At 48.6% G+C, this 52,500-nt stretch overlaps 3 protein-coding genes across 5 annotated transcripts in view; 1 reads left to right on the top strand and 2 right to left on the bottom strand.

The window, feature by feature from the left end:
• b4galnt3b (beta-1,4-N-acetyl-galactosaminyl transferase 3b) overlaps window positions 1-11,817 on the bottom strand; it is a 36,845-nt gene extending 25,028 nt beyond the window's left edge. The window contains exon 1 of the mRNA XM_061229541.1: window positions 11,570-11,817. Coding sequence (XP_061085525.1) covers window positions 11,570-11,708 — 139 coding nt within the window. The 5' untranslated portion in view covers window positions 11,709-11,817. The remainder of the gene's footprint in view (window positions 1-11,569) is intronic.
• Window positions 11,818-15,543: 3,726 nt separating this feature from the next.
• fkbp4 (FKBP prolyl isomerase 4) lies at window positions 15,544-28,708 on the bottom strand. 2 transcript variants are annotated; one of them, XM_061229178.1, is made up of 10 exons: window positions 28,213-28,708; window positions 25,522-25,666; window positions 24,993-25,135; window positions 24,536-24,656; window positions 24,051-24,207; window positions 23,099-23,189; window positions 22,545-22,628; window positions 20,483-20,668; window positions 19,565-19,822; window positions 15,544-17,263 (listed from the first exon to the last, which is right to left on the bottom strand). In XM_061229178.1, exons 1-10 carry the CDS (start codon window positions 28,297-28,299, stop codon window positions 17,168-17,170), a joined length of 1,368 nt encoding a protein of 455 aa, XP_061085162.1. In that variant the 5' UTR covers window positions 28,300-28,708; the 3' UTR covers window positions 15,544-17,167. The 2 variants fall into 2 exon arrangements, with proteins under 2 accessions (XP_061085162.1, XP_061085163.1); XM_061229179.1 differs by having other exon boundaries at window positions 19,583-19,822.
• Window positions 27,473-49,503, top strand: ddx11 (DEAD/H (Asp-Glu-Ala-Asp/His) box helicase 11). 2 transcript variants are annotated; one of them, XM_061229177.1, is made up of 27 exons: window positions 27,473-27,682; window positions 29,619-29,762; window positions 30,084-30,293; window positions 30,613-30,699; window positions 31,413-31,573; window positions 32,127-32,181; window positions 32,286-32,393; window positions 32,633-32,720; window positions 33,100-33,308; window positions 34,590-34,742; window positions 36,165-36,211; window positions 37,076-37,155; window positions 37,461-37,502; window positions 38,148-38,215; window positions 38,532-38,570; window positions 40,053-40,182; window positions 40,623-40,757; window positions 41,403-41,515; window positions 42,718-42,790; window positions 43,153-43,256; window positions 44,281-44,430; window positions 45,070-45,138; window positions 45,274-45,374; window positions 46,518-46,602; window positions 47,015-47,090; window positions 47,529-47,683; window positions 48,752-49,503. In XM_061229177.1, exons 2-27 carry the CDS (start codon window positions 29,634-29,636, stop codon window positions 48,788-48,790), a joined length of 2,706 nt encoding a protein of 901 aa, XP_061085161.1. In that variant the 5' UTR covers window positions 27,473-27,682; window positions 29,619-29,633; the 3' UTR covers window positions 48,791-49,503. The 2 variants fall into 2 exon arrangements, with proteins under 2 accessions (XP_061085161.1, XP_061085160.1); XM_061229176.1 differs by lacking the exon at window positions 27,473-27,682 and adding an exon at window positions 29,035-29,165.
• The last annotated feature ends 2,997 nt before the right edge of the window (window positions 49,504-52,500 follow it).

Genomic DNA, 52,500 nt, shown 5'->3' with positions numbered 1-52,500 from the left:
ACAGACTGCTGGGTTTGAGATCCCTGCTCTAAACAAGTGCTTCAGAGTAAAAAAAATTGACTTATTAGTGAAAGAAAAGATCAAGACATTGTGTGACAAAAGAAGCTTCCAAAAATCATCATGTTTCAGAATGTCAAGACCGCAATAAGTCAGGGAATGTATTTCTAAATAATGCATCAGCTGTCAATCACCAGCGATCTATCATCAACGCATCAATCGTCTGTCATCACCCGTCATCAACCATTAATCCAAACACTTTTACAACCGTGATTTACGACAATGAGAACTGAGCTGCTGGAAGCCCCGAGTACTCCAGGAGAGCACTGGCTCCAGATTCACCTGAGGACAGATCACTGCTGTGTGGAAGATGGAAAGAGGCTATAATAAAATACATGCACAGTCACGTTCAGTCCTACTGCAGTGCCTAAAGCTGGCACTGACATCTTTAAATTGAAAAAAAATGTAATACAGGGTATGTAAATATTGTTATGGCAATAGCAAAATCCAAACATTCCTTTATCCTGAAGTTAGTCTCTTTTTGTGTAGATTTTCTCAGTGTTTTTTCCCCTATTCTGTGTGCATGTGGGTGTGTGCGTGAGAGGGTATTTGGATAATGTGAATGCACATATCTCATTAATTTTCCATGTTCTGTGCAATAAAGTGTAACGGTCAAGAAATGTGGTATGTCTCTTTAAGAGTTGATGTTTGGGTTTGGGTTGTCTCTCTCCCCCTCTCTATCTCTATCTCTCTCTCCCCCTCTCTCTATCTCTCTCCCTCCCTCTCTCTCCCCCTCTCTCTCTATCTATCTCTCTCTCCCTCTCTCTCTCCCCGTCTCTCCCTCTCTCTCTCTCCCCCTCTCTCTCCCTCTCTCTCTCTATCTCTATCTCTCTCTCCCTCTCTATCTCTCTCTCTCTCTCTCTCTCTCTCTCTCTCTCTCTCTCTCTCTCTCTCTCTCTCCATCAGTGGAAAATGATTCTCCAGCTGAATCCTAGCCGAGACGGCACGGGCTAATTGCAGCGTGTGAACAAACACAATCGATAGTCAAGCCGTCGCATCGTCCATCAAAGCCGCGCACGCTCGGAGTTCACAGTGTTCCTGTTTAAGCGCCCGGGCTCACGATCCCCACTCCAGACTGCTGCTCAAAGCATCGACGCCGTTTGATGTCGGCGCTAATGACCGCCCTGCCTCTGGCTCCCGCGCCAGACTGTTTGCTATTAAACTCGGTTCATTGTCCGCGTATAAATACACGCAAAATGGCGGGTCACAAAAACAGAGGGCCGAGAACGTGGCGAAATTCTCCATGCGTTAAAAAAACCTTTCGGCATTTGAGACTTTGAGGCAAAATCGGATTCGACTGGAGTAGGGTGGTGTGTGTCCACTATCAAAGCTTTCTCCACCACGCCTCCACCCCACCCCACCCCATCCCTCCAGCTCCGTGTTAGCCGTGATCGGACGGGGATTGGAGTGGGGAGAGGCGGGTGGGAGGGGGAGCTGGCGTGGTTATAGGGAGAGGCGGCTGACGGTCGGTTCGGGGAGCGGTCGCGAGGGAACAAAGCGCTCATTTAGTCAGAAGAGATGGAATCGGGCAGGCGGGCGGGCGGCACTCTGGGGGCCCCGCGGAGCTGAGTTATGAGAGTAAATGACTTTTTTATTTCAGGGGCTTCTTCCCAAAACATCAGTCACTCGGCCCGTGTTTTCAGACATGTCCCGGGGAACTTTTTAGAGCTGCTGTTCTTCTTTTTTTCCTATTTTTAAATGCATTGACACACCTGACAGACACACACACTCACACTCACACATACACACACAGTCACATGCACACACACGTACACAAAGGCGCACACACACATTTAAACACAGGTATGCACACAGACATACACACACAAACGGCAAACTTGCACACAGTCTTATGCACGCACACACACACACACACAGCTTTTACTTGGCCATGACAGCATTTGTACAGCATGTTTGAGGTAGGGTCATTATCTCTGATCGTCTCCGTCTCTCCCTGCTCTCACCCCTGGGTTTCGGAGAGATGACAGGGGAGGTATACCTCTGGAGGGACAGAGTCACCCGATCCCTCCAGGGACCGAATAGCTATCCCGTTCCCGCGCGGGGGCGGGGAGTGACAGGTAAGCTTCAGTCAGCAGGACGGATGAAAACATCCCAAACACGAGACTTCTCCTCCAGATCTGACACGGCTTTGTTCCGGCGGCTTCCCCCGAGGGACCGGCGTGAAGAGGGGGATCACAAAAGGAATCGTGTCCCCACTTCTCACGTTTTGTCACCACTCGGTCATTTTCAGCGCAACACCTGGGACACATGGGCCGCCGTTATTTTCTGAATGAAATCCCCTGAACTGTGATAGGGCCGCCGTGAATAATTCAAGACTTTCCATGAACTTTATCGCAGCCCAAAAAGAAAGTGAGGATACGACAAGAGATGACTCGGGTAACCTACAGGCAGTCTCTTTGAGCGTCGGAGCGGTTCCCAAGTTACACCCTGAACTTCCATGGGCCTTCCCAAAGTTGTTTGAGTTCTCTAAAAAGACAAAAACAAAACTGACATGGATATGAGTCTCACTCATCTCTCTGCACACCCCGAGCTAAACCCGCAGCGACGGAAAGCTGCTTTGACACCGGGGGTTTCTGTTTGTGGTTTTTCTGCAGTGATGAACTGTCAGCGCTGATTCTCTGAGTCTGCTGAGACTCATCTAACGGGCTGAGCCACAAATAAACAAAATGGCTTCCAGTGCGCAAGCGGTCGGCTGTAATACATCAGGTGCTCGGTGAGTGTGTGTGTATGTGTGTGTGTGTGTATGTGTGTGTGTGTATTTGCATGTGTGTGTGTATGTGTGTGTGTGTGTGTATGTGTGTATGTGAAAGTGTGTGTGTATGTGTGTGTGTGTATTTGCATGTGTGTGTGTGTATGTGTCTGTGTGTATGTATGTGTGTGTGTATGTGTGTGAGTGTGTGTGTGCGTGTGTATATGTGTGAGTGTGTGTGAGTGTGTGTTTGTGTGAGTGTGTGAGTGTGTGTGTGAGTGTCTGTGTGCGTGTGTATATGTGTGTGAGAGTGTGTGTGAGTGTGTGTGTTTGTGTGTGTGTGAAAGTGTGTGTGTATGTGTGCGTGTGTATATGTGTGTGAGAGTGTGTGTGAGTGTGTGTGTATGTGTGTGTGTATTTGCATGTGTGTGTGTGTATGTGTGTGTGTGTGTGTATGTGTCTGTGTGTGTGTATGTGTGTGAGTGTGTGTGAGTGTGTGTTTGTGTGAGTGTGTGAGTGTGTGTGTGTGAGTGTCTGTGTGCGTGTTTATATGTGTGTGAGAGTGTGTGTGAGTGTGTGTGTTTGTGTGTGTGTGTGAGTGTGTGTGAATGTGAGTGTGTGTGAGTGTGTGTGTGTGTGTGAATGTGAATGTGTGTGAGAGTGTGTGTGTGTGTGTGAGTGTGTGTGAATGTGTGTGAGTGTGTGTGTGTGTGTGTGTGTGAATGTGAATGTGTGTGAGTGTGTGTGAGTGTGTGTGAGTGTATGTGTGTGTGTGTGAGTGTGTGTGTGTGAGTGAGTGTGTGTGAATGTGAATGTGTGTGAGTGTGTGTGTGTGTGAGTGTGTGTGTGTGAGTGAGTGTGTGTGAATGTGAATGTGTGTGAGTGTGTGTGTGCTCTGGCTGGGGGGATTAGGAGCGCACGGCGGCCATTAGGCCTGATCACTCTGACACCCCAGTGAACTGGAAGACCATTTCTCCCTTTCTGCTTCTCCTGCACCATGGCAACCGGCCCCCCGTTCGAGCCCCCCAGTCCCGCCCTGCCTGCCCCCTGTCCAAACTGGTTTCCCATCTCAGCCCCCCTCCACCCCCCGTTCGTCAACCTGTGGCTGAAGTGGCTACAAGACCCCCCCCCCCCCCCCCCACGGGTTTGAAAACTTTTTTTGTTTGCTTCACAACGGCCTTTTCAGCAGCTGCGGAAATTTACAAGTGAAATAAGGAATGGCCTCTTTCTCCCTCCACTTCCCCCCCGTCCTTCCCCAAATCACAGAGGAGGATGGTGTTTGTCTACACACGGGTCAGAAAAGCGCTCACTGGTCACATGAGAAAGCAAGAAGCAGGAACAGGACCCTAGACTCTGGAGGTTGTGTCTCATCAGACACTACTCTGCTGTGAGTTCTGTGAGCCGTTCTCACTCCATACCTGGCCATCAAACATTCACTGAGGAGAACTGACTTTCTCCAGAAGAATTCAGAAAAGGGAGGCTTGAAGGATTACAACTTTAACATGAATACCGAAACAGAGAAAAACAAAGGATTTTAAAATAATGGTCAGTCAGTTTGCAGTATAAATGAAATAAATTAAACAGTGCGCTCCTGTCAAAGAAGTTTCCCAGAACCTCCTGTTGGGTTCTCATTAGATTCATGTAAAATGTAAAACTGTAAAATGTATTTCAGAAGAACAGCAACTTAGACCAATTGCGCAACACCAGTACTGACTCTAACTCTCTCAAAAGACCACCTAAACCACACGCCAGACCTGGGTTCAGTACGTAATTGCTTTGGACTCAAATACAAACAATGCCTGGTGAAAATGAGCCAACCGATTGGACCAGAATGTGGGATTTGCACTATTTGAGAGTTTCATAAGTTTCAATACACAAAGCAAGCTCGGTAAACCCTCGGTAAACCCTTGAAACAATTACGTATTTGCCACGTGCAATTACGATTTGCAACATACTCGTAAGACCAGGGACACCCAAGCGGTTTGTTCTCAAGCAGCAGGTATTAGCGACCGGCGGGGCGAAACGCAGAACCGCATCACCCTGAGGTGGAGCGCCCGCATTGTGCCGCTGTCACAGAGACAATGGCGGCGGAGCCTCCGCGGCACACGGACTGAGGCGGCCTCTTCCTCAGCTGCGCGTTCAGCACCCGCCCATTCCCCCGGAGGAGCGCCGCAGGACCGAGGGGGAGAGGGCGTGTGCGCGAACCGTAAAGGAGCCGAGACTAACAATGTGAGCAAACAAATCGCTCGCTCAACTGCATCGGGGGGGGGGGGGGGGGGGGGGGGGCAGTGTATCCGTCGCAGTCAGGGACTGCCGAAAACCTGAGGGAGAGGCTATGCACCAAGAGGCAGGGAGTTAAACGGGCGCGTGGAACCTTGATAATTTAATAAGACTGGGGGGATTAGGGGCTATTATGAACGGCGAAATACAACATGGAGGCACCTGTGGGAAGAACTGATTGTTGTTCAGTTTAACGTTTTGTTTGGACTGCCCCGTCAGCCCCTGTTGCACACCCCCCCCCGCAAGCCGCAACCTCGACTGTTGCCAGTCACTTCCAGATAACCTCGCTGTGCTTCCTTTTGTCAATGGACCACAAGAAGTGTAATTATCTGGGTCAGATAATGGCCAGCAAGCAGAGCCTCCCACCAACGTGTGGGCTCATCCATGAACAAGGTAAACAACGTTGCGGCATGCGTAGGGTAATGTATAGGGCCAGGCCTGGTCACCTATAATTATGGCTCGCGTTTCTGTAAGAGGAGACCTCGGTCACTCTGGGACGGGGGGTGTCGGGGAGCATCTGGCAGGCCGAGACAGGTCAACTTGCTGAGGTGGAGAACTCGAGGTGGACGGGACCTGGAGGGTGTGATGTCATCAGCAGGGAGCGACGCTGGACAGAAGTGCACAGTCATGGGGTTTCGAAGCCCCTGCATTCATTGTAATTGCAAGGGCAAAACAGGTGAACGACCGCAGGACAGCTACAAACAAATTTCACACCTTGGGCAAGAGCGACGGGCTTCATCACAAACAGCGGTGGCCCAACATCTTGTTAAGTGCCCCAACACTGGTGTTTCCAATTATTGTTCACTGTCCGCGGTTCTGTACGCTCAGAGTTTTATAAATACAGGTCCGCGGCAGGCTGCTGTCGGAATGAATTCAGCCAGATGCACAACTCGGTTTTGCGACAGAGATATATAATCAAGGGGTGGGTGAGGGCTTACCAATGTGACCTATTTAGCTGGCACCAGAATATAACATTTCACCCTTTAAGGTGTGAGATCACAAACATGTCATTAGAAGGTTCTAAACTGAATATTCGAACGCTGATCTGACATTCCACTGCCGGTAACTGAAAGCAATTGCGACAGAACAAAGTTATTTAAGACTTCTGCTGGCACTCTCATTTGTTTACCGCACCGCACTGCTCCTGTATGCAAATGAGAATAAACTTCAGCATATCTGAAGGCACATCGCTGTCTCACTCTGGAGAAACTACTGGACAAATATTTGCGTCTTGTTCTGTCCTCTTGCTGCTATTCTCTACATGGCCCTAGATAAACACCAGAGAAAACCGCAGGGAAACATGAAATAAACCGTGCTCTTTATTTCCTGTTGGGACAAAAGACCAGAGAATCTCTATGCTGCTTTGCTACTGGCATTACAAAAAAGCTTTTTTTTCTGCCCTCAATCTTAAGGAACATTTGCATATATCACACCTTAATTGATCTTACCTGACGACTAAAGGTTGTCGACGACTATTTCAAATAGCTGAGAGGAGGCATCTTTGTGCGATCCTGTTCCAGCACGTTTCAGGGCGTACCAGTTCAATTTGAATCTTACTGTGATCACATGCTTTTTTTTCCATTACTTCAGTGGCATTGGGGTACATTTTGAGCCCACTATATCCAGTTAAAGGTACAATAGCTAAGATTTTTGTGTTAAAACATTGTTAAAAGAGCATTGGAAATCCATTCCTATCATTGAAAAAGGCTCACTGACATGTTGACGCGCCCTCTGCCTGTGTTTATAGTCCTTAAATTCAGCTTTCAAAATATGCAGTTGACGGGCCGGCACTCTGTACCCAAAACATTGTACAGCTGCACAATAATTCAAGCTCATTGGTTGAAATTGGTTCTAATTGCCACAGCCAATGGCGTTTCAACGTCAGCGCGTTCACAGGGAAGGGGGCGGGATAAACAATGTCGTGGTTTGAGCGTGTTTGTTGCTGCAATTCCTCTCTTGAACGTTAGAAGTCTGAAATGACCAATTGTACCTTTAAAATGGCGGTTGGTTGTGACGGTTGCAGGCATCTGCTGGCCTCCTTGCGCTCTGCAGGTGTAACAGTGTACAGGTGACCTGCTCGGCCGGGGTGAGTCCCTGCCCATCGGCGGCAGGCTTCCACACCACCCTGCTGTCGCCCTACTTTGCATGGAAAGGCCGCTGCATCGAGTGCCCTGGGGCTTATCTGCACGAGAATCTAACAGTGCCTCTCTCTTTCGTTGCTCACGACCGTGCCCAACCGGCAGCGTCTCAGACGTCCGCTCCGTATGCGGGCAGTGAAGGCAGCCTGCAGCGTAGCGGCTAAGGCGTATAACCGGGACCCGTTGGGTCAGCGGGCACCCGGCGTAGCCACGATGAGATCCACACAGCTGTCGGGGCCCCTAAGCCAGGCCCTTAACCCCGCGTTGCTCCAGGGGACGATTGTCTCCCGCTTAGTCGAAATAAGTTGCTTTGGATAAAAGCGTCAGCTGAACGTAATATAACGTAACGTAACGTAAATGCAGGTCCGTTTTAAAATGGCGTGATGATCTATCATGGTGCGCTAGGGCAGCCTGTAGCGTAGTGGTTAAGGTAAATGACTGGGACACACAAGGTCGGTGGTTCTAATCCCAGTGTAGCCACAATAAGATCCTTAACCCTGCATTGCTCCAGGGGAGGATTGTCTCCTGCTTAGTCTAATCAACTGTACGTCGCTCTGGATAAGAGCGTCTGCCAAATGCCAATAATGTAATGTAATGTAATGTAATGTTTGGTCCACACCTGCACCCCCGGAGCTCACCGCTCAAAAGTCGCTCTTTCTGCGAGAATCGACATCAGAGCGAGAGGCTGAGTCAACGTTCGGATGTGGCGAGCTCCTCGCGGACGAGCGTCAGAGCCCACGCAGACAGCTGGGGAGGTGCGCTGCCGGCACACAAACGCGCCTCACAGGAGACCCTCCGCAAACATTCGACAGGGGTCAGGTGTTTGTCTTTCTGGGGGGGGGGGGGGGCGACGAAGACCCCACTGATCTTTCAGCTGCCGGGCTCCCTGGGGCCCTTTGCAGTAGCTGTGAATGGTTTCTGAAATAATTACTGTTTTTGTTAGTTTTTTTTGTAGTGCCAGAATTTGGTCAATCGTTAAAACAAATACATTATGGCTTCGCAAGACTCCATTGCAAAGCTCCGCTTTACGTTGGTTTTGAATGGCTTGTTCGCAGGATGGAATCAGTTGACTTCCACAGTAAACCTCCGGCTGTAATGTCGTGCTCCTTGTAACAGTGTAAAGTTGTGACCAGGAGCCAATTAATAAAGCTTTCCTGACCTTTGACCTGGGAAGGCTGGACTTCAGGCCTGTAATGTTAACCTTAAACTCTTGCCTCTCAATCACCCCCCCCCCCCCCCCCCCCCTTTCCTCAGTTGGGGTTCACTGGGACATGTGAAGATTCACACTCATCTGTCAGTCCTAAAGCCCCACCCTCGCCCACACACACACACACACACACACACACACACACACACACAACTGAAAACGACGGGGTGCTGGAAGCAAAAGGATGTTTGTCTGGAAAAGCAAGGCCAAATGTCCTGAAAGTGCCTTTCCATACATTTTCCGTGTTGGTGGATGTAGTGACGTCTGTGTTTACAGGTGGTCACAGAAGACCCCGCCAAACACCAGAGTCCTACTTGAAACTAGGAGCACATCGAGTTCTTTTTTTTTCGGAGAAGATAATCCAGCGAAGGAAGACTGCCGAGAGACAGTCAATGTCAGCAATGTCATCCGTCACGGTAATATTGAGTCACGGAACGAACCTCGTTTTAAAGACACCTGGGATTTTAGACGTTTGCTCTTTCGTATTTGGCAAAGGCCTCATCAAATTTGAAAGACGTGGCAGGAATATCGCACCCAAGACAGCACATAGACGAGTGATTTAAGAATGCAAACACACTGAATTAATTTTGTGACAAAAATGCAAATGTAAGTAGATATGAAATATGTTTAGTTTTTTTTATTGTGGACTGACACATTAATCAATGTTGTACAGAAGTCCCAATTCCAAAAGTGTTAGCATTCATGCCTGTTAGCCTTTATCACTTCTGCGTGTTTAATCGGTGTAATAAAATAGATTGGTTTCACACTGGTTAAATTATATCTGATTGCCCCTATCGAGATGCATTACAGTATGAGCAAAAGCATCTTCCCCTTCCCCCTTTTTTAAAAATAATTTTTGCCCTTTTTTTCTCCCAATTTGGTAGCCAATTGTACCCCGTCTAATTCAATTAGAGCTAGTATTAGATACCCTGCCCACACCCCGTCCCTCGGCGGCCCTACGAGAGCCTTCTTCAAGCCGTCTCGCCACATGCTGGTAACCGTGATTCCGAGGCGCCCGAGGTGCTTTTTGTGCGGCGATCTACTAACCCTGCCAAGTCCCTCCCCCTGGAGCAGCGAGCCAATTATGCTGCTCCACGTGAGCCAGCAACTGCAACAAACTGCAACCACAAGTCTGCTGCATCTTAGCCTGTTGCGCCACCACGGCCCCTTCCCTTCCTGATTTCACCTATTATTGCATATTTGTCACACTGAATGGTTTCAGATCTTCAGACAAAATACCCATACCACCCCTGTGAAAAAGTAATTGTCTCCTGAATAACTGGTTATATCACTTTGAGCTGCAATAATTACGACCAAACGACACATCCTATAATAAAAAAAGAAAATAAAAAAAGTTTCCATCGCAGTGGAGGAATTTTAATCCACTCTTCTATGCATTAATTAAAAGTATGAATGGCGTATTTCAGGTCCCACCACTTTCTACTGGGTTCAAGTGGTGACTTTGACCGGGCCACTCCAAAACCATTTCTAAGGCTCTGAGCTCTGGGACTCCACTGTGATGGTGACCCGGGAAGAGGTTCCTGAAAAAGCCTCTGTTGTCACAGAGCACGCCTAAAACACCACAGCTTTGGTGGAGAATATAAATAAGCTGGCGAATAAGTCTTCACAGCCGTATAAGGTGTCCTGTGGATGGATAGGCTTTCAGATGGACGCGGGCAAGCACGGAGAAGCTGACAATGAGCCTTTGGTTCCTTGGGAACAGGAGCTGAAGGTGAAAGTTAACCGTGGAAAGGAAATAAAGCCAGCACAGACGGACGTTTCCTGTAAACACACGGCGACTCCCTGTTGTCAGGCTCAGAACATTTTCACCTCTGCACGTGTTGAGGTGAAACAATGCAGACCTGGCCATTGCCGAGCAGTGATGCAATGAAAGATCAAATGGGCGTTTCATGACATGCAATACAATAAGAGCTAATTGAATCACAAAACAAACAGTGAATTAGCATACTCTGGTAAATGGAATATATATGTGTAGCACTTATATGTATTCAAGAGCTTCAACAAGCCTGTCCATCCATTTTCTGAATGTACTTTACAATTGGGTTTTTACTCGTTCTCTAACTTGCATTCGACTGAAGTTAACATTTTTCTGTTGTCCACAAACGATTTTCGTTTCTCACCCAGGAGTCCCAAAGTGCCGGCTGTTGGCTGACCTCAGCAACCCCCCCCCCCCCCCCCACCACAGGTCACAGAGACAATAGAACGCCCTGACTCACAATGGAACCCCCTCCACAAGTTCCTCCTTCGTCACGCCGGGGGAACCCGCTCCAACCGAAACTCCCAGCGCTGACCGCCACCATTTGGTCGAAGAGGTAGCAGATCGGTCCTCGCTCAGGGCGTATGTCACGCTGACCTCCCGTTCAGGGCAGGTCCTGGGGGTGGGGGCGACATGTGGCACGCAGGGCTGAGGCACGCAGCAGGCCCCCCCCCCCCCCCCAGAGCCCCAAAAAGCCAGCAGTGCAGAAGGTCAGAGGTCACAAAGATTTAATACCGAGAGCCTCATACCCCCGGAGGGCCTCTCGACGCTAAGTTGAAATACTGTTGCTGCTGCCGCTCATTGGGACTTGCACTCGCGGAGAAACACGGAGGGAAAATCCACTTTATTGACACCCGGACTCGAAGTACACATGTTACAGTATGCAGTATGCAGGGTAAAGAAAGCAGCTCTGACTGCGTCTGAATGCGCCATTAAAATTTTTTTTAAACATTTAAAAGTTTTAAAAGTGAGAAACTGTCACACACAAAAGGACACTAATTCGTTTCATGAGGTATACTTTAACATAAATCTTTGGAAGCTTTCCCGATTCTGACTTCGTTCCATAAAATTAATCGTAAAGTTGCCAATGTCCGATCGTTCCAATGTCCTACCAGCACCCAGCCTTTTGATTACTGCCTTCTATGGATGGATTTTTGTGCCATCCACAAAGTTATTCACCTGTTAATTTAACTTTGTTAACTCCTGAAACCTGACAGTCGCAAAGGCAAGTATATACAGTGCGGTGAAGTTAGTTCATACGGGATTGGACAATTAGCAATCCAATTACCATACGAAACGGAAAACAGTTTACTAACGCATTTAGGTTTAAGACATATTAATATTATATAAAAGCCTGTTGCATGCAAACCCAACCAAATACAATAAAAGTTAAAACTTACGGAAACCGTCGTTCCACGTATTTGCCGGAGCAACCAATTCCAGATAGGCAGCAAAAACTCCAATTATTAATACCACTCCAAAAAGAAGATACTTGAAATTTCGTCTTAATTTTTTGAGGGGAAAAAATGAGAGCATCATTTTATTCTTCAATCTTTTTCCTCAGCAATTCTGGGTGTCCTTTTCAGTAGTGAGCTTTGGGAGATGAATTAAAAAGCCAACGGCGAGGTAAATCATACTCTGCACGCAGGGATCCCCCACGCTTGTCTCCAACTCAGCTGTCCATGGACCAGATGCAACTCATCGCTTTCTTCACTGACGGTGCTCTTTCGCCGATAAAATGTTCAAATTGAAATTTGAACCCGGATCAGAACAAACTGAAAAAAGAACCGCAGTTCACGCGCAACGACACCGGCGGGGACCGAAAGCGCACAATGGATTTGGTTCTTTCTCGCTGCTTGTCGCCTCCACTCGAGCGCGTCGCACACGTTTGTAATCGAGGTAATATAGACTGCTGCCTGGAGTTTCCTTGGAGGGATTTTAAAATGGCAACGCCCAGAACGGGCTCGTGGAAAGGCACGAACAGGTAGACAGTGTGAGAAGACTGCGTTAAGTGACGTAACTTTTTAGCAGAAAGATGTTTCCGCCCCGATATTCATATATTCAGCAGTATGTTTTAGGGAGGAATTTAAGCATCCCACATAAAACACCGAACGCGCATTATTTGAGTGTCGCATTCCCACGCACCCAAAGAAGCTATCCAATTACTTACCCTTACCCTTTTTTTGCGTAGGCGATACAATGTCACAAAATTGCAATATCATTTACTCAACAAGTGAGAATAGAAAATGTCTCAGTGGCCGATGCTTCGACAGGCAAACTCAACTCCTGTCCCAGAGTACCGCATTCTTTCCCGTTAAATGGAGAGAAAGACGTGACTCCAGGCGCCAGATAAACATGTCTGCCCCGAGTTTTAATGCCAGTGGGACACAGTTCAGTTTTCAACGTCTATGTTTGTAATTCCAGCAATAATAGAAAACTGTCCGAAGGGGAAAATGCGAAAATCTCATAGTTATCTTTGCAAAGCACAGATGGCTTTTTGTAAGGGAAAATATGGAGTTCACTCAAACCGACCTTTTCTTTTTTAATTCAGGCTCACGCATTCTATAAAGCCCTTTCGTTTAATCCAACCTATTTCCAGTATCACAGATCATGTTCCAGTGTCACGCAGATTTTTACGGCCTTGTAATTACCTCAGCAGGTGTGTGTATGCGTGTACGTGTGGCACTCTCATATGGGATGAACTCGCGACAACAAAGCGAAACTGCTCGCAGTATGAGAGAGAGAGAAAGAGAGAGAGTTGTAGTTTCCATAGCTACTGCCTCAGTTCTCAGATCTGCGACTTTTTCTAGATGTGTCGGAGTTCATTTGCACCGAGAGACCAGCCTGACTAAGGTTCTCATAAATGTACACATTCATTGTGACAAGGGATGTGAGTTATGGCATGTCCCCTGGGCCATCCTATGAATCTGACCAATGATGAATTGACCAAAATGATTAATTGTAATGGGAAATCCTGTTTTCATGTTTTTCGACCACACACACACACACACACACACACACACACACACACACACACACACACACACACACACACACACACAAATAGAAACATTGCCTGATTCCTGCTGAAACAGAAAACTGTACAATTGATCAAAAAGTTACCTGAAATAACTCTGCTCGACCATATAGGCATGTACACGGTGGAGGAGAGGGATCATGAACTCTGGCCCTCAAATCTAAATCCAGGCCTGGTTTTCTTTCCCCCCCAGGTAATCTGTGCTACTGATTGGCCAGACTGTATTCACACTTCACTCACAGGAAAAGGGAGGGTGGAAAACCAGCCGTTCTCGGCCCTCTAGGACCGCAAGTTGCTGAACCCTGGGGCAGGTTGACCTATTCAATGTACAGGTTGCCCCACACTACACACATACATATGCCACAGTATCATAGACCCTGATTATGAACTTGTCACTGCGTGAGTTAAAATGGAGACGGGAGTAGGTATTGGGTTCGGTAATAGAAACATAATACTTCAAGGTCCTGTCAGCCTATTTGTTACAGGACACATGGGTGTCCCACCGCTGCCTGACGGTTAGTTCTTCGGATGGGAAATCCACACGATCAGTCCTGCCATCAGCGTTCCACACGGGGTAGAACTTAAAAAGGAGAGGGCAGCCATTTTGAGACCTGACCCAAAATCCCAAAATAATTTTCCGGAACGGCTCCCAATTTATTTCTACATTCCATTGCACCCAAAAAAAAAAAGGGTAATTTGACTGAAGGTTTTGAGTATGGCTCCAGGAAACACAGAGCGATGAAGTGTCAGGACTTGCAGGCTGTTCAAACATTTGACTACAGAGGGCAGCTTCACACCTCCAGTAATGAAGGACTGGGGGGTTGACAGACAGTGATTCAGTAAGCAAACTCCTGGCCCTTAATGCACTACTGATAAAAGCATTCCTCTCCTGAATATTCACCGTTCGGTGGGGGAACACACTGCGCTTGCGTGTTTTAATGGTCGCGCATTTTAAATATCTCGAGATTACAGGCCAAGCTGCCTCGTATTGTACCAGGTAGGGTTACAGCAAAGCACTTTACCTGTGAAATAATTACAGGATCCCATCCAAGACGATTGCTTGCATAATCATCGCCCTCCATCTTTGATGTTCTGCAACACCTCCAGTGCTTGGTGAGGTTTCATCCCGCGGAAGGAACCGGAAATGGCACGTAGCCGAAATTCACAGAAGTGCACAAGAAAAAGGAAAGGCTTTCATTACAAGAGTACTCGGAGGTCACCGTTTGAACGGACTAACCGTGGAGGAGGCTGAAATAAACTCATATATCGTCACTTCTTTTTCACCCGTCTATCTTTGCCCCTTGTATTTTATTTTTAGGACTTTTGAATTTGTATTTGTCTTGCTACTGCAGTTCCTCAAGCTGTAGAGGACTTGGTAGTCACAGATTTGGCCCATCTACGCTGATGACTGGACATAAACTGAGCACTTTACTTGGTATTTATCAGATTCAATTTTTAGACTTATTAGTCTTCTGCGGTATCCTGCGGTCTTCGAGGTTTGACGCAATTGTGTATTCAGAGATGCTCTTTTGCATACCGCTGTTGTAATGTGCGGTTGTTTGTGTTAGTCACCTTCCGGTCAGCTTTGACCACCCTGGCCTCTTCTCCTCTCACGTCTCTCATTAACATGCTTTTGCTTGCAGAACTGATGCTCACTGGACGTTTTTTGTTTTTCTACACCATTCTCTGCAAACTGTTGTGCATGAAAAACCCAGGGGATCAGCCATTTTGGACAAACCAAAAACCACCCTGTCGGGCACCAATAATCATTAAATGCTCAAAGTCACTTACAGTAGATTACATTTATTCCCCATTCTGACATTTGTGATATGCACTGCATAAAAGCGTCTGCTAAATAAAACCTAATGTAACCATAAACCCATCTCTTTAAACTGCGAGATCAGAATGTGCGACCACTGAAATGTTCTTAACGGAACGGGTTCTAATGCGGATACTGGCAGGTGACCGCATTAGAGAGTTCTAGAACAGGGGTGTCAAACTGAATCCCCAGGGGGCCGCAGTGTCTGCGGGTTTTTGTGGTTTCCTTTCAATCAGCTGCCAATTAAGGCCAATTAAGGCCTTGAGCACAAGGCGTGTGGATACTTTAACCATTCAATGACTGGAATGAACCCAGAACACCCCAAAAACCAGCAGACACTACGGCCCTCCCGGACTGGATTTTGACACCCGTGTTCTAGAACGTTGGGAGAAAAAAAAAAAAAAAAATTTGAATTACCCCTTCTAATTGTAATTGCTGTATTATAAGGCTTTGCCGATATTTACTGTACGTACTTCATGCCAATAGAGCATACTGAACTGAACGGAGAACAAGACTCGTAAGCAGAAACTGATTTATTGCCATCACTGGAGCTGTAGAGTTTGGTTGCTTTAATAACGAGACATCCAGGGCACACCGACACATGATTGCAGGCGGTGGCAGCTGAAGCAAGCCTGGCGGCACTCTTGCCCGACGGCAGCCCCTTCTCAGAATCCCGACACAGGCCGGCGACGCGGCGCTGATCCGCCAACAAGCCAGACTCCCGTGTCAACCAGCACTGCTAAGACTATACGACAGGGCAATAGCGGCTACATTTGTCCAAGAGGAAAAAAAACAGATTCACTTTGCTGGCTTTGAGGTAAGCCGTCAGTGGTCTTCCAGTTTAAATATTCTTCATGATACAAATGACCATACAAACTGAGAAAAGGAACAAATTACACAGAAATTACACTCAATCATTTAAAAAAAAAAAAAACCAAAACAAACAAAAAAAAAAACCTACAAAACCCAAAAAGAGAGACAAACAGTGTTTTGTTACCCAGGCTATACAAGAATCAAATGCATCTTAGGCTTTCCAAGAGGACGAGTACAAACTCATTCGCGCGATATCGCCGGTTTCATTTCGTGGGGGGGGGCGGTCTGCGTTCGACCCACGTTGCTGCAGCTTCAATACGAGCGATTGGATCTCCCTCTAAAATCAGCACACGGGGGGGGCAGGGCAGGGGCTGCGGGACGCTGCGACGCATTGTTCAAACGGCTGTGGGGGTGGGGGGGGGGTAGTCAGCGGTGTCCGTGTGTCTCTGGTCCATCTGGGGTGAACCCCTCTCACCAGAAGCCTCCACCGGGACGGAAACTTCTCACCGCCCGCTCTTCAAAATGTCCGCCAGGCGCCGGCTGGAAGCCGATGGAGCAGATCGATATGGAGCAGGCTTCAGGTGGACACCACCGATTTAGGACTATCCTGGCCCTCGTGGTAGCCGGGGCCGCGTTGGCCCTGTACTGGCTAGATAACGGACTGGCACAAACAGAGTTAGCCCTTTTCGGGAGGTTTTGAGGGGGTGGGGAAGGGGAGAGAACGGACGGGACGAAAAAAAAAAAAAGGGAAAAAAAAGCCGGGGAGACGCCGAGCAGCTCCCCCCCTGCACCAATCAGAGAGTTCCTTTAGAAGCGGGACGGGTCGCCGCGGCGCCGCCCATTCCCCGGGGGAGTAGCGGCGGCGTTTAAGGAGCGTAACCTCGCCGCCTGCGCCCTTCGCCCAAAACAACACCCATCCCGTCGCTCGGACGCGGAAACGAAAGTGACGCGCACGTGGCGGAGTGACGCGCGTGGAGGCTCCCCGCGGGCGAGCGCAGAACCGCGAGCCTGAAAACCGTCACGGCCAACTCCACCGCCGACTCTCCAGCAAAGTGCAAAGCCTTCCTGGTCCCTCCGGAGGAGGGCTGATACAGCAAAGTTTAAACCTCCGTCTCCACCCACACACACACACACACACACACACACACACACACAAAATAATACACTCTACAAAACACAATCCTGTTTTTTTAAGTTACAAAAAGTTCCAAAGGAAACAAAAAACAAACAAACAAAAACAAAACACATGAGGAAAAAAAAACAAAAAAAAAAAAAAACTGAGAAGAAACAAAATCATTTTTAAAAAAGAGAGTGAAAGTAGGCGGGTCTCTAAGCTGCCGTTTCCTCTGGGGCTCCATCGTCCATCTCCACCTCCACCTCTCCGCCATTTTCACTCTTCCCCTCCTTCACCTTCCCCGCCTCCTTCTGTCAATGAAACAGGCATCGCGGTCAGCCACGCCTCTGGCACACAAAGGCCACTTAACCGTCATGTGTAAACATTTCAACTTGATGTTGCCTCGCTTTTGCGACTGACACTTTTGCCTGTGTCTGTTGCAAACTTCACTATTGCAGTAGAATAACAACAACTGTTTATATAGCGGTTTTCAGAACAAGGCACTGATTTGGAATCGTTTTCCAAAAAAATAATTTCCAAAAACATTACATTATACCAAGACACATTAAGGTAAAAAAAAAAAAAAAAGAAGAAATTATGACTTGGCAGAATAAAACAAAAAGTTGTACTACCACCAGGTGGTTAGAAATGGTACTCGTGTGACGTGTTGTGCGATTTGGCCAGTGTTCCAAAAGCGTACACTTGCACCCTCCATAGAATACCGAGTAAACAAATATAAAAATCTTGATAGATTTTATTTCTGTATGCATGCATGTATGCATGTATGCATGTATGTACGTATGTGTGTGTGTGTGTGTGTGTGTGTGTGTGTGTGTGTGTGCGTGCGTGCGTGTGTCTGTGTGTGAGTGCGTGTGTGTGTGAGAGCGTGTGTGTGTGTGTGAGTGCGTGTGTGTGTGTGTGAGTGCGTGTGAGAGCGTGTGTGTGAGTGCGTGTGAGTGCGTGTGAGAGCGTGTGAGAGCGTGTGTGTGTGAGTGCGTGTGTGTGTGAGAGCGTGTGTGTGTGAGTGCGTGTGTGTGCGAGTGCGTGTGTGTGCGCGAGTGCGTGTGTGTGCGAGTGCGTGTGTGTGCGAGTGCGTGTGCGTGCGAGTGCGTGTGTGTGCGAGTGCGTGCGTCTGAGTCTGTCTGTATAAACCTGGTCGCGTGTGTGTATAAACCTGGTCGTGCGTGTGTGTATAAACCTGGTCGTGTGTGTGTGTATAAACCTGGTCGTGTGTGTGTGTATAAACCTGGTCGTGTGTGTGTGTGTATAAACCTGGTCGTGTGTGTGTGTGTATAAACCTGGTCGTGTGTATAAACCTGGTCGTGTGTGTGTATACACCTGGTCGTGTGTGTGTATACACCTGGTCGTGTGTGTGTATACACCTGGTCGTGCGTGTGTGTATAAACCTGGTCATGCGTGTGTGTATAAACCTGGTCGTGTGTGTGTGTGTATAAACCTGGTCGTGTGCGTGTATAAACCTGGTCGTGTGCGTGTATAAACCTGGTCGTGTGTGTGTATAAACCTGGTCGTGTGTGTGTATAAACCTGGTCGTGTGTGTGCATAAACCTGGTTCTGTGTGTGTATAAACCTGGTCGTGTGTGTGCATAAACCTGGTCGTGTGCATAAACCTGGTCGTGTGTATAAACCTGGTCGTGTGTATAAACCTGGTCGTGTGTGTGTGTATAAACCTGGTCGTGTGTGTGTATAAACCTGGTCGTGTGTGTGTGTATAAACCTGGTCGTGTGTATAAACCTGGTCGTGTGTATAAACCTGGTCGTGTGTGTGTGTATAAACCTGGTCGTGTGTGTGTGTATAAACCTGGTCGTGTGTGTGTGTATAAACCTGGTCGTGTGTGTGTGTATAAACCTGGTCGTGTGTGTGTGTATAAACCTGGTCGTGTGTGTGTATAAACCTGGTCGTGTGTGTGTATAAACCTGGTCGTGTGTATAAACCTGGTCGTGTGTGTGTGTATAAACCTGGTCGTGTGTGTGTGTAAAAACCTGGTCGTGTGTGTGTGTATAAACCTGGTCGTGTGTATAAACCTGGTCGTGTGTGTGTGTATAAACCTGGTCGTGTGTGTGTGTATAAACCTGGTCGTGTGTGTGTGCATAAACCTGGTCGTGTGTGTGTGCATAAACCTGGTCGTGCGTGTGTGCATAAACCTGGTCGTGTGTGTGTATAAACCTGGTTGTGTGTGTGTGCATAAACCTGGTCGTGCGTGTGTGCATAAACCTGGTCGTGCGTGTGTGTATAAACCTGGTCGTGTGTATAAACCTGGTCGTGTGCGTGTATAAACCTGGTCGTGTGTGTGTATATAAACCTGGTCGTGTGTGTGCATAAACCTGGTCGTGGGTGTGTGCATAAACCTGGTCGTGGGTGTGTGCATAAACCTGGTCGTGTGTATAAACCTGGTCGTGTGTATAAACCTGGTCGTGTGTATAAACCTGGTCGTGTGTATAAACCTGGTCGTGTGTATAAACCTGGTCGTGTGTATAAACCTGGTCGTGTGTGTGTGTATAAACCTGGTCGTGTGTATAAACCTGGTCGTGTGTATAAACCTGGTCGTGTGTATAAACCTGGTCGTGTGTATAAACCTGGCCGTGTGTATAAACCTGGTCGTGGGGACTGGCCTTGGCGTCGCGCTCAGCAAACTTCTGGAACATGTTGGCGTAGAGGCGCTTGTCCTTCTCGCGCTGCTCCTTGATGTGCCGCTGGCACAGCAGCGCCTGCGCCTTGGCGGCCTTGTTGGCGGGGTACAGCTGCACCACCTTCTGGAAGTCGGCCCGCGCCCGCTCAAACTCCTTCATGGAGAAGAGCGCCTCGCCCCGCCGGAACAGCGCCTTCTCGCTGCTGTCGTCCAGGTCCAGGGCCTGCCGGGACGGAGGGACGCTGTCGGTCAACCCGGGGAAAAAAAACGCCTCTCGACTCCGTATTCGGAGGTCGGGCCTGGCACCTGAGCCAGTTCTTACATTCTAGGATGTTCCGTCAGGTTTTACCGTTACTACAGGCCCTGTCTCGAGCTCCGCAATGGGGTCGATCAATCACACACACACGGAGGGCAGATCGCAGATGCCCAATGGACCAGAGGCCACAAACACTCTTCCTAAACGTCGTCTGATCGGACAGCTCAGATCGATTGCCAAGGGCTTGTATCACCAAGCAGGTTCACCCAGTTACTGCGGAATAGCTATAAAACCCAGAACAGGTTCTTCAGTGCAGTTACCAGCTAATCCTACTTAATGATAAAGCAGGGCTTTCCATTTTAGCCACATTCACCCCTGAAATTTGATGTGTACTCACTGAGGACACATAGGACATACACTAATTAGGATACATTAGTGCGCTCCTAAATTTGTCAACTTAGGGGCACATGAGGGCTGATGAAGTGGAGTGTTAATTGAGTGCCATAATAAACCACGGCAGGAAGATGAACTGGGAGGGGAGCACATGCACTCAGTGGGAGACGTTACTGTACACAGTGTAAAACTAGTGTAGAGCAGCAGCCGCGGGGAGGCGTTCGGGCGGGGCACCTTGTTGCAGCTCTCCAGCGCGAGGTTCTGCTCCTGCATCTTCAGGTAGCACATGGCCAGGTTGAGGTGGGCGGCCAGCCGCAGTGCGCGGGCCTTCTGCTCGTCCTCCCCCTGCAGGCCGGACTCGTGCTCCAGCCACGCCACGATGCGCTTGTACTGCACCGACGCCTGCTTGAACTTCCCGTCCTGAGACAGAGCCACACGCGCCCGGTCACTAACACACGAGCTAACACATGCGCCCGGTCACTAACACACACGCTAACCCACGCCCGGTCACTAACACACACGCTAACACATGCGCCCGGTCACTAACACACTCACCAATGCACGCCCGGTCACTAACACACACGCTAACCCACGCCCGGTCACTAACACATTCACTAACACACAGTAACGCGCCCGGTCACTAACACACACGCTAAAACACGCCCGGTCACTAACACACACGCCCGGTGACTAACACATTCACTAACACACGCCCGGTCACTAACACACTCACTAACACACGCCCGGTCACTAACACACACGCCCGGTCACTAGCACACACGCCCGGTCACTAACACACTCACTAACACACACGCCCGGTCACTAACACACTCACTAACACACGCCCGGTCACTAACACACTCACTAACACACGCCCCGTCACTAACACACATGCCCGGTCATTAACACACACGCCAACACACACGCCTGGTCACTAACACAGACGCCCGGTCACTAACACACACGCCCGGTCACTAACACACTCACTAACACACGCCCGGTCACTAACACACACGCCCGGTCACTAACACACACGCCAACGCACGCCCGCTCACTAACACACACACCCGGTCACTAACACACACGCCAACGCACGCCCGCTCACTAACACACACACCCGGTCACTAACACACACACACACACACACGCCCGGTCACTAACACACACGCCCGGTCACTAACACACACTAACACACACACACGCACACGCCTGGTCACTAACACACACTAACACACACCAACACGCCTGGTCACTAACACGCACGCCCGCTCACTAACACACAAACACACACACACACACGCACGCACGCCCGCCCGCCCGCCCGCTCACTCACTAACACACGCCCCGTCACTAACACACACACACCAAGGCACACCCACTCACTAACACACACAACCCAAACCAGAGGACAGCCGCCCCACAAACACCCAAACGCGCACGCACGCACGCGCGCGCGCACACACACACCACAAACGCGCGCACACACACACACACACACACACACACACACACACACACACACACACACACACACACACACACACACACACACACACACACACACACACACACACACACACACACACACACACACACACACACACACACACACCAGAAGACAGCCACCCCGACTACAGAAGCGTAAAGGATGGGCTGAGTGCTGGCACATTTCCCAGGCAGGGCTAATTCACCTTCAAGCGGCCCTGCTGCCCTTCATGGAGGGCAGGGATGCATGAACGCAGTGCAGTCAGGACATTCATAAGGGGTTTATATCCAACAGTTTTCACCATTTTTTATGTATAAATGGCAACAACAACAAAAAAAAAAAACCCTGCCAAAATATTGAAAAACAATCAATAGTGTAGATGCGATAAAGGGTGATTGAAAGATATATATTTTTTTCAATAAGCGATGATGTGACTGGGCTCTAAATCACCTGCTTCCACAGAAGTAAGCCCCCCAAAAAATGTCCCCAAATGCCCCTCCCAACAGGAAAGCAGTACGTCTTCAGCAAGCCCGTCCACACTCCCAAACTTTCCTTTGGACACACCTGCCCCACTTAACACGGTCCTGCTGTGTAACTTCCTTCAGATTTTACGACCAAGGACGTCCCACGGGGGGGGGCCTCAAACAGAAGACAGAATATTTCTCCCATTTTTGTTTCGTCTGGTGTGTAGTGTAACAGCGTTCACCTTTTTCCCCCATAAATAGCTTTGACATTTGGAGATGAAAGAGGAAGCCCGTATTATTGCCACGGCAGCTAACGAAGGGACAGATCTGCAGAGTGCGCGCTTACTTTGAAATACTGTGTTCCTTTTTCCTTCACAATGGCGCTCTGTTGCAGTTTCTCGGTTGTGTTCATTTCCCACGACTCCTTGGCCTGGAAATGAAGTCAATAAAGACAGAACTTTAATTTCAGAACCTTACAAAGACTTTAAGAGTTAATACAAGCTCACAAAAAAACAAAACGACTACACTGATAATTACTAGCTTCAGCACACCATTAATAGCCAACTTCTGAGAAGAAACGTTGTCATTTCTGTATAATGCAAGTGCGGCAGACGGAAAGAAACGACAAAGCCGAGTCTTTCAGACCGAGGCTTGATTGAGTGCCGTAATAAACCGCGGCAGGCGTATGAAATGGGAGGGGAGTGCTTTCATTAAAATGCAAATCAACTGGGGCAATAATAACATTGAGTTTAAGGACCGATCTCAACAAGTTACACTCAAATAATCAGGCATGAAAAATGCTTTGAAAGCTGCCCAGATTAAATGTCCTTGCGGACCAGGGTCACCTCCATGCACACAGTAAGAAGACAGGAGAGAGGAGAGAGAGGAGAGCCATCCCACCTTCTCGAACGTGGCCAGCTTCAGTTTGTACTGAAGGGTGGCGCCGGGCGGAATGTTGAACTTGGCGTTTCCAGCACTCCCGTACCCGTACCTGGAAAAGAACGGGACGAAGAAAGACTTGTGAGCAACTCTTATTTTGACAAATGGATGAAGAGGGACTCTTACTTCAGTGCAAGGATGACAGAAGACTCTTACTTTGGCGCGAGGGTGAAGAGGGACCCTTACTTTGGCGCGAGGGTGAAGAGGGACCCTTACTTTGGCGCGAGGGTGAAGAGGGACCCTTACTTTGGCCTGAGGGCATAGGGGGACCCTTACTTTGGCGTGAGGGCGTAGGGGGACCCTTAATTTGGCCTGAAGGCGTAGGGGGACCCTTACTTTGGCCTGAAGGCGTAGGGGGACCCTTACTTTGGCCTGAAGGCGTAGGGGGACCCTTACTCCTTACTTTGGCCTGAGGGCATAGGGGGACCCTTACTTTGGCCTGAGGGCATAGGGGGACCCTTACTTTGGCCTGAGGGCATAGGGGGACCCTTACTTTGGCCTGAGGGCATAGGGGGACCCTTACTTTGGCCTGAGGGCATAGGGGGACCCTTACTTTGGCCTGAGGGCATAGGGGGACCCTTACTTTGGCCTGAGGGCATAGGGGGACCCTTACTTTGGCCTGAGGGCATAGGGGGACCCTTACTTTGGCCTGAGGGCATAGGGGGACCCTTACTTTGGCCTGAGGGCATAGGGGGACCCTTACTTTGGCCTGAGGGCATAGGGGGACCCTTACTTTGGCCTGAGGGCATAGGGGGACCCTTACTTTGGCCTGAGGGCATAGGGGGACCCTTACTTTGGCCTGAGGGCATAGGGGGACCCTTACTTTGGCCTGAAGGCATAGGGGGACCCTTACTTTGGCCTGAAGGCATAGGGGGACCCTTACTTTGGCCTGAGGGCATAGGGGGACCCTTACTTTGGCGTGAGGGTGAAGAGGGACTCCTCTCCCTGCTCCATGGCCATGATGGCCTTCTCCACACCCACAGGCAGACCCAGGTTCTCTCCATCCCCGACCTCAAACTTCATCTCCCTCTCGTCAAACACCCGGTCCTCGAACTTGCCCTCCAAGGTCACTGGGAAACGGAAAGATGACAACACTCAGCCTCACAACAGCTGGCAAAGAGCAGGAGCACAGACTCGAGATTTGTAGGGCGAGATCACTCCCTTCCCGGGAGCCATTTTAAACCACTGGGCTGAACGACACTGAGCTGTGAATAACAGTTAGCATGGTACTCACTGGCTGACCACTGCTGCCAGGTTAGTCCCTTTGAAATGCTAACGCTAATGCTAACACAAATACTGCGCGATAAAAGGATTACAATGAGTCGGTACAGCCCTCTTCTGAGCCCGGCCATTGCTTTGTGCCGCTCAGATCCCGACCCGTGACACCAGCGCACCCACCTTCCACCGTGGCGCCCTCGTTGGGCTTGGAGTAGCCCTGGCCCTTAGCGATGATCCTGCGGACGATGCCTCCATCCTCTTCCTCAGTCACGTCCTCGCCGTGGAACTCAAACAGCTCAACCTGCGGGAGGGGGAGAGAGGGGCGGGGGGGGGGGAGGAGAGAGAGAGAGAGAGAGAGAGGGGGGGAGAGGGAGAGAGGGGGAGAGAGAGGGAGAGAGAGGGGGAGAGAGAGACACACAGTGAGCATTACCAGAACACCCCAAGGGCTCCCATCACTAAGCAGAATTACAATTATGATGCAGTTACCGGGATAACTTCAAGTGAGTAAAATACAGATCTGGAACATGGACGGCTGTTCCTGGAGTTACCGTGTGCAGTTATCCAGTTCACTCAGTAATCCTGCTTTGTGATACAGGCCCAAACCCGTGAAAGTGGTGTGAACATTGTGGTTCCTCACCTCAAACACCAGAGTGGAGTTGGGTGGGATTTTCGGGGGGCTCCCCGCCGTGCCGTAGGCGTACTCCGGCTTGCAGACGAGCTGGGACACCTCCCCGACCTTCATGGTGGCCACGCCCAGGTCCCACGCCTTGATCACCTGACCTGCACACAGACACTCGCGTTCGATCGGTCCGCCCAGCGCTTTGCAAACTGACGCACACCCCACTGCATGAGTCCCAGTGTCAACCACTACTGCTCTGGTGACCGTTACGAAGCCACTCTAGGCCACTCGGCATCCATCGTTAACAGTCTTCATGTGACCAGAAATACAAGAAATTTATCGTATGCATTACGTATCAAAGTCCACAGGACTCTAACTCCCTCAATTATTGCTTTCCAATTACCCCTTCTTCTTTTTCATCAGACTATATGTTGCAGCATGATATCAATATGTGCTAAAAGTAAAAAAAATAAAAAAAAATAAAAAAAATAAATAAAAAAAAACAATCGATCACAAAAAGTCTTCCCGCGGCGACTTTCCCCCGTACCTTTCCCCAGCTCAAAGGAGAACTTTTCGCCACGGTCGCGGCTGGAGTCGAACTTCGTGCCGTCCAGCAGGGTGCCCACGTAGTGCACGAACACCTTGTCCCCCGTCATCGGGAGTTCACTTCCTGTGCCCTCCTTTTTCACCAACTGCCGAGGAGAGAGGGCGGGAGCGTGGTTACACTCACGGGCACAGAGCTGCTGTTGCCGCTGGGTTCAAACCAACGCCACGGCACGACCGAGATTCTCGCCTCACTCTGATCAAGAACTGGCGGAATAATGACGCTTTTATCCAAAGTGACTCGCAATTCATTAGTCTAAGCAGGGGACATTCCCCCCCCGGAGCAATGTGGGGTTAAGGGCCTTGCTCAAGAGCCCAACAGCTGTGTGGATCTTGTTTTCTAAAAAAGGATTAAAATATTATTCATTATAAATGCTGATGCCATTGATTAAAAAACACAACAGGATGTTGATGATTTTGGTTTCTCTCGGCACATACTGCCGTGTTTCCGATTAGTAAATGTGATTGGCAAGATTAATTTTCCCTTTTCCCTCCTTTGATGCTTGCAAACTTTGCTTTAGCACACTCTTAATCCTCTGGGTACGCCGGTTTCCTCCCACAGTCCAAAGACATGCAGGTTAGGCTTATTGGAGAGTCTAAATTGCCCGTGGGTATGAGTGTGTGAGTGAATGGTGTGTGCGCCCTGCGATGGACTGGCGACCTGTCCAGGGTGTATTCCTGCCGGTCCCCCAATGCATGCTGGGATAGGCTCCAGCCCCTGCGACCCTGTTCAGGATAAGCGGGTTAGGATAATGAATGAATGAATGACACTCCTAATATTTTTCTATGCGGGAAAAAGCCAAACATCTTTGCAAATGAAGACACTATCTGCATCCAGTGTGATGCAAAGTGGAATTTGATGACAGGAGCGCAACTGCTGGTCGAGTTGCTGGTGCCAGAGACGTCAACCCTGCAGAATGACTCGTCAAGGCGTGCTCAAACAATGCGACTGAGACACAACAGGAACACCTGAAAACTGTAACTATCAATTTATTCAATAAATACAAGCAGCATTAGCCCATTAATATTGTTGTCCTTATCTCTAATATAATGGCAAGCACGAAATAACTATATACTGTAAATTAACCCCCGATCTACGTGAGCAAGAGTGACGCCGTGACTATTTGTCGGGTACTTTTTGTACAGCATGAGGATTGTCCCTTGAATTTTGTTTCGCTGGTTCTCAGCTTGATTTAATGATGGACTGAAATATAATTTGACGAACACTGCCACCTATTGTACAGTGTTGAACAGATAAAAGCAAACCGAGGAGGGAGACCAAACCATGAGGCAATTATGCAGATTGACCACGTAAAGCGTCAGCAATTTCGTATGAATGCTTTGCCAAGGTCTACAGCAGGGATCATCAACTCTGGCCCTCGAATCCGCATCCAGCCCTGGTTCCTTTCTCTCGGGTAATTAGTGCTGCTGATTGGCCATACGGTCTTCACACCTGACTCACAGGTAAAAGGAAGAATGGCGGATTGTAGTTCTAGGTCCTGGAGGACTGCAAGTTGCTGATAACTGGTCTGTAGGCACAGACAGTAGAAGCAGACAATTTCGGTATTCCCCCAACCATGGAATTTCAGTTATTCCCAAGACATGTGCACATGGCGTTTCCTTCATACTGAATATGCCAAAAAATAATTGGTAATACTACAAAAATGGAGCGGAGATACATTAACCTACCTACCAACCTAACGTTGATTTAGTGAAGTAGTACCAAATTACCGTTAATGATAACAAATTAACATGGCAAAGTAGCATGGTAGGAAACAAGGACCAGTTATTCTTGTGGGAAGACTAGTATAATGAATGCTACGCAAATTAACCGGAGCTGTACATTTAGTTTTCAGACTAATTCGGATTGATTTTTATTTTTTAATCTGAAATTGTACATTTAAAAAACGGCTACGACAGGCAGCGGACAGGCGACAGTCGGGTGCTGAACGCAGTGCAGAAATTCGCTGGATCCCAACAACACGTGTTCTCCAAAATGGGGAGGAGAGAACTCGGAGCTGAAGCTAACGTTAGCTAGCCATCTAAACGTTAGCTTAAAGACCCTGTCCGGCCTAGTCATTGTGCAGCTATACCTTGGGAACTTAGTAAGTTAAACACTTTAAAAGGCACAACAATGTTTATGCATTGTTATGGAAACATGTTTTGTATTTGAAAACATGCATTAGGTAACGTGGACAAAAAAGCTAGCAAATTATATTATGGTTTTCCCCGGTTAGTGTTTAAGGCAAGACAGCTGGTGTGCATGATTCTTGAGGCTCTTGCACTGAATGCACTGCTCAGCTCGCGTGCACCTTCCAACTGTGATAAGTTAGCTGTTAATATTAACTGGCGAATTGATGTTTCTCATCTGGCTAACGTTAGCGGAGACCCCGAACCTCCTACTTCACAAACTAACAATTATATTAACAGTTAGCACTAGCTAGCTAACGGCAACACGCGAGGGAACGTGTGTTGGCTAGCGACCTAGCTAAGTACCATTACGACTGCATGCGTTGTGGTGAACTTCGCGTGCTAGAAAAATAGCAAAACGGCCTTGCACGATATAGCTAGATACGATAGTTTGCACATTTTTGCTGGCTACATGGCTACAGTTCGGTAACTTAGCTAACCGTACCTTTAAAACTCCCCCATCTCTCTTCTGTGTTATATCTTCTCCCTCCATGGCTTGCTGTCCTCCGTTGGTCACTTCTTCTGCAGTCATGTCTGATATGCAGCCTTTCGCACAATTCTTGATTTGATGTATTGCTCTTAAGACTAACTAATTATCGCCTCAACCAACAAGCAAACAACACTACCCAGCTAGCAGTCAGTATCTGCACGGCTACCTTCTATCTATCCGAACAGCAAATCGCTAGGCTACCTAGCTAGCTAACGTCGTTAGTCTACTTGACTAAATCTCGCAACAAAAGTAGCTATCTAACAAGCTACAGGAAATCGCGTTGAGCCAGAAAAGAAAACGCAATCTGTCCTTTTGGGACGCTAACCCTGACTGAAGCGTGTCGCACTTGACTCATCAACTGCGATCTGTAACTGACACAGAGGTGGACACAATATAAACGGCTTTATTCTCAAGGAAGGGCGCCGAACTTTCCAGAGAACAGCCGAGGAGGGTGAGCTCAACGAGAGCTGGGAGAAAAGGGGCCGACCTAAAACTAAATAATGTGCCACAAAACGAAAAGTACGGTACTCCCCGGTATTTCAGCAATTTCACGTTACTGGGCTTCTGTTGAATTCTGTTGTCATTTGTTTACAATTTCAAAACGGAGGACAAAATATGTGCACTCAATTCGTGAAGCTGGAGCTTTTTGTCAACTGACACCACAAGATAGTGGCTCGGGTGCAATTTGCAGTTGGTCCCTGCACACATTTTACATCCCTGTGTAGTTATTGGCTGGTTCTGTTGGCGCGTACTTTGGAGACATTTCTCGAAGCTCCCAACGCAGTAAAATACACAAGGACAGGATTTGACAGTTAGCGTTTACCTAGCTAACGTTAGCTAAATTTGAATTATTTTTCATCAGTAAACATAACTTCAGTGTCACACCGTCCAGAGACCTAATACGCCAGGTAACGTTAATTTGTTTATGATACACGTCTAACCTGAATCCAGTAGCTCGAACGTTAGCTGACTTAATTTGCTTGTTGATGTCTTGCCGGAGAAATGTCATTGTCATAAAAGTAACTTCATACAATATAGGGAAGTTAGGTACTTAGTTACTCAATTTGTAAGATTATTTGGCATCCTATCGAGAATGACAGGAAGGACACTGGCTGGTAAATTAACATAACTTTTAGCAAGCTAACGTTTATTCAACTAACCTGGTTTGGAAACGAGATGATAGCTACGCAGATATACAGCTAACTTCACGTTAATTTAACGTAATTTTATTTTGAAGATTTTCTTTTAGTTTTGTGTGACTGCCTTTGCCTCTTTTGTGTAACTGAGTGAAATGCGTATAAATGACTGTTGTTAGCTCGCTAACACGAATGTCTATAAATCTCTTCGATGTCACGTCTCAGGTATAAACTCCAGTCATGGACCTCGGGGAGCCCCGCTTCCCGTTCCCCTACCAACCGTACTCCATCCAGGAGGAATTCATGGAGGCGTTGTACTCCACAATCGACGAGGGGAAAATTGGAATTTTTGAGAGCCCCACCGGGACTGTAAGCTTCCCTGCTACGGCCTGTAGTGTAGTGGTTAAGGTACATGGTACCATGGACAAGGTACAAGGTACATGACTGGGACACGCAAGGTCGGTGGTTCAATCCACAATCAGACCACAGCCGTTGGGCCCTTGAGCAAGGCCCTTAAGCCTGCATTGCTCCAGGAGAGAATTGTCTCCTGCTTAGTCTAAATCAACTGTACGTCGCAACTGTACATTAAAATGACATTAATGTAATGTAGTTTAAACTCATACAACACAAAGTGTTAATAAAGTGTCACAGTGGACCAGGGACCAAGCCCACTCTGTGCGTGTTTTCCAGGGAAAGTCCCTGAGTCTGATATGTGGGTCGCTTGCCTGGCTCCGGGACCACCAGGAGAGGAAGAGGGAGGAAGCGGCCCGGCTGCTGGAGGAAGCCGGGGCGGACAGCCAGCAAGACACCGGCCGGCCTTCCTCCTCCTCCGCCGAGCCCGACTGGATCACAGATTTCGTTCAGAAGAAGGCAGAGAGGGACCTGGTCAGCAAGCTGAAGGTAGCGTGTAAGGGGACACCGCGGCGGGTATGCTGGCGCAGGGACACTTGAAAGCGAAACCCCCTCCGCTATTCTGGGGGCGCGCTCTCATTGGCCCACCAATTACTGCTGGCTCTCGGAGGGCAAGGGCCCCCCTCGCCCCCCGTGTCATTTGAGAGCAGCGGGGCCAGGAATGTGACTCTGCTTGACTGATCTTGACGGCTGTGGCGTTGGCCCCAAGGCTGGGCGTCTCTTGGGCAGGGGGAGCCGCATTAAGTGTCTCTGCAGATCCTTTTATTAAAAAAAATAAAATAAAAATAGCATTCTGTTCTCCGTTCAGGAAGAGGAGATGAAGAGGAAGAAGAGGGAGGAGCGCCTGGAGCTGATCCGACACAACGCCCAGCTCAAATACGCCCTCAAGCGCAAGGTACCGGCCTGACTCCGTTTCCCTCGCGCGCTCACCGGCCCCAGTTCAGCCGTGACACCAGCGGAGCTGCGCAGTCACCGTGTCACAGTGTCAGACTGCGATGCAGCTGGGGCAGCCGCGCTGCAGGTGTCTTACCGAGTCCTGACTGTGAAACCTCTCCCATTTTTATACGCTACGTCCAGAATTTGTTCCCTCCGATTTGCGTAAAACCTTCCAAGAGTGCATTGCAAATACAAAGTGAGCAGATGGGCCGTGCAGTTTTTAAATATTCAGAGATAATTCATCTCGAGGAAGTAGCTTGCAGTATTGGGATTTATTTAGAAACTGCCCTCGCTTCTGAAGTAAAGCCTTCTGTGGCAGGCAGTAGATTTTTTCAGATGTTCGGATATGGACACAAAATATGTATTTTTTTAGTTTTTCATTTATTTGTACAGAAACAAAAATTTAAGAGCAGAAAACAAATTTGAACTTAGATGAAACATGTGCAGGGAAAGTAAATAAAAAGCCCAGTACCTGTACTTTCCCTTAAATAAAAGTCGTTTGGCAATTGTCACATGCATAATGACAGCAGGTCGGACAGAGGACTTTCAGACTTCACCACCCTGCTCCAGAGAGGGGGCCTTGTTGTGACTCACTCCGGGGGGGGCGGCTGTGTGGGAACGGGGGGCGGGTGCAGTGGCACAGTTCGGGGGTGATGCCCGTGCGTCCCGCAGACCGGCGCGGACGAGGAGGCGGCGCGGCTGCTCCAGCTCGGCAGAGACGCCCCGCAGGAGGAGGAGGAGGGGCCCGGGCCTGGGGCGGGGCTGGAGGACGGGGAGGAGGAGCTCATCGTGGCCGAGTACGAGAGCGATGATGACGTCAAGCCCAGGAACAGGTGGGTGAGGGTGAGGGTGAGGAGGGGACGGCTGGCCCGGGAACGCTAAATCTGTCAGACTGCACCCCTCTGAGTTACAGCGCCACCAACACTTTCACTGAGGATCCCCCCCCTCCTCCTGCCGTGCCCCCTGATTCGTCCACAGCAGAGCATTACTCCTGTCAAAACGATGCATAAACAGGAGGAGATTATCAGTCAGAGAGTGCAGGGTGTGTGCGCACAGACTGAACAGAATGTTTGTGCAGAAGGACAATTCCATGGTAACTGAGGTTACAGCTGCTGGATATTTGGGTGGTAGAGCCCATTACGGCTACATAATACTGATAAGAGTTATTTCCGCCTGAGGGTTATAAAAGCATATGCCAGTCTCTTGTGTCCAACAGGAAATAGGTCATGATAACCAATGATAAAAGCAATAAAATTTGAGCAAGAACGCACACGCACGCATGCTGTCTGTTCAGCACTGTACGTACTGTAGTTCACAGGAAGCTGCCTTTCTTCACAAATCCACAGCCGTCATATTTTCAACGCTCGTCTTTTATCTTTTCCTTAGGTTTTGTGATGAAGATGATGATGATGATGATCTGGAAGAAGACCATGTGACCAAGGTTTGTGAAGACCTCATCGAACCATTTGGAGGTGTATCCCGGAGCCTGCCTTCAGTCTGTTTTCTCATAGGCAATATACTAACAGTGCTGTCCCTCATGCTCAGATATACTACTGTAGCCGCACACACTCACAGCTGGCCCAGTTTGTGCATGAGGTGCAGAAGAGCCCGTTTGCTGGGGACGTCAGCCTGGTTACTCTGGGGTCTCGGCAGGTGAGTGGAAGGCCCATTCATTTCCACTGCACTCTATTACAAACAGTGGGCCATGCAGCCCCACTGCATTGTGGGCCATGTAGTCCCAGTGCCCCGTGGGCCGTGTAGTCCCAGTGCCACATGGGCTGTGTAGTCCCAATGCCCTGTGGGCCGTGTAGTCCCAGTGCCCGTGGGCCGTGTAGTCCCAGTGCACTCTGGGCCTTGTAGTTCCAGTGAGTCGGTTCCGTTTCATCTCACAGAACCTGTGCATCAACGAGGAGGTCCTGAGGCTGGGCAGCATTCAGCTCATCAACGACCGCTGCCTGGAGATGCAGAAGAACAAACACGGTGAGCCCTGGCTGGAACCCTAACCCCTGTACCACCCTACCTCTCTACCTCTCTTCCTTTCTACCACTGTTAACCTGCAAGCTCCCAACAGCAGACTCACTCATCCACTGATGCTCCATATTCAAAGCTGTCTTCAAAATTAAACCCCCATAATGTGCTCTGTAAATCGCATCGAGTTATTCTGGCCCTGGAAGTGAGGCCCTGTTGAAGTTCTTGATTGTGCCGATTGTGCCTCTTGACCAGAGGTGAAAAGTTTCTTCCACCCATGAACTGGAATTAGTTCTACCTCCTTGCTGAGGAATTGTGCCACTTGACTGGAGCAAAACCCTGGGGTGGATTTTACTCTCTGAACCTGGGTCCTGGGTTTTCCACCTCCCAGAGAGGAAGGAGAAGGCGGCAGATGAGGAGCCGAAGAGGCGTCGGGGCGTGGCCAAGGCCGTGTGCCCCTTCTACAAGCAGGGGGCGCTGCAGAGCCTGCGGGACCAGGTGCTGGCCAAGGTGCGGGATATCGAGCAGCTGGTGGCCCTGGGGAAGGAGACCAAGGCCTGCCCGTACTACGGGGGAAGACTGGCTATCCCAGCTGCCCAGGTGAGGCTTGTCTGCACCACGGTCATCCTGCCCCACCATAGAAATAAACTGTACGTCCCACTGTATGTGTTCCAGCAAACCGTTGCCGATACTGTATGTTACGGTATATTGCGGCAGTATGTAGATAGATAGATAGATCATTACATTTATATATCACTTTTCTGGACACTCAAAGCAGTTACGGCGATGAGGGGGAAACGGCAGCCATTTTGCGCCAGTAGCTCACCACACATCCACTGGCGTATTATATATTACATATTACAGTTCTAGCTGTGTATATTCAGCATCAATACTTTGTATGTCAGTGAATAAATTTGCGCTTGCATTTCATACTTTCCTTTCATGCAAGGCATCTTGGGCCTTGTAGTCATTTATACCTTGCTCTCATTCTATCACTCAGCCAACGAGGACAGGTCGCGTTTCCACTCTTCACTTACCAAAAGCTTTATGAAGCAAATTCTCCCTGTCACAGCAGCTGGCTAGCCCCTTCCTGGACACACAGAGACGAGGGAACATGGAAGGAAGGATGTGTTTTTTAAAGTGTTCAAACTCGGCCCTGGGGCCATGGTAGCTTCCAGCCGACAGGAAGAGCCAAAATGGCGGTCCAGCCTGTCCCCTGGATAACCCATTACGGCCCCTGTGATATGCGTCTGTGAACAGATTACTTTTTCAGGATAAATGGATAAATGTTTTTGGCTTCCTCCCGGATCGGCCATTTAAAGTTTTGCTGAAGTGCAGTGCTTTTTTTCTTCTTCTTTCTTTCAGCTTTCGTTATGTATGGCGTGTGTGTTTAACGGCCTGTTCTTATGCTCATTCTACCCAGTAGGCCTTGTCGGGGGGGGTTTCCTTGTGCTCTAATTTATTAAAAGCCCACACGTATTGTCGTTGCGTTTTTTAGCTTTTCATATTTGTGTTCCATCCAAGTAAAAAAAAAAAATATATATTTTGGTAGAAGTGTGAATATTTTACAGTCAAAGTGCGATTTTTCAGAGCCGTTCGTAAAACATGTTTTTGCAGTTAGCTGACGCGTGAGCTCTGGGGGCAGGGTTAGGGACTTAAAAAAAAAAAAACAAACAAAAAAAAACGACATCATCTCTGCTCCGTGCGAAGTTGGGCCTTCACACGCAGGCTTGGGACTACAGATGAAAACGAGCTCATTAGCGAACTCTGGCACGCTTACGCTGACGTGGAAACTGCGAAATGTCAATGTGCGCCGTCCCCCGGTAAATAAATAAATAAATAAATAAAATAAAGAGATCTCATTGGTTATTTCCCCTCCAGCTGGTGGTGCTGCCCTATCAGACGCTGCTCCACGAGGCCACGCGGCGCGCCTCGGGCATCAGGCTGAAGGACCAGGTGGTGATAATCGACGAGGCGCACAACCTGACCGACACCATCAGCTGCATCCACAGCTCCGAGATCAGCGCCGCCCAGGTAACCCCGCCCCCGCCCCGCGGGAGAAACCAGTCCTTTCGGCACGAACCCGACGACCTCTCCGACGGGACGCGTAAACACTTGCTGAGCGAGAGGCTCCGGTTTGTGTGCCCGCGCTGGCTGTCGATCAAGCAGGAAGTTGCCAGCGCCCGCCCGGGTGCTTGTGTGTGTTGGCCGGGCACCAGGAGTGTGTGCCGTACACGGCGCCTGGCCTTTGCCTTCGGGTTCAATGGTGTTGAACAGGCGCGGCTTTGTTTTTCAAAAGTGATTCACAGGGGTGGGTTTGATTGTGTTCCAGAGGGGGTGTATTTGATGGTGTTGGGCAGGAGTGGGTTTGGTGTTGGGCAGGAGTGGGTTTGGTGTTATTAAACAGGAGTGGGTTTGCTGTTGTTAAACAGGAGTGGGTTTGGTGGTGTTGGACAGGAGTGGGTTTGGTGGTGTTGGACAGGAGTGGGTTTGCTGTTGTTAAACAGGAGTTGGCCTCTGGCTCAGTGGCGTTGGACAGGAGTGGGTTTGCTGTTGTTAAACAGGAGTGGGTTTGGTGGTGTTGGACAGGAGTGGGTTTGGTGGTGTTGGACAGGAGTGGGTTTGGTGGTGTTGGACAGGAGTGGGTTTGCTGTTGTTAAACAGGAGTGGGTTTAGTGGTGTTGGACAGGAGTGGGTTTGCTGTTGTTAAACAGGAGTGGGTTTGGTGTTGGGCAGGACTGGGTTTGCTGTTGTTAAACAGGAGTGGGCCTCTGGCTCAGTGGCGTTGGACAGGAGTGGGTTTGGTGGTGTTGGACAGGAGTGGGTTTGGTGGTGTTGGACAGGAGTGGGTTTGGTGGTGTTGGACAGGAGTGGGTTTGCTGTTGTTAAACAGGAGTGGGTTTGGTGTTGGGCAGGACTGGGTTTAGTGGTGTTGGGCAGGACTGGGTTTAGTGGTGTTGGACAGGAGTGGGTTTGGTGTTGGACAGGAGTGGGTTTAGTGGTGTTGGACAGGAGTGGGTTTAGTGGTGTTGGACAGGAGTGGGTTTAGTGGTGTTGGACAGGAGTGGGTTTGCTGTTGTTAAACAGGAGTGGGCCTCTGGCTCAGTGGCGTTGGACAGGAGTGGGTTTGCTGTTGTTAAACAGGAGTGGGTTTGGTGGTGTTGGACAGGAGTGGGTTTGGTGTTGGGCAGGAGTGGGTTTGCTGTTGTTAAACAGGAGTGGGTTTGGTGGTGTTGGACAGGAGTGGGTTTAGTGGTGTTGGACAGGAGTGGGTTTGGTGTTGGGCAGGAGTGGGTTTAGTGGTGTTGGACAGGAGTGGGTTTGGTGTTGGACAGGAGTGGGTTTAGTGGTGTTGGACAGGAGTGAGTTTGCTGTTGTTAAACAGGAGTGGGCCTCTGGCTCAGTGGCGTTGGACAGGAGTTGGCCTCTGGCTCAGTCTCTCTCTCTGTCTCTCAGGTGTGCTGCGCTCACTCCCAGCTGTCCCAGTACCAGGAGCGCTACAGGTGAGAATTTCCTCTTCCTGTTCCTCGTCACAGTTTGCGTCCTCTTCCCTGCGCTGATTTCGGCTCCTGGCTTCAGAGAGATCGCCAGAGATGGGTCCAGCTCGCCTCTGTAACGCGCAGAACGCAGAAGTGTGTGACACTTAAGCAGTGTGACATTGCCTGGGGGGGGAATTGCACCAGAAACAGCGGGCTTTTGACGAGCAGTAGCTGTGGAGCGTGTTTGAGATGGACGTTCAGATGGCGTTCCCGCAGCGCCACGGCACAAATGGCAGGGAGCCGTAAGCCAGGGAATGTTTTTTGAGACGCTTTAATACTTCTGTGTTTGTATGAAACTCATTCAGCGCAGTACTGCGGTACTCCATAAACAGGAACTGCTAATCTCGCCTCCCGGTGATACAACAGTGCCGGGGCAGCCAATGAAAACATGATGTTTAATTTCCTGTAATTGCCCACGGCAAACACAGAAAGGCCTCTGCGTCTGTCTCACCAGCTGCGTTTCAGCAGCGCGAGGCCGGGTGTCCTTCCCCTTACTGCCACAAGGTGCCAGAAGTGGTCTATACTTACTGCAGTCCCTCTGAGGCCAAAAACCAGCCTTTATTTAGTTATTACTATCGAATAAGACATTCAAATAGCAAAATACAATCGTATTGTTTTCTATGTGAGAGGAATTTGGATTTTGTAAGCTTAAAGGAAAAAGAACCTGACTCATTCTTATTTGAACAGTGTGTTATGCATCAGGCAATTGTCCTCAACTCAAAGATAAGATGTTAAGATGAACGTCAAGATGTTAAACTCCACATCAGCCCTGCTGCCGGTTGGCTGGAGTGTTTTTGACCGACGCGAGTGTCGCCCGTCTGTTTGCAGGAATCGCCTGAAAGCCAAGAACCTGATGTACATCAAGCAGATCCTGTTCGTGCTGGACGGGCTGGTCCGTGTGTTGGGAGGTAACAGAGCGCTTAAACCCTCCTGCCTGTCGGGGGATAGCGGAGGTCGCACCTCCCGCTGCGGGCCTTGTTTTTCGGCTGTAGTGGCTGGAGCGCTCATTTGCGTTTGGTCTGCCGGCGGCCGCGTGTAAACCCGGCCTGCCTGCGATTAGCGCTCGCTCATCCCGCCCCAGCACACGCAGAAATGTTCTCCCAACGTTGCTGAAATTGTTTCTTCAATGCCGCAACGTTGCCACAGCGTTGCCGCGGCGTTGTGAGGACGTCGCGTCTTGGCTGCGGGCTGACTGTGGTTTGTGTCTCTGCAGGGAAGGTGGGACAGAACCCTCACTCTCAGACTTGTCAGGCAGGTAAGAGGGGCACCCCAGGAGCGTCCCAAAACACAACCCAACTCCACTTCACACCTCCTACGTCTATTATATTACTCGATTACTAGAGCATTATTAATGTCTTTATTAGAGAGTAATTAGGGTGTCTGTTGCAGGATTATTAGTGTGTCCTCTCTTGCAGCATATAAAAAAATAGTGTTGTAGTCTTTTTTTTCTTTTCTCAAGTAGTATATTAACTTGGTTTAAGGTACTGTTTGCTTGATAAGAAAAATGTTTTTACTCCGTTGGCATAATAATTTAGTCTTGTTTAGCGAAAAAGTAATAGATATTCTAAATATAGGAGTAAAAGCAAATGTTTTGTTTTGAACATTGTGTCTCTGACAGCATTATTAGTGTCTTCTACTGTGACTGGTGTCTGTCACAACATTATTTGTATGTTCATTACAGAATAATTAGAGCATCATTAGGGTGTTTATTACAGCACTATTAGTATGTCTGTGACAGCACTCTTGGTGTGTGTGTTGGAGTGTTTTGTCCTTTGTTGTCCGTTGCCCGTGGTTGTTCGGGGCGTGAGTGTCGGATCCGAGCTGTGTGACGAGCATCGATCGTGCCGTAACGAACGCTGGATTAATTACACTCCTCGTTTCCCGTCCGTCTCGCCCCCAGGCACCGAGCTGCTGACCATCAACGACTTCCTCTTCAGGGCGATGATCGATAACATTAACCTCTTCAAGGTAACGGCCCACCTCAGCGCCCTGTCTGTTTTTAAAAATAAAAATTTTGAGTCCTGCCACGAGGCAGCGTAATGAATCACGCTGTAGAAATGAAAGTTTGCGCTTCGGCTGAAGGACTGAAGGACCGGGGCCGCGTCGTCAGAGGTCCATCGATCGGAGAACGCGGAGCCGTCTTCCCCTCTGACTGAAAGCCTGTGAAATGGATTTGACGGAAGCTGTAGTGTGCGTGTATTGATGAGTCGCAGTGGAAACTGAGAGTGTGAGGGCCTCCTTCCTGCGGGTTTGATGGATGCTGTGTTCTTCTCCACTAATGCAGGTGCAGAGGTACTTCCAGAAGAGTCTCATTAGCAGGAAGGTAAGCGTGTCATGGTGACTGAGCGTTTAACCGGGTTCAGCGCCGGTCTGTTTGGTACTGTATGTGGTGTAGTTCTTGCACTGAAATTCCCCGTGTAAGCATTTTTAAAATTGCATGGAACAAAGTTATTGATGGTTACCTAAAAGTTTTTGCTCACAAACTGTCATGTTGATTTTATTTCGGTTTTTGTTTTTTTTTCCTGCCAAACTGCCTTTTGTTTCTGGTTTTATAAAACCCACCCCTGTCAATCAATATTGAACCCACTCCCGTTTAACACCATCAAATCCACTCCAGCCCAACACCATCAAACCCACTCCCGTTTAACACCATCAAACCCACTCCCATTTAACACCATCAAACCCACTCCTGCCCAACACTATCAAACCCACTCCTGCCCAACACCATCAAACCCACTCCCGTTTAACACCATCAAACCCACTCCTGGCCAACACCATCAAACCCACTCCCGTTTAACACCATCAAACCCGCTCCTGCCCAACACCATCAAACCCACTCCTGCCCAACACCAACAAACCCACTCCCGTTTAACTCCATCAAACCCACTCCTGTTTAACACTATTCTGATTTCCATTCCTCCCCCCCCCCCCCCCCCCCATAAATCTCGTCTCCGTAAATTTGTAATTCTGAGAAGGAAAGAAAAAACGGTGATGAAGCCTTTTGCGAGAGGCTTTCTCTCTTAAACGAGTGTGCTGTTGATCGATGTGCTGAGCCACCGAACGTGGCTGGCCGAGGTCAGGCTCGCAGTTGGATTATCGAGGTAAAGCAGTGAAGTGGCTTTCTGTGTGGAGTGTGTTTGCTTGACGTAACTCGGGGGTTCATTAATATCCATTATATGGAAATGATAAAATAAGAGCGAGTTTGTCTCCCTCCCTTTGCGTGTGCGGGGACAGAGCGTGATGTTGTTTTTCTTGGCGGCTGAACTGCATGTTCCGGTGCAGTGCTCGAGAACAGACTGGCTTATTTATTGCCCAGTATAAATGATGGCATCATGCTAGAGCAGTGAATGTCTCTCTCTCTGTCTCTCTCTCTCTCTCTCTCTCTGTCTCTCGGTTCCTAGTAATAATGGCAATAAACTTTCGAAAGTGTGTCTCTGTCTTGATGTTCAGAGAACTGTAAACAAGACGGAGCAGAAAAATTGGATCATATAATGAACAGAATAAAACAAGCGATGTTGAGAAAAGTCAACTAAATCAAAATAAACAGAATTACCAACGATCACCTCCACAACTGCCTCCACGTTGGTGCGTCATGAGCCAAACCTTCCGAAAGTGGAATCTAGACAGGATTGACAGACAATTGCAAAGCAAGTAAATGAACAGTGGCAAACCCGCAAACTCATTTGAATCCTAGAAAGTGGACCGGGCAGAAAATGAATTGAGAACCCGTGATGTAGTGGTGCGCACACACACACGGACGGCGACCTGAAAAATGACGTTAACCCGTGGCCTCTTGTCTGTGCAGCTGTGCGGCTTTGTGGAGCGGTACCAGGGGGCGGGGGCGAAGGTCGCCTCGTCCAATAAGGAGAACCGGAGGACGGAGGGGCTGGCCCACTTCCTGCAGTCCCTGCAGAACGGGCAGAAGGCACAGACAGGTCGGTCCAGGCGCCAGAGAACACCCGGGTCAGCGCCGGCGTGGCAAACCGGCGGAGCGTGTCGCTGACGTCATGGCAACGCTGGTCCCGGAGAGCCGTGTATTGTTACACAGCACTTAATTGATCAGTTAAAATTTATTGACTTAAACACCTTTCTAGATCTAGGTTCATTTCTGATTTTTATAATTGCTATACGTAACAATACTGGTCCTGAACAGAAGTGATTTCTGCACAGAACCACACTGCGTTGCAGATAGCTGTTGTGGGACTTCCTTTTGGCATGCGCCGCTTCCCCTTTTACCTGACTGATGCATTTCTTGTGTATAATGCGTCTTCCATGACTCACATATGTCAACATAATGTACTATGTCAATCGTACCTTCAGTAAAAAATCCCAATTAGAAAAAGCATGACAAGTTTTTATCATTGTGGCATTGCAGTACCCACTCCTGACCAGACGGGGGCAGAAGAGGGGAGGCAGACCAGCATGTCCTCCCCCATGATGCAGGTGGAGGGTTTCCTCCTTGCTCTCACCAACGCCAACAAAGATGGACGGGTCGTGGTCCAGAGGCAAGGTGTGTGAAGCTCGTCTATAGTTCAGGGGTTCCCAAATGATTCTGCCTGTGGACTGGTGATCCTGAGTCTCTGGGACCTCCACACACTGTCAGGTCAACAGCATCATCACATCACATTATTGGCATTTGGCTCTTATCCAGAGCGACGTACAGTTGATTAGACTAAGCAGGAGACAATCCTCCCCTGGAGCAATGCAGGGTTAAGGGCCTTGCTCAAGGGCCCAACGGCTGAGTGGATCTTATTGTGGCTACACCGGGATTAGAACCACCAACATTGCGTGTCCCAGTAATTTACCTCAACCACTGCACTACAATCCACCCATGTAGCATCATGCAATTCATCAATCTTTCATCTTCATCGTCTCTTTTCTAATGAGACTTAAAATCTATTGACAAACACTAACTTGAAAGACTTCATTTGTAAATTATCTTACCTGATTGTAAAATCTTGAATTGAGTGAAACTCTCTCACCTCATTGGCGATATTTTTAATCCATTTTAACCAAAAAATTAAGAAGATTTTAAGTCTAAATGTAAGACTTCTTTTTGGTTTTTGCAGTGTAGCTGTTGCACAGATATTCTCTGCGTATGCTCGTTGAAGGCGCTTCAGCGTTTGGGTTCTGGGTTCTGTGTGTGGTTCTGCAGGGGTTCTGGCTCAGAGCAGTGTGAAGTTCCTGCTGCTGAACCCGGCGGTGCACTTCGCCCCGGTGCTGAAGGACTGCAGGGCCGTCATCATCGCCGGGGGAACCATGCAGCCCGTAAGATCTTTCAGATCACTTTACAGCTGATGCGTTTATCCAAAGTGACTTACAGTTGATTCGACCAAGCAGGGGACAATCCCCCCTGGAGCAATGTGGAGTTAAGGGTCTTGCTCAAGGGCCCAACGGCTGTGCGGAACTTATCGTGGCTACACCGGGGCTTGGACCACCAACTTTCCAGGTCTCAGTCATTTACCTTAACCACTAGGCTACAGGCTGCCATAAACACATTCAAATGTTAGATGACTGCTCTGGAGGAACATGGAAATTTCTGATGATTTTCCATAATTTTCACGATGATGGTCCTGTTATCGTTCCAATTACTTTTAATGGGCTTATTTTGAATCACTTTGGATAAAAGCATCTGCAAATGAATGTGAATGTAATGTAAACATAATCTTCATACTCGTACCCTCTTCAGTTTGTGTTTGGGTGTATTAGGGGGCTTTAGGGATGGTGTGTTGGGGTGTATTAGGGGGCTTTAGGGATGGTGTGTTGGGTGTATTAGAGGGGTTCTAGGGGGTGGTGTGTTGGGGTGTATTAGGGGGGTTCTAGGGGGTGGTGTGTTGGGGTGTATTAGGGGCTCTAGGGATGGTGTGTTGGGGTGTATTAGGGGTTCTAGGGGTGGTGTGTTGGGGTGTATTGGGGGCACTAGGGGTGGTGTGTTGGGGTGTATTAGGGGCACTAGGGGTGGTGTGTTGGGGTGTATTAGGGGCTCTAGGGATGGTGTGTTGGGGTGTATTAGGGGTTCTAGGGGTGGTGTGTTGGGGTGTATTGGGGGCACTAGGGGTGGTGTGTTGGGGTGTATTAGGGGCTTTAGGGATGGTGTGTTGGGGTGTATTAGGGGCTCAAGGGATGGTGTGTTGGGGTGTATTAGGGGCTCTAGGGGTGGTGTGTTGGGGTGTATTAGGGGCTCTAGGGATGGTGTGTTGGGGTGTATTAGGGGCTCTAGGGGTGGTGTGTTGGGGTGTATTAGGGGCTTTAGGGATGGTGTGTTGGGGTGTATTAGGGGCTCTAGGGATGGTGTGTTGGGGTGTATTAGGGGCTCTAGGGGTGGTGTGTTGGGGTGTATTAGGGGCTCTAGGGATGGTGTGTTGGGGTGTATTAGGGGCTCTAGGGGTGGTGTGTTGGGGTGTACTAGGGGCACTAGGGGTGGTGTGTTGGGGTGTATTAGGGGCACTAAGGGTCTGCTCTGCTCACAGGTGTCCGACTTCAAGGACCAGCTGCTGCTGTCGGCCGGCGTGTCTGTGGATCGCATCGCTGAGTTCTCCTGCGGTGAGCGCTGTTCCTCGCCATCGCTGTGTCCAGTGCAGTCAGCGGCAGCATTCCCGCCCTGGTGCAGGGCGCTTCACCCTGCTCACAAGCAGGGGCTCATTTCTTCATTTCATTTAGTAGTTATTTTTGTGTTCGTTGCCAGTTAGGCTTGAAACGGCAGCGATTAGTGCACGTTTACATTACAAAGATGTCATTTGAATAACCGAACGTTATAACACTGATGGTTTTGAAACAGTGATTTAAGAGTTTTGGGGGATGACTCTTGAAAGGATTAAACGGTTTACTGGTCAATGACGAGGCACGCTGCGAATGGGTGGAGTCTAAGCTGCGTGCTTCCTCATTACTATGAATTTGCTCTGCAGGTCATGTGACCCCCCCGGAGAATATCTTACCCATAGTGCTGTGCAGCGGTCCCTCGGGGCAGGAGCTGGAGTTCACCTTCCAGAACCGGGAAACGCCACAGATGGTGAGGGCCAGGCCCAGCTCGGACTGCTGGAGAAATTCTTGTTTCTTCTTCTTAATTGTAACTGTTCGCTACTGGTACTTCAAAATCGCGTTCCGGAAAGAAAGAGCCGTTCCTGGAAATTTGAGGGTGTAAGACGAGTTCTGCTCTTTATTTGTGGTTCCAGGTAATGTGTACGTTCTCCTGAGCTGTCTCCAATCTTACACACTCCTTACTGATAATGACACTGTTTATATTCAGTCTCTCAACAAATGGAAACGATCTGAAAGGAAGTGCTTCATTTTTTGTGACAAAGCACTCCTTTAGATATGATCATTTCTATTGACGGGTTTCCTGGTTAGGCCAAAGACAAATGATTGTCGGCACCTAGACCTCAAATCAAGACCAGGAAAGGAAATTTAAATAGACTGGGGAAAACAGGGTGACTGTGGGGACATGCATTTGAAGGTGTGGGAATAGGAGCAGAACATTCTAACTCAGTTGCATCTTGAAAACACAGAAATCTAACACTACCTCGTGCACCGTTATGTTATACCTTAACAAATACTTGTACCTAATGCAGGGTTAAACGCACATAGTTTTCCTGTTTTTAAGCTTTTCCTATGATCTTGGAGCTTAAAACTGATTAAAGTAAAAAAATATATATTTTGGTAGAAGTATGCATATTTTCAAGTTGCTATTTTTACGAACTGTGAACTGATTTCCCATGTGACATGGCATATGTTTCTGCATAATTATCGGATGACGTTGCTAAATGTTAGCACAGAGTGCTGACCATTGGGGCACTCTGGGAGCAGGGTTAGGGACTTAAAAAACACCTACATCACTGCTCTTTGTGAATGTTTTGTGGGCGTTTTAGATACTAAAACTAGGAGGAGAAAGCTTATGCGTGAGGGCCTTCAAGTAATACCATTCTGTTGCTTTATTCACCGAACCTCACAATGGTTTGAAATGGCTGATGGGGAAGTGAATCTGATTGGCCTCTGGGCTGTTGCGCACACCCGTCTCCCTCTGTGATTGGCTGCAGATGGACGAGGTGGGGCGGATCCTGTCGAACCTGTGCAACGTGGTGCCGGGCGGGGTGGTGTGCTTCTTCCCTTCGTACGAGTACGAGAGGCGGGTCCTGACGCACTGGGGCACCAGCGGGGCCCTGGAGAGGCTCTCTGCCAAGAAGAAGGTGGGGACCGGCCAATCGCATGCTGCCTACAGCATGACATCACAATCACAAACCACTTAGAGCATGACCTCACAATCAAACTACTGACAGTACGACATCACAATCACATGGCTCAGGCAGTAAGAGCAGTCGTCTGGCAGTCGGAGGGTTGCCGGTTCGATCCCCCGCCTGGGCTGTGTCGAAGTGTCCCTGAGCAAGACACCTAACCCCCAAATGCTCCTGACGAGCTGGTCGGGGCCTTGCATGGCAGCCAATCGCCGTCGGTGTGTGAGTGTGTGTATGAATGGGTGAATGGAGAAGCATCAATTGTACAGCGCTTTGGATAAAGGCGCTATATAAATGCCTGCCATTTATCACAAACCACTTAGAGCATGATGATATCACAATCACATCGCATCACAGCGTTTTATCCAAAAGCAACTTACAGTTCATTAGACTAAGCAGGGGACGATCCCCCCTGGAGCAATGTGGGGTTATGCTGTGCGCATCTTATCGTGGCTACACTAGGGCTTGAACCACCGTCCTTCCAGGGTCCCAGTCGTGTCCTGTACGATGCTACAGGCTGCCTTGTCAGCAGTAAAACATAAAACATTGTGTTGTTGCTCTTCTTGGCCTCACTCTTGCTCAATGGCCTCGCAGATTTTCCAGGAGCCCAAGAAAGCCAGCCAGGTGGAGCAGGTGCTGACGGAGTACTCCAAGTGCATCCAGGTAGGCGCTGACCGGCTCCTCGAGCCTGCGGTCGAAACGATGCGTTTTGTGTTTCAGCGGGGGCTGAACGTGACCCTGTTTCTGAGTCGAAGCAGTGGAGACGTTGTGACCGGTTTGTGCCTGATCTCCCCGCAGCGCTGCGGTCATACCGGGGGCTCCCTGACGGGGGCGCTGCTGCTCTCTGTCGTCGGGGGCAAGATGAGCGAGGGCATCAACTTCTCTGACGAGCTGGGCAGGTGAGCATCTGACTGCGGTCACTCTTTCAGTGTGAATATGAGGCAGGTGAGCCTCTGACTGCGGTCAAGAAGATAAACCATGAGTGACTGTCTTCAAACCGCATACTTCAATGAAAATCTGCCTGAAAATGACTCCGGGTTGTATGCTAGTTTGCGGTTTTGAACACAGCCGTTGTCTCTGAGACATTTGTCTTGGACATTCAAGAGTCTGCTGGTCTGCTACCGTACATCCTCACAACTTATGTTTAAGCTGAATAAGGAAAGTACACATTTCACACAGAAAATGTCCACCTTTCCTACCACACAGTCCAAGAATGTTTCTCTTTAGTGCACCGCGTCACCCTGTTAAACTTTGAGCTCTTCGTTCCGTGAGCTCCTGGAGTCTCCCAGCGTCCCGCTGAAGGGGCGCCTCTCGCCCCGGTCCTTATCTCTCCCTCCCTCGCTCAGACACAATTAGCCTTCGCTGCTCCGCTCTGTCCCGTCCTGTCTTTCCCGGCCGAGCCGGGATAATTCTCCCCGCCTTTCGGGGCGCTCTGAGACGGATTTAAGGCCTCAGAAAAAGCAGAGAGGAGTGGATTGCGAAGCAGTGATTTCCCCAGCCTGCCCGTCCTGCTGGAGTGGGGTTTGTGTTTTTAAGGCCCGTGTGCGTCAGCGTTCCCTTCCTGTCCTGTCTAAAACACCCACGAAACATTCACAGAGACTTTTTGTGAAGTCCCTAACCCCTGCTGTCATCAGCTCTCAGGGTGAACATGGACAGTGGCAAAAGTGTAGCTTATGTGGAGAGTATACAATAATGAAGGAGAGGGATTGAGGAGCAAAATAAACAACATTTTACTCATCTAGAAGATCAACAGGGTTCTCAGAAGGTGTCAAAAGGCTCTCAAAGAGGCAGATTACGTGGACTCTGGGGGTTATATTTAGCAACGTCATCCGATACTTAGGCAAAAACATGTCACGTGGGAAATCGTTTTGCGAACAGTGTGGGAAATTAGCTCATATTTCCAGAACAAATATGCATACTTGGACCAAAATTGGAAATGTTTTCCTTGAATCATTATAAAACACAAATTGAAAGTTGCTCCACTGTGGCGGATGGGTGCGGTGGCTGTGGTTTGTTAATGCCGGCGTGTCCTGTGTCTGCAGGTGCGTTGTCATGGTTGGGATGCCGTACCCCAATATCAAGTCCCCAGAGCTGCAGGAGAAGATGGCCTATCTGGACAAGAACATGGTGAGTCAGAGTAGCCTTTGATTCTGCTCTGGTCAAACGTCATCCATTTCATGGTTCATTTTAAGTTGAGGCCCGTCCACACCAAGAACAATAATGTATAGTTTTAAATGAAATTTCTATACTATAACAACAACGACGGAGACAAACAATATCGTTGGGATCACTTTCAGAACAATTTTGTTCAGCTGCATGAATGATACAAACACCGACAGGCAATCAAAATCCGTCCGAATTTACAAGGTTTAATGTAAAATATGGCTATGTACAGGAGGGCATTGCTCAGTTGTGGTTATAGTTATCGTTTATAGCGGTAGTTCTTGGTGTGGTCGGCCCTTACAGTCGTGAATGACGTGAGTACAGAAGTGTGTTTCTCCGCTGCGCTGTGTCACCTCTGCTCTGTGTTTGACTGCAGCCTCACGTCGGGGGCAGGAGCCCTGGGAAGGCGCTGGTTGAAAACCTCTGCATGAAGGCTGTGAATCAGTCCATAGGTAGGGAGGCTGCGCTCTGTGCAGGGTGACCTTTTTGGAAAGGCTTTGGACACTGACTTGCCTGTGTGTGTGTGTGTGTGTGTGTGTGTGTGAGAGAGTGTGTGAGAGAGTGTGTGTGAGAGAGTGTGTGTGAGAGAGTGTGTGTGAGAGAGTGTGTGTGAGAGAGAGTGTGTGTGAGAGAGTGTGTGTGTGTCTGTGACTCTGTGTGTGTGTGTGTGTGTGTGTGTGTGTGTGTGTGCATGTATCTGTCTCTGTGTGTGTTTGTGCATGTGTGTACCCATGTGTCTGCCTGTGTGTGTGTCTGTCGCTGTGCGTGTGTGCACCTGCCTGTGTGTGTGTCTATGTGTGTCCGTGTGCCTTCCTGTGTGCATGTCTGTGCTTGATGGAGAACCATGAGTTGCCAGTTCCCATCTAACCGCCCCCTCCCTCTCCCTACAGGAAGAGCGATCCGTCACCGTGGCGACTACGCCTGCATCCTGCTGCTGGACCGGCGGTACTCACGGCCCGCCACGCTGCACAAGCTGCCCGACTGGATCAAAGCCAGCACCCGCGTGCAGCCCGCCTTCGGCCCCGCCTTCGGCAGCGTCCGAAAGGTACGCCTTCCACCCCTCCAGCCCCCTCCTGCAGTCTGACCTCTCCAACAGCCACCCGGCTACACACGGACACAAAACACTGAATGATCCCTCCTACAGTCTGACCTCTCCAACAACCACGGACACAAAACACTGAATGATCCCCTCCTACAGTCTGACCTCTCCAACAGCCACGCTGCTACACACGGACACAAAACACTGAATGATCCCCTCCTACAGTCTGACCTCTCCAACAACCACGGACACAAAACACTGAATGATCCCCTCCTACAGTCTGACCTCTCCAACAGCCACAGACACAAAACACAGAATGATCCCCCCTCCACCCCCCTACTAATGGTCTGACCTCTCCGACAGCCACACTGCTACACACGGACACAAAACACTGAATGATCCCCTCCTACAGTCTGACCTCTCCAACAACCACACGGCTACACACAGACACAAAACACTGAATGATCCCCCATTTCACCCTTCTACTACTCCCCCCCCCCCCCCCCCCCCCCCCCCCCCCTCCCCCCCCTCCCCCCCCTCCCCTGGACTGTACAAGTCACAACTGGCACGTTACCTAGAGCTTTTCTAATTAAATTTTAAGTTTTAATGCTTAATTCACAGTCACTTTGGCAGTTGAACTCCTATGACGTTACTGTATGCAGCGTTTTTTATTTTTTATCGCGTGATCTTTAAAATGTATTAATTGCATATAAATGAGTGAGTTAGCATGTGTTTTCTTACTGGGAAAGGTCTCTGTGCACAGTGATTTGTTTCTTTCCTCAAGTCCCTTTCAAGGAGGTAAACGGGTAAAGAGGCCGCAAAAAACTTGATTTAAAAGACATGAACCATTTTTCTGACAAGTTTGAAGTTACAGTTGTCCTCTTGTCCTGGCCTCCTGTCAACTGTTCTTGCAATATGACTCTTATAGAGGCGGGTATCCCCAGGACAGTGTGGAATGTGTTTTCCTTGATGTAGTGATGTGTGTCATTTAGCAGGGGGGTGGGGGGTAAAATGGCGCCCGTAGCCACTCTCTCTGCCTCAGTCGGTCTCTTAATGCCGTCTCTCCACCTCTAGTTCTTTCTGGAGAAGAGGCAGCAGCAGGGCGGAGCGTAGCGCACTGCAGAGGGGACCCAGTCGGACCCGAGGGGCACGCCACACATCCGCCCCCACCCGTCAGGCCACACGAGACCCCAACATTCCTCCTGCAGGAACCAATCAGCTGTCAGTTCCAGAACCGGACCCAACACCCCGCCTTTTTTGGGTAGTTGAGCAGTCACCAGTCACAGATATGCAGTTTGGTTTATTTGAAGGACAAAGCTGAGCCGTTGAAGGTATATGGAGATGTTTATTGTCAGTGTTAAGAAGAGATGAGGATTAAAGTGGCTGCTCTGGTCTCGGTGGGGAGAACGGGGTGAGTTACGTGTGATGAACATGGTGCAATATCTGCATTATTCAGCCATGCTTGTCTCATGAATGACTGTTTGATATTTACAGACTATATTAAGGACTGTTTATTTTGTGTTAAGGGGTATGATGTCAGAAGCCATGATCAATGACACAATACGACCAGCTCTTGCATGAATCGTCCATTTAAGCTTGTTACTGAGCTGCTGACGTTGCTACCTCTGTTACAGGGATCAGATTAGGACATTTTGTTTCTGACGATGTTCAAGAAGCTCACACTTTAAAGATGGCGCCTATTTGTTCCTGACCTGGGCTATTAATCCACTGCGATGTTTTAAACCCATGGTGCGCCAGGCGTTCAGTGATTTATTGTGAGGTGCTCGGGCTACCTCGGTGTTTTGCGTTGTCTATATTTGCTGAATTTGTGTGAATTATGTTCATGTTTATTATTAAAATATCTGTTGATATTAAATAATAGCGGTGTCAGTGCTTTGGACTTGTCCTTGATAATGGTTGTGTCGGGCTTTTCTTTATGCTCCAGTCCCTGTGTTGACGCAGTCAGTGTTCCCTCAAACCAGGGCAGGACAGGGAAGGACGGTGCGGACAGGATGAAGGATAATTCGCCTGTCCGCGGTCCCTGGACCCGAGGCTTGTGAGACGCAGAAACGGCCGAAGACCAGCGGGGCCCTCGAGGAGTAGCTTCGTTCCCGTTTTTTAGGGGGAGGATTAATTGAAGGGCGCAGGTGAGTCACGGCGTATTAAATCCGCCGGACGTTTTAATTGGCTGCAGAGGGGCCCGCTCCCTCGTTCTCCCCCCGTGATGGAGGGCGAGCGGTCAGAATCAGTTGCCGCGGTAATGGCTTCTTTAAAGTCCCAGATAAGAATTGAAACATCCATTGAACCGTGCCCAGTGTTTAGTACCAGACCTCTGTGTCGGCCATTTAAGTTCTATACGGTCGCAGTAATGAACACTTTATTTTTCTTTTGTCAATAGTCGGTAAAATAGTCCTTGAAATGGAAACAAAGTAAGGTAACGCCGTACAATGAAGTTCCATGAATTGGCAAGAACTATTATAGTTAAATCGCTACTACTGTGAAGTTGATCTTTACGGGTCTGTTAATGTGTTTGTACATCATTAATTCATGTTAACAACTCCATTAGTTTTTGCCAGTACATATTGCAATGAAAAAGTCAGTTAATGTATTTGTTAATGGTTAACTAATTAGAAGTTCATCCTAATGTATAAATTTCATGTACCAAATATGTTAGTTAGTTGTTAACAAATGCATGAACTAAGTAAAAGTTTCATGGTTAATTACTGCATTTGTCCATCATTAATTCATGTTAAGAACTATATTAGTTGATGCCAATTCGTGAACCTTATTGTGAAGTGTGACCAAAAGTAAAATGGTGGCCTCCTGCCAATTGTTGCCCTGAATTCCATCCCTCGCTTTAGTGTGACCAATGGGAGGAGAGACATTGGTGGTCCCTCCCAGTTGTCATCGTGGGCTGTGTTGGCTGTGATTGGGTCTATATAAGAATTGACAGTGCAACCAAAGAGTTCACTGATCTCTCAAAACCTTGATTTCCCATAGATCACTTTAGCTTGCGATTTCCAATGACCTCCCTTAATTATTATTGCATTTTGTACAAACTTTCCGGCAGAATTCAGACGCAAATATATGGATTTAGTTTTAAGCGGAAAATTAAAATATATTCGTTTAATTAGATTGACATTTGTGTTTAAAGGTTATGGTCCAAAGATCCATTTATGGAGATTCGTCAGTATACTGGGTTTATTATCATCTTAACAGGAGGTAAATATCAAATCGAAAACACATTGATATCAGTCTTAGGAATTTGCAGCTGACACCTGAGCCTAGTGCATAAATTAAATTCTTTAGATGGTGTCGATGAAAATGGATGTTCTGCTAGAATTGTGCTGCTGTCTAAAGGACCCAGTTCTGTGAACAATTATTTTTTCAGAATTTAATCTTGTGGCAAGATGCTTCCAAAAATAATGTGGGGGGAAAGGGGATTTTATCATACATTAATCTCAATTAAATGGTAAATTATTATATTACCATTTTGGCAATGAAAAGTGACAGATCAGTCAGTCAGCGAATCCTGAACAACTGCAAGGAAGAGGGAGTGTGATGGGGATGAGACTGGGATGGACCACTGTGGAAAAGCACAATTTATGACTTTGGACCTGTCCTAATACCGACCAAATCATCCAGTCTGTTATTACTGTGGGAGATCCTGCACACAACACAACACAAAACTAAGAATCTATGCACAGACCAAATCATTGAGTCAGTCAGAACTAAGAATCTATGCACAGACCAAATCATTGAGTCAGTCAGAACTAAGAATCTATGCACAGACCAAATCATTGAGTCAGTCAAAACTAAGAATCTATGCACAGACCAAATTGAGTCAGTCTTAACTGAAAGAGTCCATCATGTGTCTGTCATGGCTCAATGACCAAATCATGCAGTCAGTCATAAGGAGTCAAAGCACAGACCAGACCATCAAGTCAGTTATTACTTAGAAGCCCTGCCCAGACCAAATTCTGAACTGAACGAGTTCCTTGCCAGACCAAACTGAGCCAGTCGTCGCTAAAAGAGTCCATCATGCGTCCGCAAAGGCTCTTAAAAGCATAGGCAGACAGGCCAGGCCCGGTGCATGATGGGATTGTTTGCTTTTGGCCGGGACCAATCAGTCGGGCATTAGCATTAGGAGAGCTAAGGCGCAGAGAGCCATAACTGAATAATTCAAACGTCGTACGTCTGGATTCTATCAACAGTGAAATGAAAACAGCCCGGTGTGAATGTTCTTCTAAGAGCCATTTTCCTTTTCGGGGTGGTGAGGACAGATTGCATTTGGATCCTGCTGAGTGGTACCACTGCCAGGGGGAGAGTTTCATGATGGAGTCCACGGCTACCTGAAGATAGAGGGGGATGGAGACGCATTGCAAATGTATGGTTTGCTGGAGTTTGAAAACTTCTGGAAAAACACTTATACAAAATGGAAACTCTTTTAAAAAAAACAATGCAGTTTTTAGATTGCTTGCTAATTTGGGGTTCAGGTCTGGTGTTTGCCTGAAAAGCAAGTTTTGGTCAAAAGTATTGACATTTGATCCAAAATGAAACTTCATGTATTTCATGCCGTGGCGACATTTTGAAGTGATTTGAAGTGAAAGTTGTTCTCATGGCACTAGTAACACCTGCTTGTTAATGGCACCAAACCCATGTGTTATGTTTTTTTTTTTTTTATATATATATACAACACATTTCTGTTCTATCCATCTCCCATAACACCTTGTCAGCCAGCGGAGGATGGGCTTTTTTTCTCAAAGAGTTTTTTTCTCAAAGAAAATTACCTGGGCACAGGTTTCTGTTCAGCTGCTCACGGC

The sequence above is a fragment of the Conger conger genome, chromosome 19 (genome assembly GCF_963514075.1).
Source record: "Conger conger chromosome 19, fConCon1.1, whole genome shotgun sequence".
NCBI classification, from domain to species: Eukaryota; Metazoa; Chordata; class Actinopteri; order Anguilliformes; family Congridae; genus Conger; species Conger conger.
This window is presented reverse-complemented; position numbering and strand designations above follow the sequence as displayed.

What these genes read in the sequence shown, in the direction of transcription:
- fkbp4 (XM_061229178.1), bottom strand. Translation starts at nt 28,299, where the DNA reads ATGACTGCAGAAGAAGTGACCAACGGAGGACAGCAAGCCATGGAGGGA. An exon ending in CTCTTCACCCTCACGCCAAA is followed by an intron (nt 23,190 to 24,050) that starts GTAAGGGTCCCC and finishes GTTCTTTTCCAG; the next exon opens with GTACGGGTACGGGAGTGCTG. An exon ending in AGCTGGCCACGTTCGAGAAG is followed by an intron (nt 22,629 to 23,098) that starts GTGGGATGGCTC and finishes CTTCATTTCCAG; the next exon opens with GCCAAGGAGTCGTGGGAAAT.
- ddx11 (XM_061229177.1), top strand. Translation starts at nt 29,634, where the DNA reads ATGGACCTCGGGGAGCCCCGCTTCCCGTTCCCCTACCAACCGTACTCC. An exon ending in GACGTCAAGCCCAGGAACAG is followed by an intron (nt 31,574 to 32,126) that starts GTGGGTGAGGGT and finishes TCTTTTCCTTAG; the next exon opens with GTTTTGTGATGAAGATGATG. An exon ending in ATAACATTAACCTCTTCAAG is followed by an intron (nt 38,216 to 38,531) that starts GTAACGGCCCAC and finishes CCACTAATGCAG; the next exon opens with GTGCAGAGGTACTTCCAGAA.